Source organism: Peromyscus maniculatus, chromosome 12 (assembly GCF_049852395.1).
Source record: "Peromyscus maniculatus bairdii isolate BWxNUB_F1_BW_parent chromosome 12, HU_Pman_BW_mat_3.1, whole genome shotgun sequence".
NCBI lineage: Eukaryota > Metazoa > Chordata > Mammalia > Rodentia > Cricetidae > Peromyscus > Peromyscus maniculatus.
The window spans coordinates 36,211,232-36,263,170 of record NC_134863.1 but is presented as its reverse complement, the minus strand read 5'-3'; the positions used below and the strand labels follow the sequence as shown (position 1 = coordinate 36,263,170).

General features: G+C 39.3%; 1 protein-coding gene across 1 annotated transcript; it reads left to right on the top strand.

Moving 5' to 3' along the window:
• The first annotated feature begins 1,178 nt into the window (after window positions 1-1,178).
• Window positions 1,179-39,801, top strand: LOC102908738 (OX-2 membrane glycoprotein-like). The gene is made up of 5 exons (XM_076548883.1): window positions 1,179-1,685; window positions 15,912-16,250; window positions 16,891-17,190; window positions 37,062-37,176; window positions 38,929-39,801. The coding sequence occupies exons 1-5, from the start codon at window positions 1,622-1,624 to the stop codon at window positions 39,050-39,052; spliced, it is 942 nt and encodes a 313-aa protein (XP_076404998.1). The 5' UTR covers window positions 1,179-1,621; the 3' UTR covers window positions 39,053-39,801.
• Window positions 39,802-51,939: the final 12,138 nt, after the last annotated feature.

Sequence of the window (51,939 nt, the reverse complement as noted above, 5' to 3'; positions counted from 1 at the left end):
CTTGTGTGCACATATAATAGGACACATACTTTAGTGAAACTTATGAACACTCTCAATAGGACAGCTACTGGAATTTTCTTGCAATATAGCCCATGTATAAAGTATGTGATAGCTACAAAGAACAGGATAATAATGAGAAAAATGTCTCTATACCCTCAGAGACAAGCAATAGAGACAGCCTAGGGACTGCAAGGCACCTCCCTTGGGAAAAAAAATACTTTCTGCCCTTTCAAGTATTAGACAACACTCAAAACCTTCTTAAGCACAGTCTGTGCTCAGGCACATCCTGGTAGAAGGGGAAACTTGATTTCTATGTATGTGTACCTGTATATAATGTATATGTATAAGATGTATGTCTATATCTACCTATATTATCGATATCTATATTATCTGTTTCTATATCTATATCATCTATATTCATATCTATTTCTATACCTATATCTAGCTGTAGCTGGTAAGGTAGATGTTGTGAATAAGCCAACAAATGTCAATCTGTCCTTGAAGTAAATTCTTAAGAATCAAACCATTTCCCATCTCATGATGAGGCACTGTGCACTTAAATTAACAGTCCTTATGCTCATCAAGATAAGGATCCACTTCATCACTGCCCCTCAGCTCCTCACTCCATCCCGGAGTCCCGAAAAAGAGCTCATGGTTCTTGGATCACATGTGCTCTTGACCCGCTCTCTTTCTGTTGGTGTGCTCTGTGCTTTATTGTCACTTTAATAAATGGACACTTTTCTTGTTTAATAAATTGCTGCTTTTCTGAGTCTTGTTCAATTCTCTGCCCCAAGTACAAAGAACCTGGGAATTGTGTCATAGAAGAACCCCAACATCTCCTTTAGTAACATAAGTTTATGAAATTTCTGGAGGATAGGATAGCCAGGAAATTGAAAACGTTTGCAATGAAGTGTAATTTAAAATAATTTTTTGAATAAAATTATTTTCTGAGAATTTCATACATGAATACCGTGTCTGCATAATTTTCCCCTCCTTTTCCTCACTCCAGTTCCTCCTCTGTCCTCCTCCCGCCCTTCCTCACAAATTGAGTCACAGTGTCATTCAGAATATCTGAAACTCTTTATGGAGAGTTGTCTAGGCTGGTGTTAACTCACAGAGCTCTGCCTACCTCTGCTTCCTGAGTGCTGAGCTTAAAGATGTACTGGACCTTGCCTTGATAGAAAAAAAGGAGGAAGGAGGCATTTTAGTTAGGGTTACTATTCCTGTGATAAAACACCATGGACCAAAGCAATGGAGGAAAGGGCTTATTTTGCTGACAGTTCCTTTTAACAGTTCATCCTCAAAAGCAGTGAGGGTAGGAACTCATGCAGGGTGGGAACTTAGAGGCATGAACTGATACACAGGCTGTGGAGGGAAGCTGGCTTGCTTTCTAGTGCTCACTCAGCCTGCTTTGTCATATACACCACAGACCAGGGATGGCACCACCACAATGCCAGGCTTCCCTCTCTTACTCAAATAAGCCATGATGACTTGCTGGTTAATGAATAACTCTGGTTGAGAACCTTCTGTTTTAGTGGAAGTACACTTCAGTCTCATTTGGAAGATCTGCTGAAAAAGAAAACAGCATGACTGATTGTGAGGACTTTCATCATTAGATACAATGGACTCTTCACTCCATTACATTCTCCATCTTTTAATGCTTCCTATCTGCATACAAGAATCAGGTAACTCTATTTTTCCATTTAGAGATCTTTAGCCAGAAGTCAATGGCAAATAAATATTACATTATGGGACATTCACTTTTACACCAGTAGGTAAAGGAAATATATGCTATGTTTTGTGTATTAATCATACACCTATATAATCATAATTATACAGCTAGAAAATCATTTAATGTGAGCATATTTGAAACAATACAAAATGGGATAAAGATGAGAATGAAGGCAAGCATACAGCCTCTGAGGTATGTACAACTTGCCCAAACTACATAGTTTCTTGTATGTCTGTTGCATGTAACTATAAAGATAGCAGAATGGCTAGATGCAAAGGACCTCCTTACAACATCTTTTATTTCCTCTGAATTATGTCCGTGTTCACAGTTAAACACCATACATACCTTTTAATGTTGAGATTGACTTGTTTTGAGGCCCTTCTTGGTCATTAAGACTTTTTTATTATGTGAGCAAGCACATAAATAATTTGTTTTATGGATTTGTCTATCTTTACAAGATAGTCTAATTTAAGAATTCAACAAATATTGTGTTATTATTTTCTTCTAATTCAGAATGACTGAATTAACAGCATTTAATCCATCAGTTTTCTTCAAGTTAAGGCAATAACTAATGTTTTTTAGAGTTCAGGTGAGTGGTCTAGGGAGATGGCTCTGCAGGTAAGAGTTAAGAACATCTTACTCTTTTGGAGGTTCCAAGAACCTACATCTGAAGGCTCACAAACACCTACAAATTCTACTCCAGATGATCCAAAGACCTCTTCCATCCTCTGTGGGTACATGCACTCAAGGACATGTACCCTATGTCACAAGCATAATTTAAAAAAAAACTAGAATAAATGTTTGTAATAAAGAATTCAGGTGAGGAAACAAAAACAAAAAGAGAGGCTTAGGTTTGATGATAAGGCTTCTGCTTAGCATGAGTGAATCCAAGATTCAATCCCTTGCACCAAGTATGAATAATGAATAAATAAATAAAATGTACAGTGAGGAAGACTTCTGTCATAAAATACCTCTGGCTAGAAAGGAGAAGATAACCTGGGAGCAAATAATGATGGGGGACAAAGCAGTACTGACACTCTTGTGCAATCAGTGATGGACAGCTTGGTTGTTACTTTTTTTGTGTGTTGCTACAATAGGTTTTCATGTGTATTGTTCAGTCCTTTGCTGAAGGCAGGGATCCAACTACCTGTGGAAACTAAGATGCTTATGGTGATGCTTATGCTTACCTGTCAGATGACCCAATGTTCTCATTTTATTCAACATTGTGAGTCACGTATTTCTGAGATGAAAATGCTGAGGTGCAGGAAAGTAAAATATTGCTAGAAGACCACAGTTCTGCAAATCAGCCCGGGTAACGCATGAGCACAGAACTGACTGATGAACACAGTGTTTCTCTAAACAACAAACTTGCCCCCCATATATTTGAGAGGTTCATGAGGCTTTTGTACACTTTAGATTCACTGCATTTATTTTGAAAAATATTTGATACAAAGTTGCTTGTAATTTGATCATGAAGATGAAATGAGTGAAAAGCTCATGTCATCATTTGAGTAAGGTGGATCAAAGTGTGCGGTTGGGTTTTTAACCTTTGCATTTAAAGGAAGTAGACTGGGGGAAATGGATAGTATTCCACAACAGTATTCGGACTTCTTTCCTTTTATCCTCCATATCCTAGCTCCTCACACTATGACGACTTAAAAATATAGATGACCACTTAGCATCTATCCATTTGTTTCCGGTTTCTTTAATTTATGGATAGATTTAATCACATATTTAAAGGAAATGTACTTCATTAAAGCTCTTCATTTCATGAATTCCTTTGTGTAATGCTGTTATTTATTTATATAATCTGTTCTTTTTAAATAAAATATTTGTATTATTTATTGGAGAATTTCATATAATGTAGTTTTTGGTTTTTTCTTTTTTCTTTTTCTTTTTTCAGATATTTTTAAATTTATAATTTAATTTAATTTTACATATCAGCCATGGATTCTGCTGTCCTCCTTCCTCCTGCTGTCCCCCCTCCTGGACCCTCCCCCCAGCCCATCCCCATTCCCATCTCCTCCAGGGCAAGGACTCCCCTGAGGATTAAGCTCAGCCAATAAAGGCTAGGCTCACAACCATATAATGTATTTTGATCCTATATACTCCCCTACTCCTGCTCCTCTCAGATCCATCCTCACCTCACCATGCCAAATTCATGTCCTTTTAAAAAAAAATCTAGATCCAAATTATCCTGCCCTTTTATCCACAAGCATGGTTCTACCTCCTCCAGTGTGTCATGAAATATATTCTTTTTTTTTCTTTTTTTTTTTTCGAGACAGGGTTTCTCTGTGTAGCTTTGCGCCTTTCCTGGGACTCAATGGTAGACCAGGCTGGCCTTGAACTCACAGAGATCCGCCTGCCTCTGCCTCCAGAGTGCTGGGATTAAAGGCGTGCGCCACCACCGCCTGGCTCATAAAATATATTCTTGACTTGCATTTGGGTTTAATCATAGCAAACAATGTTCCTATGAACATCTTCGTTCGTATTTTTGGACAACATATGCATGAGCTTCCATCGCTTCTATTAGGTGTATGTTAGGAGCAGACTTACTCCTTGTAGAGAATGTTTATGTTCAGTGATAAGATAAACCCAAGGGTTTCCACTTAGGACCCAACAAAATTTACTCTCCCTTCTGTGGTGTGGGTGAGGTGCATTGTTTCTCCATATACTCAATCAAACTTGACATTGTCTTTCATTTTAGACATCAGGTGCATATGTAGTCCTCAGTTTAACCTGTATTTTCTTGATAACCAAATTGAACACCTTATGTACACAAACTGTCCAGCCAGGTGTGGAATAATATATACTTTAGGGTTCATAGGTACATATATACCTTATGGTTAAATACAAATTTGGTCAAATATATATACTTTATCTTGTATTGGTTAATTCATAGTTCTTAATTTTAACCCTAATAAATATTTGTTAGGTAACATGTGCCAGAAATCATATTAAAAACTAGATATTCAATGTTGAAGAACATACTGTAGTTCACTGCCCCCTCCTAGTGCTGAAGATCTGATGAAGGGCTTCAATGTGCCCAGCAAGCATGTTGCCACCGATAGTGTACATAGACTCTCCAGCTATATTCCTTTTTATTGAGATAAGTCTCACTATGTACTGCAGGCTGGTCTTGAATGCATGATCTTCCTTCAGTCAGCAGTGTGTTATTTTCTATTGTGCAGAAGAGGCAAATAAAATGGTAATCATAAGGCAGAGAGATGGGTGCTATTTGAAAACCCCACTGTAATATGGAAATACATGTCTCTTAACACTGGCTCTCATTGTCAGAGTCTTCATGGAGGATAAGGCATGAGGATTATGAGACAGATGTTCTGGGAGGAAGCAGTTTTCTAAGTCCTGATTTGATTGACTGATGAAAACAGAATCCTATTCATGTATATTAACGTATTTAAAACTTGAAAGCTGTGTTTATTTAAAACATAAGAAACTGTGACAAGAAACACTAGAAATTGTATTATTTATGTACATGTAAGCTATGGCATAGTGAGTTTCTGGTAATGAACATAGACAATGTTTTCTCTGCTTTCAAGTAGGAGGAAGTTTCCTGGATAGCATGGAGTTGTGGATGTATTGAAATGAAAGAACTCCAGTTGAAGGGTTAGAAGCTGGAGTTGGAGTCTCAGTTCTGGGCACATAAAAGAATGCAGTCAAGACAGACAGGGAAGAAAAGCAGCTTCTCATTCTCTCTGGGACAAATGTGCAGATGGTTTCAGAAATAGTGGCATATTGTGTATTTTTTCAAAAATATATAAAGAATAATTTTACTGAAATTCTTTAGCAGCATTACTGTGGGATCAAGTTTTGTGCTCTTGTATGTTGTTTGTGTTAGTCAGTGATCTCTAGAGGAACAGTACCTGTACGATAAATATGCATATTCTAATTTGTGCCTGCTTGAGATTCAAACCAACCATCACACTATTCTAAGAAAATATTAGGGGAGAAATTTTGAAATGCTTTCAAAATCTAGGCCATATTTTTGCATGTGGGAGACCATTTTATATTCTGACTCACACAAAGACGAGGAGGAATGGACAGAGAAGGAAAGAGAACTTCAAGAGTATATGCAGAGGATTAACCATTACATAGTGCCCTTGGCTGTAGTGAGAAGCATTCTCAGACTTATACAGTCTGATAGCTCTGTAGTTTTTTGTTTGTTTCTTAGTTTTTTAAGTCTTTGCTCTTTGGGGGCCTGCCACCCAGCTCCAAAAATAAATACATGAAGACTTATTCTTTCTTATAAATGCTCAGCCTTAGCAGCTTGGCTTGTTTCTAGTCAGCTTTTCTTAAATTATCCCATCTACCTTTGGCCTCTGGGCTTTTACCTTTCTCTATTCTGTATACCTTCCTTTACTTCTTATTCCATGGCTTGCTGTGTAGCTGGGTGACTAACCTCTGGTGTCCTCTCTCCTTCTCCTTTTCTCGCACCCCAAACTTTTTTTTTTATTATTTTTTTCATTTTTACATATAAACCACTGTTCTCCTTTCATCCCCTTCTCCCGCTCTCTCCCACCTCCCCTCCATTCCACCCCAATCCACTCCTCATAGGGAGTAAGGCCTCTCTTTGGTAGTATTCGACATAGGCTGCCATATCAAGTTGGGGCAGGACCAAGCCCCACCTCCCTGAATCAAGGCTCAGTAAGGCATGACACCATAGGGAATGGGCTCTATAAAGCAAGTTCATGCACTCGGCATGAGTCCTGGTCCCATTGCTAGGGAACCCACAAAGAGATCAAGCCACACAACTATCACCCTCATTCAGAGGGCCTAGTGTGGTCCCATGCACACTCTCTAGCTGTCAATCCAGAGTCTGTGAACTCCCATTAGCTTGGGTCAGCTGTCTCTGTGGTTTTTCCCATCATGATCTTGACCCCCCTTGCTCCTATAATCCCTCCTCCCTCTTTTCAACCGAACTCCAGGAGCTTGGCCAAGTGCTTGGCTGTGGGTCTCTGCATCTGCTTCCATCAGACACTGGATGTAGGTTCTATGATGACAATTAGGGTAGTCACCAATCTGAGTACAGGGGAAGGCCAGTTCAGGCACATTCCCAACCATTGCTAGGAGTCTTAGCTGGGGACATCCTTGTGGGTTTCTGGGAATTTCCCTAGCACCAGATTTCTCCCTATCTCCATAATGGCTCACTCTGTCAAGCTATCTCTTTCATTGCTGTCCCTCTCTGTCCCTCCCCCAACTCAGCCATCTTTAACCCTCATGTTCCCACCCCATCCCTTCCCCTCTACTCCCCCTCCCAGTTTACCCAGGAGGTCTTAACCCTTTCCCCTTCTGGAGCGATCCATGTGATCCATGCGAGGCACTCTTATGGTCTTCCTCCTTACCTAGCTTCTCTGAGGTTGTCCTTTGCTTTATCTTTAATATTCACTTAAGAGTGAGTTCATACCATGTTTATCTTTCTGGGTTTGTGTTACCTCACTCAGGATGATCTTTTCTAGTTCCATCCATTTGCCTACAAATTTCATGATGACATTTTTTTTTTACAGCTGAGTAATACTCCATTGTGTAAATGTACCACATTTTCTTTATCCACTCTTTGGTTGAGGGGCATCTAGGTTGTTTCCAGGCTCTGGCTATTATGAATAGTGCTGCTATGAACATAGTTGAGCAGATGTTTTTGTGGTGTGGTTTAGCATCTTTTGTATTTATGCCTAAGAAAGGTATTGCTCAGTATTGAGGTAGGTTAATTTCAAATTTTCTGAAATTTCCAGAGTGGCTGTACAAGTTTGCACTCCCATCAACAGTGGAGGAGTGTTCCCCTTGCTCCATATCCTCTCCAACATAAGCTGTCTTCAGTGTTTATGATCTTAGCCATTCTGACAGGTGTAAGATGATATCTTAGAGTCATTTTACTGGCATTTCCCTGATGGCTAAGGATGTTGAACAATTCTTTAAAAGTCTCTTGGCCATTTGGTATTCTTCTGTTGAGAATTCTCTGTTTAGCTCTATAGCTCATTTTTAATTGGATTATTTGGTATTTTGACATCTAGTTTCTTGAGTTCTTTATATAGTTTAGAGATTAGCCCTCTGTCAGATGTAGGGTTGGTGAAGATCTTTTCCCATTCTGTAGGCTGTGGTTTTGTCTCCTTTACTATGTCCTTTGCCTTATAGAAACTTCTTAGTGACAGAAGGTCCCATTTATTAATTGTAGATCTCAGCATCTGTGGTATGGGTGTTATATTTAGGAAGTAGTCTCCTGTGTCAATATTTTCAAGGCTAATTCTCACTTACTTTTGTATCAGGTTTAGTGTTACTGGGTTTATGTTGAGGTCTTCGATCTATCTGGACTTGAGTTTTGTGCATGGCGATAGGTATGGATCTATTTGCATTCTTCTACATGTAGACATCCAGTTATGCCAGCAACCTCTTTTGAGGTTATCTATTGCCTATATTGGTGGTTGCAGCTGACTTCCTTCAGTTGGAGTTTTCCTTCCAGTATGTTCTGTAGAGCTGGATTTATGGATATGTAATGTTTAAATCTGGTTTTGTCATAGAATATCTTGTTTTCTCCATCTATAGTGATTGAAAGCTTTACTGGGTATAGTAGTCTGGGCTGGCATCTGTGATCTCTTAGTGTCTGCAGAACATCTCTCCAGGACCTTCTGGCTTTCAGAGTTTCCATTGAGAAGTCGAGTGTAATACTGATAAGTGTACCTTTATATGTTACTTGACCTTTATTCTTTGCTGCTTTTAATATTCTTTAGTTTGTATGTTTAGTGTTTTGATTTTCATGTGGTGAGGGGACTTTTTTTTGGTCCAATCTATTTGGTGTTTTGTGATCTTCTTGTACTTTCATAGGCATGTCTTTCTTAAGTTGGAAACGTTTTATTCTATGACTTTGTTGAATATATTTCCTATGCCTTTGAACTGGAATTCTTCCCCTTTTTCTCTCCCTATTATTCCTGTTTGGTTTTTTCATGGTGTCCCAGATGTTCTGGATATTTTGTGTTAAAAATTTGCTGGATTTAACATTTTTTTGACTGATTAATCTATTTCCTCTATGATATCCTCAACACCTGATATTCTCTCTTCCATCTCTTGTTTTCTGTTGGTTATGCTTGCCTCTGTAGTTTCTGTTCATTTACTCAGATTTTCCTTTTCCTGAATTCCCTCAGTTTGTGTTTTCTTTATTGCCTCTATTTCAGTATTGAACTTTTTCTTTCACTTGTTTGACCTTTTGTTCCCTTGGGGTTCTTGGCTTTCTTTATGGGATTTATTGATTTCTTCCAAAGTTTTATCTATTTTTATCTATTTTTTTCCTCCATTTCTTTAAGGAAATTTTCTTATTTTCTCTTTAAGGGCCTCTATTATATTCATAAAGTTATTTTAAAGGTCATTTTCTTCTATATAATCTACTTTGGGATGTTCAGGTCTTGCTGTTGTAGGATCACTAAGTTGTGGTGGTGCCATATTGCTCTGTATGTTGTTGAATGTGTTCTTTAACTGCTCTCTACCCATTTCTTCTTTCAATCAATACAGGTGGAGCTCCTGGTCCTCTTCTTCCAATCGGTGCAGATAGGGCCTGTGGTCACTGGGGCCACAGTGAATGGTTGGAAAGGGGGGTGAGGGAAGAGGCTGTTTTCTGGTCTCTGGGACTGTGATGGATGTGGGATGGGGGCACAGAATATGCTCCTGGGGCCTAGGGGCTAGAGAACTGGGCTGTCCAGTGGGAGATCAGGGTCTTATCTCTTCACTCCTCAAACTTTCTTCCCAGATTTCTCCTCCTATTTATTCTTTCTGCCTGCCAACCCTGCCTGTTCTTTCTCATGCCTAGCTATTGGCTGTTCAGCTCTTTATTAGGCCAATCAAGTATTTTAGACAGGCAAAGAAACACAGCTTCACAGAGTTAAACAAATGTAACACAAAAGAATGCAACACATCTTTGCATCATTAAACAAATGTCCCACAGCATAAACAAATGTAACACATCTTCAGTTAATATTCTACAACACAGTTCCAACCAACAGAGATCATGGAAAGGAATCACATCCACAAGTTAACAATATAAATCTGTTTTAGCAAATGGTCAAAAAAAACTGATGAACTAACATAAAGTTTTAATGAAATAAAAATTAAGATTATTTCAGACTAAACATTTAGATGAAAATTATCAAGAGTGAATGCATGCCTTATATTAGAGATGGAATTAGATAATTAAATAAAACAACCTTGTATATTTACACTTATAGAAAGATTATTGATATTGACAGATATTCATTGTGTGGTTTCACCAAGAGAATTATCTTTTGAGTGGACCATGTAGTTTGACCATATTCACTTCTGATAACCCCTCTTTTCACTCTTCCCCTATTCTCCCTTTGTCTTTTCACTATCACATTTCCTTTCCACAGACTCCTGCTTTCAATTCATAAATTAAATGCATACATATAGTTTACATATTTATACAATTTCTGGAATCCACCAATGAGAGAAAACTTGACATTTGTCTTTCTGAGGCTTGCTTATTTTGCTTACATGTCAATGGCCAGTTATATCCATTGTCTATCAAAGTCTTCTTTATTTTTAATGTCCTTCTTTATGAATCAACAAGACTTCATTATATATATGTACACACACACACACACACACACACACACACACACACACACACACATATATATATATATATATATATATATATATATATATATATATATATATTTTCCAAATTTTCCTCATTAATTCATCTGTTATTGGGTACTTATACTGATTCCATTGGTTGTTTTTGTTAATGATGCTATAATGAATGTGAGTGTGCAAGTATCTCTGTGGGATATTGACTTAGAATCCCTCCTGTGGTGAGTTGCACTGTGGATGTGCTAGTTACAGTTCACAAACAGTGTCAAAGGATACCCTTTCCCTGCATAATTGCCAGCATTTGTTGTTATTCCAAATGAGGTGAGATGGAATCTCAGTGTAGTTTTAATTTTCACTTTCCTCATGGCTAAGGATGTTGAGCATTATTTTTCATGTGTTTATGGATATTTGTACTTCACCTTTTCAAACTTTTTATTAGTTCTTTTGAAGTTTATACAACATAAATTGATCATATTCACCATATCCCTAACTCCTACCAGTTCCAGCCCTCTTCCCTACTCACTTTTTGTGTTCTATTTTTGTCGTTATTGTTTGATTGGTTGACTTGGGGGTTGGAAATTTTGGTTTGCTTTGGTTGTTTTGGTGGTTCATTCGATTGTCTGTCATTGATTACAGAGGAGCATTGTGTGAATATATATATGCAGGCCAATTACTAATACTGGTGCTGAGAAGACAAGGCCAATAGAATTCTTCAGAAAATAGCATTATCTCCTAGTTAAAGGTCTGGCTTCTGGTTCCTCATCAATAGTTTCCCAAGGTGATTATATTTGTTTTGTTTAGATAAGATAGAATACAGGAAGAATGATAGGAAGATGGGAAACAAAAAAGACTTCCTCATCCTGGAGTCAGGTCTGTTCGAGTACAATTTACCAACAATTGATATGATGGTTACTATCATAAAGATATGCTTCCTCTCATTTGTAGTCATTTGCTATTAAAATAGCGATGAATAAGATATAAGACCCCAAAATATATGGCTTTAAGTACAGTCTCATTTCCCTCTTCTGGACAGTTTCTGGGAATCTCAGACAATTTTAAATTCTTTCCTATCAGGATATGACTGAACACAAATTTCCCACTGGAGGGAGGTGCTGGATTTTGCCCTGTTGGGAATAGATTAGGTCTTGTGAACAAGTGGGTAAGGGAACTTCCCCCTTTTATTCTGCCTTAATGTAAATTCATTTCCCTAAGGTCACAGACCACATACACCTCAACCATATGAACAAATATTTGCCTTTCTATGACTGTAGATATTGGAACTTCTCCTTTAATCTCTAAATGGTTTACAGTAATGATATTGAAGTTTCCTGCTTTCCTGGAATCCTACTTCCCAGGTGCTTCTTGGATACCATTCTATAACCTTGTTAATGTTTATATGTAACCCATAAAATATATATCTTGAAAACCCACACAAATCCTATATAGGACTATTATAAAGACAAAGAAGTGTAATGTCCATTTGAGAAGGCCATACCCACATATAGGTGTGTGTTACTGTTTTCACTCTTTAAAAAAACCTATACCCATGCTCTGGGTAGTGTCTTTTGCTTAACTCTCATGCTTAAAATGTATATAAAAGTATCTTATTTAAACCTTTCCCAGTAGGATAACACTGAATACCTCCCTATACACAATTTGTGTCCAGGCATCTGAGGGGTAGGAGAATTTTATATACATATATGCACATGTATACAATGTATATGTATATGATGTATATTTATAGCTACATCATCTATATCTATATTATCAAATATGTGTATCTGTTTCTATATGTATTTCATCTTTATCTATATATCTGTATCTGTATTTCTATCTATATCTGTATCCATATTTAGCTATATCCAGTCAGATAGATTTTATGAGTAAGCCAATGAAGGCCAATCTGTCCTTGAATTCACCTGTTAATTAAAAAAAACCTGTTTCCCATCACATGATGAGGCACAAACACACTTAAGTTAACAGTCCATCTGCTCATTTAGACCATTTAGATAAGGGTCCACTTCATTCTGGCCCCTGGAGATTAGTTCCTCCCTCCACCTAGACTCATGATAGGAACCCCCAGAAAAGAACTCATGACTCACATGTGTGATCCTTTTGTGTGCAAAGCTTTTTAAACGGGGAAGTGAATTTCAGTCTCATTTGGAAGTTCAGCTAGAAAAGAAGAGATTTTGACAGTGAAGACTTTCACCCACAGATAAAATGAACTCTTCACTCCCTTTCCTTCTCCATCTCTTAATGCTTCATATTTGCACACAAGAGTCAGATAACACTCTTTCTTTTTTTTTGAATTTTTAGGATATTTAATTTCTTTTTTATGTCATATTTTTATTATTTTTGTATGTCTCCTTTTCCTTACTAAATAAACAAGGATTCCATGAAAGAGTTCTCACAGTAGCTTTCAAACGGATATTAATTACATAATTTATAAAAATCAGGAAGCTAAAAATAGTTTAGCTTTATATGCTTGAGAAATAATGCATAATAACATGTATAAATAAGAAAGGTGTTAATCCAGTGCATTTTCTTTTTTGTATAATCATTTTTTTATTAAGAAATTTTCTACTCACTCCTCATGCTATCCACAGACCCCCCTCCTTCCTACTCCCATCTCCCAGCCCTCCCTCCCAAGCCACTCACATCCCCACATCCCCCAAATCAAGGTCTCCCGTGGGGAGTCATCAGAGCCCAGCACACTGAGCCTAGGCAGGTCCAAGCCCCTTCTCACTGCACCTAGGCTGTGCAAGATGTCACACCACAGGCACTGGATTCCCAGAAGCCTGCCCATGCACCAGGGACAGATCCCGATCCTCCTGCCTGGGTTCCCCCCAAACAGTTCGAGCCAAGCAACCATGTTCCATGTCCAGAGTGCCTAGTCCAGTCCCATGGGGGCTCCACAGCCACCAGTCCACAGTTCATGGGTTTCCACTAGTGTGGCCACGTCTTCCCATCATGATCTCGACCTCCCTCACCTGGTATCTCTCCTCTCTCTCATCAGTTGGATTCCCGGAACTCAGACTGGTATCTGGCCTTGACCCTGTGAAGGAGAAGTGGTTGAGATCTACATGAGTGGACTGAGTGTGTGTGTGGGGGGGAGGTGGCAGAGGGCGAGGATTGGGGCATGAGAACAGAGGGAAATGGGAGCGTCAAGCTGGAACAGGGACATTTCTCCTGCCTTGTTATTGGTCATTTAGTTCTTTAATAGACCATCAGGTGTTTTAGACAGGCACAGTAACACAGCTTCACACACCTTAAAATAATATTCTACAACAAGTCCTGTTACAACATTATCCTCATCTCTGTTCCCTGGTACCTACTTCTGTCTTAGTCATTGTTCTATTGTTATGAAGAGACACCATGACCAAGGCAATTCTTATAAAAGAAAACATTTAATTGGGCGCTTGCTCACAGTTTTAGAGGTTTAGTACATTACCTTCATGGCAGGGAGCATGGTGGCATTCAAGCAGACACGGTAGCTGAGAATTCTACATCTGGATCCACAGGCAGCAGGAAGAGACAGACACTGGGCCTGGCTTGAACTTTTAATAGCTCAAACAGCACCTTCAGTGACACACTTACTCCAACAAGGCCACACCTACTCCGGAAGGCCACACCTCCTAATTTCTCTAAGTAATCTGACTCCCTGGGGACCACATGTTCAAATATAGAAGCGTATGGTGGCCATTTTTATTCAAACTCCCACACTGTCCTTATCCTAGCTCCTGATATCAAACATTATGGGTTTATTTTACCTGTTGATAACTTTACAAATAATACCCATGTCCATTTAACAACTATTTCTTTGTTTCTGGTTCTTTAAATATATTGGTAGGATTTATCCACAATATTAGAGGAAATTGTGGTGGTATTCTAATTGTACTGAAATGTGACTTTGATTGTATGTTAATAAATAAAGTTGCCTGGGGGTCAGAGCTATTAGAGCCATACACAGCATGTGGCAGTGGTGGCGCATGCCTTTAATCCCATAGATCTCTGTGTGTTCAGGGATATAGCCAGCATTGGAGACATATGCCTTTAAGACCTGCGGGGCTGTACGTACAGACAGTGATGAGGCAGTCACGTGCTTGGGTTTACAACCAATGAGAAGGCAGAATGACTATGAAACGACTTACACACAGGGAAATAGCTCTCTTTCGGGAAGCTAGGACCACTGCAGGAGGAAGGGTGAGATTTTAGCTCTGAGCTCTGAACTCTCGGCTTTCTCTTTTACATTGGTTCTGTGTTTCTTATTTAATAAGATGGTTGGTTACATCTACAGGAAATATAGTTTTTAAATCTCATTTTGAATGAGTTTCTTTGTGTAGTATTATAATTCGTGCAATCTATTATTTTTTAACATATTTTATTATTTATTTGAGAATTTCATATAATGCATTTTGATCATATTTAGCCCCTAATACTCAAACTCCTCTCAGACCCACCTTCACTTTCCCACTCCAGTTTCATGTCCCTTTAAAATAATAACCTACTGAGTCCAATGTGTCCTGTCCTGATACCCATAAGTATGAGCCCATTCACTGCAATATGGTTCAAAATATATTCTCAATTGGCAATTTTGTTTTGATCATGACAAATAATATTCATATGAACATCTTTATTTGTGTTTTGGAGAATATATTCATGCACTTCTATGAGGTTTATATTACGAGTAGACTTACTTCTTGTAGACAATGCTATGTTCAGTGATAACACCAAGGGTTTCCACTATGTACCCAGCAGAATTTACACTGCCTTCAGCAGTGAATATGAGATATATTGTTTCTCCACATTCTTAGACTTGACATCCTTTGCCTTCCATTTTAGACATCTAGTGCACACATAGTCCTCAGTTTAACCTATTTTCTTGATGAAAAAGTTGACCACTTTAAGTAAGTACATGAACAATCCAGCCAGGCATGGAATCATATATACTTTATGGAACATATATACTTACATGCATTAGTAATATGATACAGGCTTAGTCATATATATGTATAATAAGTATATAAACATATGCATATATTGCCTTACGTTTATTAATTTATAATTCTTAATTTTTACCATTAGTAAGTATGTATTAAGTAATATATGTGAGAAACCATTTTAGAAACAAGATATTCAAAGTGGAAGAACATATTGTAGTTCTCTTTCTTCTCTTTGTCTTTATCTTTGTCTCTGTGTCTCTGTGTTTGTCAGTCTGTCTCTCTCTCTCCTACCTCTGAGAGTCCAATACAGGGCCTTGGATGTGCCAGGCCCCACACATTCAATGTCTATCATTCTACCACTGATAATGTGCATAGAATCTCTAGAATTTTTCCTCTTTATTGAGACATAGTCTCAACTATGTATCATAGGTTGGTCTGGGATGCACAAACCTCCTTCCTCAGTCTGGAGTGTGTCATCACCCATGCCTCATTTTTTTTTTTTTTTTATTGAGCAGAAGAGGCAACAAAGTGGTAATCATAAGGCAGGTAGACGAGAGCTACTTGAATAGTCTGTAGAAGTATGGAAGTATATATCTCTTAACAACAAACCTCATTTTCAGAGTCTTCACAGAGGATAAAGCATAACAGTTACGAGACAGCTGTCCTAGGAAGAAACGTGACCATCTTCTGCAATGTGACAAGTCTGGCAACTGTTGAGCAAATCACCTGGCAGAAAGTTCAAGGCTCTTTGCTTCAAAATATCGGCACTTACAGCCATAAATATGGAGAAAATATTCTCCCCCCATATGTAAACAGGCTGCACTGCCAGATCCTGGAGCCCAATGCCTCCTTCATAACTATCCAAGGAGTGACATTTGAAGATGAAGCCTGCTACAAGTGTCTGTTCAACACCTTTCCACATGGTAGTCATGGAGAACAAACCTGCCTGAACATTCTAAGTATATAACCCTTTCTCTAGGGTCCTGCAATGGGGGTAGATAGTGTTGAGTTATAGTGTTTAAGGACATTGTCCAGAGAAAGAAAGTTAGATGTTGAAAAACTGATGTTGATGAGTCCAGGTAACTTAGAAGAGAAAATGATGGAGGCCAATGGAGATTGTGTGCTGAGGCAGAATCTTCTCCCACCTCATATCACTTCTTTACATTACACTGCACTGGCTTCCATTAAGTGGAAAAACCCCAGGAAGAGCATCAGAATTTTGTTACTAAAGCAAGGAGAGGATATGAGAGAAGAGACATCAGGGAAGAGAAAAGAAAGGTGAAGCCTGAGGGAATTAGGGTTCACCAATCTTCAAATAACCAATATGTCCTAGTAGTAGTTGCTTATTGTGCTGCTGTAAGTGTGAGGTGCTGGGGGTGTGTAATATAATTCATAGATGCATAGAAGTTGGGACAGCAGTCAAGTGAAGAGAGGAAGAGGTATTGGAAGTTTTATGACATGTGAGGGGAGGTATCCAAGAGGGATATGTTTTCAGCATTAATGTGTCATATGAAAAGTGGGGAAACACCATTCTTTAACAGCAGAGGATTTGGTACGACATACCATTGTATGAATTTTGTTTCTCACTCTTTGCCTCAGCTGTCTCTGAATTAGCAACTGAACTCAATCCTGTTCCTGGATCTGAAGATCTCCTCAACCTCCGTTGTTCAGCTGTGGGAAAGCCTGCTCCTGGCATCTCCATTTATCCTTCACAAGCCCTAGTGCCCACACAAGAAGAATACTTTACTAAGAACCCGAATACCACAGTGACTGTCACTAAAGTACACAACATCTCTTTGAAAACTGTGAGGTCCTTAAATCTTCAAGACCTAGTTGTATCCATGACTCACCCTCTAAGAAATGAAGACAAGATAGTTCCTCTGCCAGTAAATCAAGAAGGTAAGTGGAAGTGACAGCAAATCAAAAGGGACAGCTGGAACTGGGAAAACAGCTTAGTCTGCAAAATGCTTGCCATGAGACTATGGAAACTCAAGTTTTAACACAGCAACACCATAAAAAGCCAGGCATGTCTGTGTGTCCTTGTGATCACAGTGCTGGAGAGACAAGGAAGCCAACTCCCTGGGTCTCACTGGCCCAGCCAGCCTAGAGCAACCAGGGACTCCGGGGAGTGCCACAAATTGGACAGCACATCTTATTGATCTCTGGCTTCCATAGCACATATATTCTCTCTCTCTCTCTCTCTCTCTCTCTCTCTCTCTCTCTCTCTCTCTCTCTCTCTCTCCCTCCCTCCCTCCCTCTCTCATACACAGACATGGATGTATATATGCACAGACATACTACACACATGTATACAGAAATGAAAGAGAGAAAATAGATATTTATCTTTTAAAGGAGGCCTGCATGTCCAGCTTTCAGACCTCTTCCCAAGGTAGCTAAAAGAATGCCTTCAGAGCATGGATGTTCAAGTGCTTCTATGGTAGAATCTGGAGTCCTTTGGAAGTATATAGCTGAATCATTTGGTAATTATCTTTTTAAATATTTGTGGTGCCTCCAAACCAATGTTCATAGTATCTGTATTAATTTGCAACCCAATTAGCAGTGAGTAAGCATTCCTCTTTTCCCCACATCTTCATAAACAGCTGCTGTCCTTTTTCTTCTTAATAGTCCTCTGACTGGGGTGAAGTGGTATCTCAAAGTAGTTTTATTTGTAATTCCCTGATGACTACAGACATTGAGTACTTTTAAAATTAGTTACTGAAGGGCTACAAAGATGACTCAGTGGTTCTGTGAATTGGCTGCCCTTCCAGAGGATGGAATTGGAGTCCTAGAATCTATAAGGCAGCTAAGAACTCTCTGCAATCCCAATTCTAAGTGATCTTATGCCATCTTTTGGCTTCTGTGGGCACTAGACACATACAGTGTACAAATACATGTTCAGGCAAACTACACATACATATAAACTAATCATAAATCTAATTTCTAGAAAAACTAATGTCTATGTCTTAGTTTTGATTTCTATTGCTGTGAAGAGACACCATGATCACAGCAACTTTTATAAAGGAAAACATTTAATTGGGGCTGGCTTACAGTCCAGAGGTTCAGTCCATTATCCTCATGGTGGAAAACACAGCAGAATTCAGGCAGACATAGTGCTGGAGAGGTTACTAAGAGTTCTATATCTTGATCTGCAGACAGCAGGAGACTGTGTCACACTAGGTGTATTGAGCATATGCGACCTGCCCCCACAATGACACATTTCCTCCAACAAGGCCACACCCTCTAATAGTGCCACTTACTATGGGCCAAGCATACAAACACATGAGTCTATGGGAGCTACACCTATTCAAACCACCACATTTCACTCCCTGGCCCCCATAAGCTTGTAGCCATAACTTAATATAGAAATGCACTGTCTAACTTCAAATATCCCCATAGTCTATAACAGTTACAAACTTGTTTCTAATTCCAAAGTCTCTTCTGAGACTCATGCAATCTCTTAACTGTAATGCCCTGTAAATTCAAAATAAAAAAGCAGACAACATACTTCCAACATATAATGCCACAGGATATATATTGCCATTCCAAAACCCAGGGAAAAGGAACATAGTGAGGAAATATTGGACCAAAGCAAGACCGAAAACCAGCTGCACAAACTCCAAACCCTGCATCTCCATGTCTGATGTCAAAATGCTCTTTAGATCTCCAACTTCTTTCAGCTTTGTTGACAGCAACACACTCTTTTCTCTTGGGCTGGTTCCACTCCATGTCAAGACAGAACATAACCATCAACAACAACAAAAAAAAAATGTCACGATTCCTGATTAGGATCATCCTTTGTTTACTACCAGTAAGAAAAATCCCACGTTGGACTATTTCACTCTCCGGCATTGGTCAAAGGACATGAGAGCTGGTTCTGGAGCATGCAGTTTCTCACACAGGTGTCCCCAGAGGAATACCAGGGACAAAGTCACGTGAGGCCTCTCCCGTACAGAGGCTGTCTCACAGGGGCAGCGAGGACACCCACTAGTTTGTGGAGATCCCTGAGAGAGTATGATTCTTAAAATCTGGACTGTACATAATTCACATCAGCCCTGTTCAGGTACTCACTGGAAGAAAGATGCAGCTGTTTGCCAGAACTCAGCACTCCACTCTAGATCAGCCATGTGGCCATGATGGCTTTCTCACAAGTGATATTCTCTAGTTTAAAGGATAATTATGTTGGGCTACAGATTTGCTATTTCCAAGGATGACTTGGAGTTCATCACTCATCACTTGATTTGAGTAACCATCCCAATATCAACCATCTATTGAAAAAAGAAACTCTTCAAAGAATGACTTCTCACTCTGTAAGAAATAAGCTAGAAACAGCAAAGTAAAAAAACTCTAATGGCTGATACTGAGATTAAATTGTGTTCAATATGGGATCTAGTGGCTTACTGCAAAAACCAGACCTGGAGAGCTGTAGAATTACACATATGCTCACCATCAAAATAACTTACATGAAACTGCTTCTGGCATAGATCAAGAGGTTAAGATTAAAAAAATAAAAACAATGGATTGAACCTGCATGTTTCATTGCTCATAAACTTGCACACACTATTGTTCTGCAAAAAGGACAACTGCAGCAAAGAAAAATGGCCCTTTTGCAAACAAGCCTAAAAGTACCCCCCCCAAAAAAATAACATGCATATATGTATAAAGTGTTACTATTAAACGCAATGCTATCTCTAGCGGGGGGAATTAACTGCATAGGTTAAAAAAGAAAAACAAAAAACCATGTGCAACATCTTAAGCCAGTAAAGCACCAAAATAAAAAAAAAAATTAAAAGCCCACCAAAAATCACTTTTCATAATGATTAACATAGAAGCACAAAATATCGACCATAAGTCAGGAAGCAATTACCTGGACAGATACAATGTCCACTGTTGAAAGAATTTTTCTTCAATTTAAATGTCTTTTCTCATCTCTAAAGAAACCTTAAAGTGCTAACTTTACTTATATAAAGCAGGCAAATTCTTCAAGTAATTTGCTACGCCAATTTTTATCAGCCTAAACAAGGAACTAAAAATAGCAAGTGAAGTGAAAAGGGCAGAGCACCTGACCGGTTCCACACAGGTAGACACCCCAGAGAACGTCACCTACCATCCCGCCTTTCTTCACTGCACTGCACAAGCTAACAGATTAAGTATCTGTTTTCTTACATTAACTCCCTAGGATTTGCTAAGGTTTTTGCAAGTCACTAGGTAACACATACAGTCCTAAGGAAATAATGTCACTTAAAAATCAGCACTGGACACTAAAGCGAGCTTGTGTGTGTCTACTGCCTTAAACTAAAAGTGAGGCATTGCTTACAAACTGTGACGAGCTGTCCTTCACCGGCCGGCTCACTACTCCTGCCCCTCGGCTGCTTTTTCAAGGAAGTATTCATTAACCAGATGGCAATTGAGGTGCTTGCTGTAATCCTTTTCCTTTCTGAAAGACCGATCACAGAAAATACAAACAAACTCTCTCTCGGTTATTTTAACTGCCAACCCCTCCTTCCCACTTTTTGAACTTGTTTCTTGTGGCACTGGCCGAGCCCCATGCAGCCCAGAATCATCACTTCCCTCGGACATATTATCACTCAGGTCACTTCCATCATGGCTGTGGATGCCTTCGTCTTCATCAATGTCCGGTGACTCATTTTCAGCCAAAGTGATAGGAGGCAAGGCCGTTACGGTTGGTGATGGGACAGGAGGCAATGGTGACGCCGGTTCAGGTGCTGAGGCTTTCACAGGGACACTCTCTGGGTTCTGCTCAGTGTCCACTTCCATTTCACAAAGCCCAGCTGAACCAGTCTGACACTTAGCATGTAACGTTTCACCACCTGACCCATTTGAGTTTTGTTCCGAGGATAAGACACTGGTAGATTCCTTGGGAGCAGCAAGTGTAGCTAGACTCTTGCCAGCTTCCTCCGTTCCCACTTTCTTGAGAGGGGCCATTTTATTTCCTTCCCCATCAGAGCCAATTTCTTGGTCCTTGGGTGTCTCGTCTCTTCTTGAGTTTCCCTTTGGAAGATCCTGTGCACGCCTGCTTCCCTTCAGAAGCTGGCTATCTCTAACAGGCACTAAGCCAACTTCAATAAGGACTTGCTCCTGCCGCACCACCTCACTCCGCATGCCCGACTTCTCCTTGGTACTCTCTTTTCGGGGAGAAGACCTTTTGGTGACTAGTTTCACTTGAAGAGGTGGCTCCATGACAGCAGGAGGCTCTTTCTGAACAGATCCCATGTGAGGAGGCCCTGTCTGAGCAACCTCCACCTGAGCATGGTCCAAAGGACAAAGCAGCTTCTTCTGACAATGTCCCCACTGAGACTCCATGGGAGGAGGCGGCTCCATCTGATCAGGCTCCATGGGAGGAGGAGGCTCCATCTGATCAGGCTCCATGGGAGGAGGCTCTTCCATCTGAGTAAGCTCCATGGGAAGAGGTTGCTCCATCTTTGAAGACTCCGTGGGAGGAGGCGGCTCCCTCTGAGGAAGCTCCAGGGGAGAAGGCAGCTCCCTCTGAGCAGGCTCCAGGGGAGGAGGCGGCTCCCTCCGAGGAGGCTCCAGGGGAGAAGATAGCTCCATCTGAGCAGGCCCAGTCTGAGCAATATCCATGGGAGAAGGAAACCCGGGCTGAGTAGAGCCTGTAGGGGTGACCACCACCTGAGTGAGCGCAGGACCGGAAGAGACCTCCTCCTGAGCCAGCTCCATGGAAGGTGGCTCTGCCGGAGCCGTCTCCTTCTGCATCTCCTGAGCAGGTCTGCTGCCTTTCTTACTTGATTTACCTTTTTGAGGTTTCTTCTTTGCACCTTTTTTAATGGAAGTATTTTGCTTTTATTTGTCCCCCTTAGTCTCCTCCGTCTTGCTGTCATCCTTTGGCACCTCGGTACTATTTTTGGATTTGCTTTCCATCTTTTTTTTTCTTTTTTGTCACTGGTTCCTCGTTCACAGGCTCATCTGACGGATGGGCTTCAGCATCCACCTTTCTTTTGTTCTTCTTGGCTTTACTGACTTTTTCTTTATCATTTCCTGTATGTACATCTATGTGTTTCGTCTCTGCTGCCTTAGTCTCCATCACGGATTTCCGAGTTCTGGTAGTTACCTGGACCACTGAGGCATTGCCACAAGACTTCTTCTCTTTTGAAACATCCTTTTTCTCTAGATATTAGGATAGCTACATCAGCTTGTTTCTTAGGTCCATTTGCTTGGAAAGCCTTTTCCCAGCTCTTTACTCAGAGGTAGTGTGTCTTTGAAGTTAAGGTGTGTTTCTTGTATGCAGCAGATGGATGGGTTCTGTTTTCTTATCCATTCTGTTAGCCTGTGTCTTTTTATAGGTGAGTTGAGACTATTGATATTGATGGATATTAATGACCAGTGATTGTTAATTCCTGTTATTTTTTGTGGTTGTGTTGTGTTGATCTTCTGTGGTGTATGTTGGTGTGGGATTATCTATTGCTTGATTTTTCATGGATGTGTTTAGCTTCTTTGGGTTGAATTTTCCCTTCTAGTGCTTTCTGTAGGGCTGGGTTTGTGGACAGGTATTGATTAAATCTGGTTTTATCCTGGAATATTTTGTTTACTCCGCCTATGGTGATTGAGAGTTCTGCTGGGTATAATAGTCTGGGCTGGCATCCGTGGTCTCTTAGTGTCTGCATGAGATTTGTCCATGATCTTCTAGCTTTCATAGTCTCTATTGAGTAGTCTGGTGTTATTCTGATGGGTTTGCCTTTATATGTTACTTGGTCTTTTTCCTTTGCGGCTCTTAATATTTTTTCTTTGTTCTGTGTGTTTAGTGTTTTGATTATTATGTGGCGAGGGGACTTTTTTTTGGATCCAGCCTATTCGGTGTTCTGTAAGATTCTTGTATCTTCATAGGTATTTCTTTCTTTAGGTTAGGAAAGTTTTTTTCTATGATTTTGTTGAATATGTTTTCTGTGCCTTTGAGTTGGTATTCTTCTCCTTTTTCTATCCCTATTATTCTTAGGTTTGGTCTTTTCATGGTGTCCCAAATTTCCTGGACATTTTGTGTTACGACTTTTTTGTCTTTAGTGTTTTCTTTGACTGACGAATCTATTTTCTCTATTGTGTCTTCAGTGTCAGAGATTCTCTGTTCCATCTCTTGCAATCGGTGGTTATGCTTGTTTCTGTAGTTCCTGTTTGTTTAGTCAGGATTTCTATTTCCAGCATTCCCTCAGCATGTGTTTTCTTTATTGTCTCAAATTCATTTTTCAGATCTTGGAATGTTTCTTTCATCTGTTTAATTGCTTTTTCTTGGCTTGATTTGATTTCTTCCCATTTTTTGTTCGTTTTTTCTTCCATTTCTTTAAGGGAAGTTTTTATTTCCTCTTTAAGGTAGTTTTTCATTTCCTCTTTAAGGAAAGTTTTTATTTCCTCTTTAAGGTAGTTTTTCATTTCCTCTTTAAGGAAAGTTTTTATTTCCTCTTTGAAGGAATGTTTTATTTCTTCTTTAAGGGCCTCTATCATCTTCTTAAAGTCATTTTTAGGGTTGATTTCTTCTGTTTCTTCTGTCATGGTATGTTTAGGTCTTGCAGGTGTAGAATCACTAGATTCTGATGTTGCCATATAGGTCTTTATGTTGTTGCCTGTATTTTTGCACTGGTGTCTACTCATCTCTTCCTCTGTGCGGTGCAGGTGGTGTCTGTGTCTGAGAGTACCTCTCTTGTTCTAATTTTTAGTCTTGGTTTAGTAGGGGTTCTTGGTTAAATTGGTGCTATTGGGCTGTTTCTTCAGGGACAGCTGATTTCAGTCGGTGAATTATATACTTATGATTCTGGTGATCTGGTTTGGTGGCTGGGTAGCGCCTTCTTCTGTGTTCCCAGGTCACGTTTTGTTCATTTGTCAACTCCTCAGCTGATCTTGTTTCTTCAGACTTCAAACTGTAGGCATCTGAATCTTCTCCCAGATGGGTTTCACCTGAGCAGGGTAGTCGCACCAAAACCTCCAAGTTGATGGGTTTCACAGGATCAGCAGCTGGGCCCCGGGTTGTCCTCAGATGGAGCGTCCAGATTCGTTCTGGCTCCGACCCACGGAGACAGCCTCTTCCCCAGGTGCTGGGGTTAGGGGCGTCCCTGTTCCAAACTGCGTCCGCTTGTCTCCGTCCCTGGGCCTGTCCACTTCTGCGGTCTGCTGCCATAGGCCTACCTGCGTCTGCTTGTCTCCGCCGCTGGGTCTGTCTGCCTCTGCGGGCCACCGCTGTGCCCATCTACCTCTGTGGGCCGCTGCGGGCCTACCTGCGTCTGCTTGTCTCTGCTGCCGGGCCTGTCTCTGGCTTACACTTTCATACCGTAGTTCATCACAGAAGGAAGTCAGGACAGAAACTCAAGCAGGGCAGGAACCTGGAGGCAGGAGCTGATGCAGAGGCCATGGAGGGGTGCTGCTTACTAGTTTGCTCCATCTTTATGAGTTTTTCACTGAAAAGACCCATAGACTTTTTTCCCTTGACACTTCGTTTTTAATAAGATAGGATTTACCCCATTATAGTGTATAACTTGAAGGTTGTTGGTATTTTCTAAGTACTTTGCAACAACCACTGATGTCTAATTACAGAACATTTCCACAACTCCCTGAAGAAACCAAACACCTTCTAACAGTGGCAAAATTTCCAGTAACTGACGTGAGTGGCCTTCCCATTGCCTGGTAGTTACCAACTTATTATTATTATTATTATTATTATTATTATTATTATTATTATTATTATTTGGTTTTTTGAGACTTTCAGGGATCATTTCTATAGTTGGTAACCAGCTTATTTTTATGATGCTGGATTCATCTACTGTGGTTACTTTGTGTAAATGCAATAATATACATGTTTCTATTTGGCTGTAATTTCTTTCATGTAGCAGAGTTTTCAAAGGTTCATCCATGTGGTAACATGTATCAACACTTCAATTTTTATATGAGTAAGAAGTATTCTATAGTTTAGATATACCACACTTGATTTATCTTGGACTCAGTTCATAGATGTTTGGATTATTTATAGTTATGGCTGATGTAAATAAATCTTCAAGCATTTGTGTACGAGGTTTTACATAAGCATATACTTCAGTTCCCTGGCAATAATACACCCAGAACTGGATTTGGGGTTATATGATAGATTAAATTTTTCATGTTTTCAAGAGCTGCCAGTAGTCAAACTATTTTAAGTTTCCAGCAGCCAGCCATGTAAGACTGTTTTTTGTCTGAATCCTACCAATACTTGTTACTCTATTTTCAAAAATGATCATACTTACCGTAGTAATGGGTATGAATAATCAGTATCTCATTTTAGCACTCCATACTTTTTAACCATAACTATTAAGTCCTCATTCTCCACTTCAAGGAAGCTAAGAAACTAATGTATGTCTCATATGTATATTTCATATGAGTGAAACTGCACATATGGTCTTTGTAGTAAATGGTTTTATAGCTTCCCCAAAAGGATATTTACTTTTACTGTGCTTAGAGTTATGGTAGGCACAGTTTCCTTAAACGAGTTAAAATACATAGGAAAGGGCTGGGGCTAATTGCTCAGGGTAGAGTGCTTGCTTGCCATGGAGAAGGCTCTGAGTTTGATCTCTAGCACTGGAAAAAAATGGAAAGAATAAAAACAGTTTAAAATGTGCCCCGTCTGAAGCTAAAGCTCTTCCTGCTTTTTACTCTTGTCTCCTGGAGGGTAACTATGAAGATTTAAGCCTGAGGTAAATACATAGCTCTTTGCCCTTGCAAATATTTACCTCATTTTTTTTTATTACTGTGCTAGATTGCTGCCATCTGCTCAGCTTTCAACAGCTCAGTTTTTTTATTAAAAAAATTTTTATTCATTTTACATACCAACCACAAATCTCCATCTCATCCCTCTTCCCACTGCCCCCCCCAGTCTCCCCACCCCATCATCCCCTCCTCCAAAAGGGGACAGACTTCAGTGGGGAGTCAGCAAAGCCTGGTGTACTCAGTCGAGGCAGGAACAAGCCCCTCCCTCTTGCATCAAGGCTGAGCAAATTGTCCAACCATAGGTAATGGGTTCCACAAAGCCAGCTTATGCACCTGGGATATATCCTGATCCCACGGCCAGGGGCCCCTCAAACAGACCAAGCTACACAACTGTCTCCTGTTTGCGGAGGGTCTAGTCTGGTCCCATGCAGGCTCCACAGCTGTTGGTCTAAAGTTAGTGAGTTCCTATGAGCTTGATTTAGTTGTCTCTGTAGATTTCCTCATCATGATCTTGACCAACGCCCTTGCTTATATAATCCTTTCCTCTCTTTGACTGAACTCCCAGAGCTCAGCCTGGTATTTGGCTATGGATCTCTGCATCTGTTTTCATCAGTTACTGATGAAGGCTCTATGATGACAGTTAGGGTATTCACCAACCTGATTACAAGGGTAGGGCAGTTCTGGCAACCTCTCCACTTTTGCTAGTAGTCTAATCTGGGGTCATCCTTGTGGATTCCTGGTAATTTTCCTAGGACTAGGTTTCTCCTTTATCCTATAATGTCTCCTTCTATCAAGATATCTCTTTCCTTGCTCTTGCACTCCATCCCTTCCCCAGCTTGACCATCCCGTTACCTCATGTTCTCATCCCCCATCCCCCCCCCCTTATGAAGATGTAATTTTTTTCTCCTTCCCAAGGTGATCCATGTGACCCTCGTAAGTCCTCCTTTTTTTCTTTGCTTCTCTGAGCTGTGGGTTGTAGTCTGATTATCCTTTGTTTTACATCTAGGATCTATCCACTTATGAGTGAGTACATACCATATTTGTCTTTCTGGGTCTGAGTTACCTCACTCAGGAAGATGTTTTCTAGTTCCATCCATTTGCAAGCAAATTTCATGATGTCATTGTTTTTACAGCTGAGTAATACTCCATTGTGTGCATGTACCACATTTTCTTTATCCATTCCTCGGTTGAGGGGCATCCAGGTTGTTTCCAGGTTTTGACTATTATGAATAGTAGTGCTATGAATATAGTTGAACAAGTGTTCTTGTGGTATGATTGAGCATTCCTTGGGTATATGAGCAAGACTGATATCATTGGGTCTTGAGGTAGACTGATTCCCAATTTTCAGAAAAGTCACCATAATGATTTCCAAAGTGGCTGTACAAGTTTGCACTGCCACCAACAGTGGAGGAGTGTTCCCCTTGTTCTACATCCTCTCCAGCATAAGCTCTCATCAGTGTTTTTGATCTTAGCCATTCTGACAGGTGTAAGATGGTATGTCAGAGTTGTTTTGATTTGCACTTTCCTGATGATTAAGGATGTTGAGCAACTCTTTAAATGTCTTTTGTCCATTTGAGATTCTTCTGTTGAGAATTCTGTTTAGACCTGTAGCCTATTTTGGATCATTTGTTATCTTGATGTCTGGTTTCTTGAGTTCTTTATATATTTTGGAGACCAGCCCTGTGGTGATATTTTATTTGTGCTCTAACAAATAAAGCTTGCCTGGGGATCAAAGGAAAAACCCAGCCACGATATTAAAAATAGAGTCAGGCAGTGGTAGCACACATCTTTAATCCTAGCATTCAGGACGCATAGATTCATATGGATCTCTATGAGTTCAAGGCCACACTGGGAACAGAGCTAGACATGGTGGCACATGCCTTTAATCCCAGCATTAGTTGACCATAGAGGTCTGGAGGTCTGTACAGATAGACAGAAAGTGATAGAGCTGAGTGGAAAGAGGAAGTGATGTAGCTGGGTGGAGAGAGGAAGTAAGATGACAGGGCACATAAAGCTATATAAGCGTGAGTATACAGGAAGTAGCTCTCTTGAGCTGAGGATTTCCTAGCAGTAAGAACTTGTGGCTTGGTCTGTTCTCTTCCTCTGATCTCTCAGTTTTCATGCCAATATCTGGTTCCAGGTTTCTTATTAATAAGACCTTTTAAGATTCGTGTTACACAGTCCTGTGCCAGATTGGGGTTGGTGAAGATCTTTTCCCATTCTGTAGGCTGTTGTTTTGTCTTATTGACTGCGTCCTTTGCCTTACAGAAGTTTCTCAGTTTCAGAAGGTCCCATTTATTAATTGTTGCTCTCAGTGTCTGTGCTACTGGTGTTATATTTAGGAAGTGGTCTCCTGTGCCAATGCATTCTAGGCTACCTCCCACTTTCTCTTCTATCAGGTTTAGTGTAGCTGGATTTATGTTGAGGTCTTTGATCCACTTAGACTTCTGTTTTGTACATGGCGATAGATATGGATCTATTTGCAATTGTCTACATGTTGACATCCAGTTATGCCAGCAACCTTTTTCGAAGATACTTTCTTTTTTCTTATGCACACTTTTGGCTTCTTTGTCAAACATCAATTGCTCATAGGTGTATGGAGTAATGTCAGGGTTTTTAATTCAATTCCATTGGTCTATGCTGGTTTTTATGCTCATATGAAGCTATTTTTATTACTATCAGTCTATAGTAGAGCTTGAAGTCAGGGATGGTAATGCCTCTATAAGCTGCTTTATTGTAAAGGATTATTTTGGCTATCCTAGGTTTTTTGTTTTTCCATATGAAGTTGAGTATTGTTCTTCTGAGGTCTGTGAAGAATTGTGTTGGGATTATGATGGGGATTGCATTGAATTTGTAGATTGCTTTTGGTAAGATTATCATTTTTATTATGTTGGTTCTACCTATCCATGATCATGGGAGATCTTTCCATTTTCCAATATCTTCAATTTCTTTTTTCAGAGACTTAAAGTTCTTGTCAAATAGGCCTTTCACTTGCTTGGTTAGACTTACCCCAAGGTATTTTATATTATTTGTGGCTATTGTAAAGGGTGGTGTTTCTATAATTTCTTTCTCAGCTCGTTTATCATTTGTATATAGAAGGACTATTGACTTTTTTTAGTTAATCATTTATCCTGCCACATTACTGAAAGTGTTTATCAGCTGTAGGCGTTCCCTGGGAGACTTTTGGGGATCACTTCTGTATACTATCATATCATCTGCAAATAGCAAAAGTTTGACTTCTTCCTTTCCACTTGATCCCCTTTTGTTGACTTATTGCTCTAGCTAGAACTTCAAGTACTATATTGGATAGATATGGGGAGAGTGGACAGCCTTGTCTTGTTCCTGATTTTAGTGGAATTGCTTTTACTTTCTCTCCATTTAATTTGATGCTGGCTATTGGTTTGCCAAAATTGCCTTTATTATGTTTAGGTATGTTCCTTGTATTCCTGATCTCTCTAACACCTTTATCATGAAGGAGTGTTGGATTTTGTCAAAGGCTTTTTCAGCATCTAATGAGTTGATCATGTGTTGTTCTTTTTTCTTTCAGTTTCTTTATATGATAGATTACATTGACAGATTTTTGTATGTTGAATCATCTCTGGATCTCTGGGATGAAGTCTACTTGATCATGGTGGATAATTTTTTATGTGTTCTTGGATTCAGTTTGCCAGTATTTTATTGAGTATTTTTGCATCGATGTTCATGAGGAAGATTAATCTGTAATTCTCTTTTGTTGATGCATCTTTGTGTGGTTTGGATATCAAGGTAACTGTTGCCTGATAGAGTTTGTCAGTGTCCCTTCTGTTTCTGTTGTGTGGAACAATGTGAGTTTTTTTGGTTGGGAGACTTTTAAGGACTCCTATTTCCATAGGAGTTATAGTTCTATTTAAATTGTTTATCTGGTCTTGATTTAATTTGTGTATGTGGTATCTAGAAAATTGTCTGTATCTTTTAGACTTTCCAGTTTTATGGAACACAGTTTTTTGAATTGTGATCTGATGATTCTCTGGATTTCCTCATTGTCTGTTGTTATGACTCCCTTTTCCTTTCCGATTTTGTTAATTTGGACATTCTCTCTGCATTTTGATTAGTTTGGATAAGGTTTTGTCTATCTTGTTGATTTTCTCAAGTAGCCAACTGTTTCTTCATTAATTTTTTTGTCCTGTTCTCTTGGTTTCTATTTTATTGATTTCAGTCTCAGTTTGATTACTTCCTGGAATTTACTCCTCCTGGGTGTGCTGTTAAGTTGCTAGTGTGAGATTTCTCCAACCTCTTTATGTAGGCATTTAGAGTTATGAACATTCCTTAGTACTGCTTTCATAGAGTCCTATAAGTTTGGGTATGTTGTACATTCATTTTCATTGAAGTCTAGAAGGTCTTTCATTTCTTTCTTTATTTCTTTCTTGACCCAGTGGTGATTCAGTTGAGCATTATTCAGATTCCATGAGTTTGCAGGCTATCTGTATTTGTGTTGTTTCTGAAGTCTAACTTTAAGCCATGGATGGTCTGATAAAATACAGGAGGTTATTCCAATTTTTTTGTAATTACTGAGATTTGCTATGTGATCAAGTATGTGGTCAATTTTAGGGAAGGTTCCATGAGGTGCTGAGAAGTTGTTATGTGTTAGAGTGGAATGTTCTGTAGATACCTATTAAGTCCATTTGAGTCATAACATCTGTGAGATCCCTTATTTCTCTGTTAAGTTTCTGTTTGGCAGACCTGTCCATTGGTGAGTTTGGGGTGTTGAAGTTTCCCAATATTAGTGTGTCGGGTTTGGTGTGTGACTTAAGCTTTAGAAATGTTTCTTATACATATGTGAATGCCATTGTATTTGGGGCATAAATGCTCAGAATTGAGACTTCATCTTGAAAGATTTTTCCTATGATGAATATGTAATGCTCTTCCTTTTCTCTTTTGATTAATTTTAGTTTGAAGTTTATTTTGTTAGATATTAGGATAGCTACACCAGCTTGCTTCTTAAGCCCATTTGATTGGAAAGTCTTTTTTGACCTTTTATTCTGAGGTAGTGTCTGTCTTTGAAGTTGAGGTGTGTTTCTTGTATGCAGTAGAAGGATGGATCCTGTTTTCATATCTATTCTGTTAGCCTGTGTCTTTTTATAGGTGAGTTTAGTCCACTGATACTAAGGGATATTAATGAACAGTGATGATTAATTCTTGTTCTTTTTGGTGGTAGTGTATGTGTATTTCTCTTCTTTTAGATTTGTTGGTGTGAGCTTATGTATTGCTTATGTTCTTCTGGGTGCATCTAACTTCGTTAGGGTTGGATTTTTCCTTCTAGTGCTTTCTGTAAGGCTGGATTTGTGAATAGGTATTGTTTAAATCTGGTTTTGTCATGAAATATCTTGTTTACTTTGTCTAAGGTGATTGCGAGTTTTGCTAGGTATAATAGTCAGGGCTGGCATCCATGGTCTCTTAGTGTCTGTGTGACATCTACCCAGTACCTTCTGGCTTTCAGAGTCTCCATTGAGTCGAGTGTTATTTTGATGGGTCTGCCTTTATGTATTACTTGGCCTTTTTCCTTTGCAGTTCTTAAGATTCTTTCTTCATTCTGTATGCTTAGTGGTTTGATTATTATGTAGCAAGGGGACTTTGTGTGTGTGTGTGTGTGTGTGTGTGTGTGTGTGTGTGTGTGTGTGTGTGTGTACAGTCTATTTGGTATTCTGTAAGCTTGTTGTATCTTCATAGGCATTTCCTTCTTTAGGTTGGGAAAGTTTTCTTCCATGATTTTGTTGAATATATTTTCTGTGCCTTTGAGCTTCTCCTTCTTCTATTCCTATTATTCTTAGGTTTGGTCTTTTCACGGTCTCTCAGATTTCTTGGATGTTTTGTGTTATGACTTAGTTGGCTTTAATGTTTTCTTTGATGGACAAATCTATTTCCTCAATTGTACCTTCAATGTCAGATATTCTGTCTTCCATTTTTTGCATTCTGTTGGTTATGCTTGCATCTGTAGTTCCTGTTTGTTTACTCACTCAAATTTTCTGTTTCCTGCAATCCATCAGTTTGTATCTTCTTTATTGCCTCTATTTCAATTTTCAAGTCTTGAACTGTTTCCTTCACCTGTTGGATTGCTTTTTCTTGGTTTTCTTGACTTTTTTAAAAAAGGGATTTATGGATTTCTTCCAATTTTTTGTTTGTCTTTTCCTTGATTTCTTTAAGGAAATTTTCATTTCCTCTTTAAAAGCCTCTATTATCTTCACAAAGTCTTTTTTGTGATTGTTTTCTTCTGTTTCTTCTATGTTGGGATGTTCAGGTCTTGTTGTAGCAGAATAACTAGGTTCTGGTGGTGCCATATTGCTCTTTATGTTTTTGAATGTATTCTTGCATTGGCATCTACCTATCTTTTTCTCCAATTGGTGCAAAGAGTGTCTGGGTCTCAGTTTGCTGGTCTTTGTCCAATCGGCACTCTTGGTCCAATAGGAGCTCGTGGAATCTGTATCTCATGGAGCAGCTGAGGTCTCAGGAGATAGGTGGGTTTGGGGGACAGAGTGGGGCTTTTAGATTATTGGGTCTGATGGGGGTGGTGATATTCAGGTCTGCCTGCAGTAGTCTTGCCTGCTGGCCTGCAACTGAGGGTCTTGGTCCAATTGGAGCCGGTAGAGTCTGTCTCAGGAAGCTGTTGTGGTCTTGGGGCATGGGTGGGTTTGGGGGATGGAATGGGACTTGTACATTACAGGGTCTGATGGAAGAAGTGAGTAGGCCTGGCTGCAACATTCTTGCCTGCTGGCCTGCAACTGGTGCTGCAATGTGTGGGAGTATGGGGACGTGGGTTATGCCACTGGGCCTAAGGCCTAGAGCCTGGGATGACTGACTTGGAGAGCACTCACCTATCTCTTGGTCCAATCAGAGCTGGTGGAGTCTATGTTTCAGGGAGCAGCTGCGGTCTGTGGGGATGGGTGTGTTTGCGGATGGATTGGGGCTTATAGATTACAGCGTCTGAAGAGGGGTGGTAGTCAAGCCTGCTTGCAGAAGATTTACATGCTGGCCTGCAACTGGGGCTCCAATGTGTGGGGGTATAGGGGCACAGGTTATGCCCCTCAAACAGCTCAGTTTTAACTATAAACTTAATAACTGGTACTTTTGTTTGGTGAAACATGTTTTTAAATGTCAAGCTTGTCACTTAGATACTTTCTCTTACTATGTCTAAGCCCTATGAACTCTTTTTGATTTGGGAAATCTTTGAAATTTTAAAAAGTTTTTAAAAGGTAATTTCTTCAGATTTTCTTAATAACTACAAAGGGAAGCTTGGGCTATTAACTAATAGGCTGAAACTAATTAGGTCTCTTGGTATTGAAGTAGCTTTTATTATACTATTTCACATCAACCACTTTCCATAGTTTTTTTGTTACCATGTTCATCATTAATGTGTTTTGAGCTTTCATTTCCAGCAGTATAAGACTGTCATTTTCCATCTTCATCAGGCCCTTAGATATTCTGTGGAAGTGGTAGAGATCCTGGCTTACCTATTACCTATTTTCCATCTTCCTTTTGACAAGTCTTGAAAAAACCTTCCCAGTCTAAAGTTTGGCTTTATTTTCCAAATCCCTTCATGTTAGGGTAAATATAATATGGATATTTATATGGTATCTGTCTTAGTCACTTTTTTGCTGTGAAGAGACACTATGACCACAGCAACTTTTTTGTTTCATTTTTTATTCAGATTTTTTTTATTTTATACACCAATCAGAGATCCCCCTCTTCCCTCCTCCTGCCCTCCCAGCCTTCCCCCTCAACCCCCCCCACACTTCCCCCACAAGAAGACAAGGCCTCTCAGAGGGAAGTACATCCAGTAGAGGCAAACCCAAGCCTTTTTCCCTGCCTCAAAGCTGCATGAGGTGTCCTGTCAGGTAGTGGGCTCCAAAAAGCCCTCTCATGCACTAGGAATGGATTCTCATTCTACCACCAGCCCCCTCCCCCAGCAAATCAAGCTACACAATTTTTTGCCATGCAGAGGGCCTAGTCCAGTCCAATGTAGTCTCCACAGCCACTGATGCAACTTTCATGAGTTCCCACTAGTGTGGTTTGATCATCTCTGCAGGTTTCCCCATCATGATCCTGATGCACTTGCTCATAGAGTCTTTTATAAAGAATGTATTTAACTTGGGGCTTGCTTATAGTTTCAAAGGTTTAGTGCGTTATTAGCATGGTTAGAAACATAGAGGCATCTAGACAAACGTGGTTCTGAAGAAGTGGCTGAGAGATCTATGTAAAGATTCACAGGTATCAGGAAGAGAGAGACAACAGGCCGAGTTTGGGCCTTTGAAACCTCAAAGCTCACCCCCAGTGATACACTTTTGCCAGAAAAGCCACACTGACTTCAACAAGGGTACACCTCCTATCCCTTCTTTAGTAATGCCACTTCCTGATGACTAAACATTCATATATATGAGCCTATAGATACTGAGCTAGACAGTATTATGTCAACTTGACACAAGCTAAAGTCATTTGAAAGGAGAGAACTTCAAGGAAGAAAATGCCTCTATAAAATTGGGCTGTAGGCAAATGTATAGGACATTTTCTTAATTAGTGATGGATGGTGGAGGGCCCAGCCCATTGTGGGTGGTACCATCCCTGGAATGGTGGTCCTTTTCCATAAGAAAGCAGGCTTAGCTATCCATGTAGAGCAAACCACTAAGCAGCATCCCTCCATGGCCTCTGCATCAGCTCCTGTCTCCAATCTCCTGCCCTGTTTGAGTTCCTGTCCTGAGTTCCTTTGATGATGAACAGTGCAATGGAAGACAAATAAATATGTTCCTACCCACCATGTTTTTTGTTCATGGTGTTACATTGCAGCAGTAGAAGACCTAACTAAGACAAGTTCATATAAGAATACTAGGTATTACTGTGACAGAACTGACCATGTTGTTTGTGGAGGATTGTAGAAGGACTTAGAAACTACAGGCTAGAAAAGCCGCTGGTATTGAGAGCTCAGTGGGATGTTCTCTGAGAGCTTGGAAGATCAGAATATTGATATCAGTGCAGATAATGCCCTGGCTCTTGAAGTTTCAGAGGGATGTTTAAAGATGCTAGCACGGCCTTCTGCTATTTTGGGTTAAGAGTATGTGGTTTTGGTTAGCTAAGGCTGATGAACCAGCTTTGTTTACTGGGACAATAGATACTGGTCAGCTGTGACTAAGAAGAGACCAGCATCATTGAGGTGAAATCTTCTGGGAAATGTTTCCTCAGATTCTATACACAGAAGCTATGTTCCATATATGGCCAAGGTTGTTCCTGGCACAGGCAACTTTGCATACTTTGGTCATAATAACTCAGGAACCAAGGAGAATCACTAACCATCAGTAAATTCTGAATGTTTTCTCATTTCATGGAGAATTTCCTCCTTTTAATTCAACGGGTTCATTTTAGAAATCTCTCTTAGGCCGGGCGTTGGTGGCACACGCCTTTAATCCCAGCACTCGGGAGGCAGAGGCAGGCGGATCTCTGTGAGTTCGAGGCCAGCCTGGGCTACCAAGTGAGTTCCAGGAAAGGCGCAAGCTACATAGAGAAACCCTGTCTCGAAAAAAAAAAAAAAAAAAACCTGAAAGAAATCTCTCATTAAAATTATGTTAAACCATCTGAGGTAGCTTGTATTTCATTTTAATATCCATAACCTTTCCTTTTCTTCATACTATCTGGGAGATTGTATAAATATTTCCTCTAAGTTCTCTCATGAATTTTTTCCTTCGTTGAGAAGCAAGTTTTTAATTTAAAATTTCCTTGTCAACTTAAAATGAAAATTGTTCATTTTTGTTAATTAAATTATATTTTTGACTATTCATACACATATATAATGCATTCTGATTCCTTTCTGTTCTCTTCCCTTTTCTTATATCCCTCCCATTCCAATCATCCCACCCCCACACCTCTTCTCCCCACTACTCACTCTCCCATCAAAAGGCTCATGACTTTTGATCTTACCTTGTGACCCACTAGGTTTAACCAAGGCCATCAGTGGTCATATCAATTGAAGGCTGGGGGTCACCAGTGGATGGATACACAACCGAAGACAAGCTTTTCCACTTTTCCTGAATATGCCAGTAGGAAATATTTAAGCATTGCCGCCCCTCCTCCACCCATGCTTGGCAGCTGATGGGCTAAAGTGTTCATTCTTTCAACAAACATTTCCTTGATACTTATGTTAAGAAAGCAGTATCTTTGTAAGTATATTTGGAAATAATAACTTGAAAGTCTCCAGTCATCTTCTGCTTCACTGATCGCCTCCTTCCTTCCCCCAGAAGCTGAGTCTTCTGTTACATGTTTTCTAAGTCTCTCTTTTCACAAGTTCTTGTCACTGAAGGCTGTGTTAATATTCTTGCTCTTTTTCATTTAATACTTTATATTTTAATGCTATTTTAAGGGGTCTCAAAAACGTTAGAGGTAAGTATTTGTGTTATGTTTGTTTCTTGAAACTGAAGTGGGCCAGTTCCTTTTCCTGGTCAATTTTCCCAATTCAAACCATTTGGTTATATGAATTAAATACTTTAAGTATCCTCTATAAATTTATTGGCTGTGTCATTATGGTTAGTTTCAGTTATTTATTAAAATTCAGGTGTCCATAAGAAATAATTTATCAATTCAGAAGATGGTTCTTTATCACTTAGTTATATGATAAGTTTTGGGGATGTAAATTCCTGATTCTGGTGAAATCCCTGTGCAGTTATTTTGCTTTCTTGGAATTGCCTTCAGAATATTTCATATTTCGGTGTCAAATTCTTTGTGTTCAATCTCTTCCACCCACATAAAATGGTTATGTGGTATCTGCCCAAAAAAGAATAGTGGGAAGTAGATAAAAACCACATCTATGCAGTCAAAGGCAAAGCTACAGTGCCTTGCTTAAAGACATGCATATTCCTAATTAAAATGAAGGAAAGAAGAAACTACTACCTAGGATTTTCCTTTTCTTTCCATGGTAATGAAAAGGCATCTTATAGAATAAATTTGAATGTCAATTAAGCTGTAACAAATAAAAAAAATAAACATTACAAATTAAAGGCTCTAAGAGAGCAATATAGTGTAACCAGAGAAAAAAATACATTCTGGTTTATGTTTTTCAGGTACCTTGAATTATTCTTTAAATTGGAAGGAAACTGCAGTTGTATTCATTAGTCTGTTTCTTATTTTATGTATCATCTTTGGGACCGCTCTCTATATCAGTTTCAAAAAGAAAAGGTAAACTATATGATAACTTGATGTGACAGAGAAACTAGACACAATGGCACTAGCTATGAATGTTACTTCTAAAATATTACAAGGGGTCTGGAAAAGTCCATCATGACGAGATATCGAAGAAAAACTTGTTTCCATAGGCTCAGCAGTGTCTGGCATCAAATAGCCAAGGAAGTAGAGACTGTTGGCAAGCATTTCTGTTTATGGTGAGTTTAGTATAAGGTTTATATATATATATATATATAAAGAAAAGATTTGTTTATTTTTATTTTATGTTTACAGGTATTTTGCCTGTGTGCATCTGGTGCCCCTGGAAGCCAGAAGAGGTTGTTAAAACTCAAGTTACAGGCAATTATGAAACCTTTGTATGGGTGCTGGGAACTGAACCAGAGTCCTCTGAACAAGCAAGAAATGCTCTTAACTGGGGCTGGAGAGATGGCTCAGAGGTTAAGAGCACTAGGTTCTCTTCCAGATCCTGCGTCCAGTTCCCTGCAACCACCTTGTGGCTCACAACCATCTATAAGAGATCTGGTACCCTCTTCTGGCATGCAGGCACACATGCAGAACACATAATAAATAGACAAATCTTTTTTAAAAATGCTCTTAGCTGCTGAGCCACTTCTCTGGCCTAGTTTTAAGATTCTTTATTGATCCTGGGGCAGTGGTGGTGCATGTCTTTAATCCCTTCAGTCAGGGCTACACAGAGAAACTCTGTCTTAAAAAACTAAAAAAAAAAATTCTTTATTGAGAACAAATTTTCACATAATACAGCACAGAACCCAGGACAATGGGTGGGGAAGAAGATGTGAAGACTGGAAGCTTGAGATATGTCCATCTGAGGCATAAGCTGAAAACAAGATCTTACTATATAGGATTAATACAGTTAAATTCCCACTCATTTGTTCAGCTCTCCTCATGGACAGCGATGCATGATGGGAGGATAAATGGAAATAAGTAACTAGGCAGTGACAGTAGAAACCATAAATATAATTGGTGGCATGTGATTTGCATTGCTGTCATTGTGTATTCATTAAATTAATCTGTGGGGTTTTGTTCTGCACCATCTCAATACAGGGGAATGTATAAACCAAAGAAGGGTGAGAATCTGATCTATAATCAAGAAGGCTCTCCCACTAAGAAGTGGAAGAGAAATCTCAGAAGACAAGAATGAAGGAGCATTTTGAAGAGATGGCTACAGCAATCAGGAGACAGATGGGAACTGTCTAGACTGAAGAGATAGAAAAGAGGAGGGGTTAAGGTTATATTTGGGATGGGAAGGTTTCCTGAGTGACAGGTATGGAGAAAGAGTAAGAATAAGAGTAAGAATTATCTTACTCAAGCTAAGTGTTTTAGCATTAAAGAAAACTTTTACAAATATGCCAGGAATAGACAGAGAGCAAGCTTTGGAGGGAGAATTAAGAATTTTTTTTTTAAACGTCATTTTTAAATGCCTATTTTATACTTGAGGGAGAGTGTTAATTAAGTATCTACAAGGATGAATCTAGGCTTTGTGGAGCAGAAGATAAGTTTTTGGAAAATAGAGGATAGGATCTCCACGGAGACAGATTATGAACTATTGCTCTTACTACATTAATGTAAAAACAATAGGCAAGTTATGGTAATTTGGTCAATTTCTCAAGAGAATTTGTGTATGAATCTCTCAAATTCTAATTGATACCCTTGTCTTACTATGTACTGCCATGGGGGGGGGTGTTTATTCAGTTTATTTCTATAACAGTGTCATGGTATCTCCAGGTCAAAGAACACACCTGAACCATCATCAACACAGATGACTAACCCATTATCAACATTGGTGCCCACACCCCCATCAACAGAGACTGAGAATTTAATGAGCCAACGTCGTAAGGCAAAGATATAATTTGTAGAATCCAATTTCTTTCTGTTACTATATTATTTAATTTTGGGAAGGAACCTTACAAATTTGATCATGCATTGGCTAGCAGCAATGGTCATTTTAGAAATAAGTGGTGACAAAGGTTTGTTTCAACATACGATTCTATTCCAAAATCAGTAAATTCAAGTGAGGTTTTACTTTTGTTAACATCTTTACATTCTGAAATTAAAATTAAATTTAACTGATACATAATAACTATAGATATTTTTGGAGTACCGTGTAAATTTTGATCATGTCATTCTTGTCTTTCTGTACCTGATTTTTTTTGCTTGACATGGATGAATTCCAAGTTCATCCATGTTGGTGCAAGTGACAGAATTTCCTTTTTATGGCTAATTAATATTCACATAGGTGTGTGTATCACATTTTCCCCATTCATCAGTTCCACAAGATAGTTGCTTCATTTTTCATCTGTTATAAATAGTGCTACAGAGAATATGGAAGCCCACACATCTCAACATTTTCAACATATTAATTTCTTTTCCTTTTAGATATGCATTCAGTAATGGGATAGCTTGATCATATAGTAGCATTGTTTTTAATTTTTTGAGAAGCCTTCATACTGTTTTTCATAATGACCATAAAATTTACATTTTATTTTCAGTATGCAAAGATTCCTATCTCCATATGCATACATCACTTTTCTTTGGTGTTTTTAATAGTAACTCTTCTTATGGAGTAGGCTGTTTGTTATCTTCTAGTGGTTTTGATTTGCATTTCCCTGATGATTAGTGACATTAAGCATTTTTTTCACATTAACCATTTTGTATGCTTCCCTGAGATGTGTCTATTTAGGTGTATTGCCCATAAAAAACCAAGTAGTTTTTTTTTTAAATTGGGTTCTTAAGTTCCTTATACGTCTTCAAATATCAAATCCCTTGCAGATGTGGAATTTGCAAATATTTTATTCTTTTCAGGAGATAGTCACTTTCATGCTATTGTTGACTGTTTTCCTTATTGACCAGAAATGTTTTAATATCATGGAATCCAGTTGTTTATTTTGGTTTTGTTGCCTGAGCTTTGAGAATCTTGTCTGAAATGTCCTTACTGACTCTACTTTCCTGAGTATTTTTCCTAAGATCTGTTCTAGTGGTTTTGTCATCATATATTTATGAGATTTTATATTTGATATTTATATTTTAAAATGTATATATAAAACCTACATATAATGTAGATATATATGTATAAAATATTTTATGTATTATACATATAAGTATAATATATATAAACCTACATGTCATATAGGTTTTCAAATCCTACATTTGAGCCTTCCTTCTAGTTGTATTTGATATTTGCAACTTGTGTAAGAGAAGGCTCTGCTTTCATCCTCTTGCAAATAAGTTATCCAATTCCCCTAACAATATTTATTGAAAACACTGTTTTTTTCCAGTATGTATGTGTGTTCTTAGCACCTTGGTTGAAAATTAGTTCTCTGTAGTTGTGTGGGTTTATTGAAGTGTCTCTGTTCTGTTCTGTTGGTCTATGTGTCTGTGTCTTGCAAATAAATATCATGCTGTTTTGATTACCTGTAGCTTCATGGCATATTTTGAAATTAGCAGGTCCAGTGTATTTAGGATTCTTTTGCTGGTTCCATGTAGAATGTCATAGAAATTTCACGAATTCTTTGGATCCCTTTGACTACTGCAGACCTTTGATGACTTGAATTCCTCCAATCTATGAATACAGGGTATCTTGTCAGTGTGTGTAACTTCTTTGATTTCTTTGTCTGACATTTTGTGATTTTTTTTTTCACCGTGGAAAGCTTTAGGAAGGCTGGTGGCCTTTTCAGTGTAATTTTTTCACCTCATCTTTGCTATATATTTATTCAAGTCTCTGTTTTTTAGGAAAGGTCACATTTTTCTCTGTATATCAGTTTTGTAATTTTCGCTGATCTAATGCCTTGGTTCTTTTTATTTATTCACTGTCATGAATGGCTCCTTGTTTGTATATAAAATCTTGGTGGCTCTTAGTGGCAAGAAATATTCCTTGGTAGTATGAAGTAGCTTGTGTTTGGAATGCTTGCTGGATTTATGTCAACTTGTCACAAACTAGAGCCACTGGAGAGGAAGGAACCTTAACTGAGAAAACACCTCAATAAGGTTGGGCTATAGGCAGGCCTGCAGGTTATATTCTTTATTAGTGATTGATGGGCCCAGCCCATTGTGGGTGGTACCACCCCTAAACTAGTGGCCTTGGGTTCTATAAGAAAGCAGGTTGAGCATTCCATAGAGAGCAAGCCAGTAAGCAGCACCCTTCCATGGCCTTTGGATCAGCCCCTGCCTCCAGGTTCCTGCTCTGTTTGAGTTTCTGTCCTGACTTCTTTTGATGATGAACAGTAATCCAAGGATAAGCCAAATAAACAATTTCTTCCCTAACTTGCTTTTGGTCATGGTGTTTCAATGAAGAAACAGAAACTCTAAGACAAGTTGATACCAGGATTGTAGGGTATTTCTGTGACAGACTTGACTGTGTTGTTTTGGGAAGAATTGTGGAAGGACTTTGAAACATTGTGCAAGAAAAGCCATTGAGTGTTCATTCAATGCTTGGTGAGTTGTTCTGTAGGAGAATGGGAGATAAGAATATTGGGGGCAATGCAAAAGATGGAGGCATGGCTTGTGAAGTTTCAGGGGTGATTTTAAAGACTCTATTGTAGCTATTTGCTATTTTAAATTAAGATTCTGTGTTTCTAGTTAGCTGGGGCTGAGGAATCAGCTGTGATCAACAAGATACCAGAAATACTAAAGTAAATCCTACTTTGCTGGGGTAATTGAAGCTAGTTTGCTGGAGCTGAGAAACTGGTGGTGATTAAGAGAAACATGCATCATTGAGGAGAAATCTTCTGGGAAGGGGTTTATGTGAGTTAGCACACAGAAGTTGTGTTCCATAGGTGTCCAAAGTTGTACATGATGCTAGCAGCTGGACTTGGTAGTGTTAGAATCACTCAGGTGGTACTGGTTTTGAATGAATGAAGAGATCATGGAGTGCAGCTGAGGCTTGGCACTGTGAGAGGCCAGGAGAAGACTTTGAAGATACAGAATTGAAGAGGTCATGGAGAGAAGTTAAGGCTTGTTACTATGAAGAGAGCCTAGGAGAGGTTATTGGTGAAATTACAGTCCAATTTCAGCAGAAGACCCCAGAATTTTGGAGATGCAAGAACCATGAGATGACCACCAAGAACAGCAGCAACAGAAGAGTGGAGTCAATGGGAGCCAAGAAAAACAGCTTTGCGTGCTGCAGAGGGCAGAGCCAGAGAAGTGACCCAAGGCCTTTAGAGGAGCACAGAAGATCGTAAGTAAATTGTGGACTTTAGATGCTGAGTTATTTATACTGTTGGAGTTTGGTTTTGCTTAGTTCAGATTGTGACTGTGCCCTGGTTCTTCCCTCTTGCAATAAGAAAATACTTCATTTATTTTTGATTTTACAGGAACATGGACTGCATTTGAAAAGAGACTTTAGGTTTTAAGAGACTTTGAGTTTTCTTAAAGAGACTAAATTTTAAAGTGTTTGAATTTATAAAGACGATGAGACTTTTAAAGTTATTTATGTTTTTAATGTGAGATGTTGGGGATGAATAAGAAAGGAAAGGTTATGGTGTAATAGTGATGTATTTGTGAGTTAAGTTGACAAGGGGTCAGTTGTCCTGATTAGTTTTGTGTCAACTTGACACAAGCTAGAGTCATTGCAGAAGAGGAAGCATCATTTGAGAAAATGCCTCCATGAAATTGGGGTGTAAGCAGCCCTATAGGATATTTTCTTAATTTGTTATTGATGTGGGAGGGTCCAGTCCATTGAGTGGGACCACCCCTGGCGAGGTGGCCATGGGTTCATAAGAAACAGACTGAGCAAGCCATAAAGAGCAAGTCAGTAAGCAATACCCAGCCATGGCTGTTGCATCAGCTCCTCCCTCCAGGTTCTGACCCTGCTTGAGCTCCTGTCCTGACTTCCTTTGATGATGAACAGTGATATGGAAGTATAAGCCAAATAAATGTTTTCTTCCCCAACTTGCTTTTGGTCATGGCATTTCATCGCAGCAATAGAAACCCTGACTAAGACAAGATTCAAAGTTTTTTGATTGATTCTGATAGTTCTCCATGCACATGATCATCTCACAAATAATAGTAATGTGGGATCTCTGAACATAATATTTAAGTATGGCATTTGATAAATGCTGGCTATTAAGAATCTTATTGTGGGTGACAAATGTCTTCTTATTCATATTTCTTAAAAATTACCATTAAAATGTGATTAATGACTGGGTAAATAACATTGTAAGTATAGTGCTTAGCTGGCAAGTATGAAGATGAGTTCTATCCACAGAAATGAGGCCATGCTGGGTACCCAGAGTCCCAGGTAAGATCAGCCAGCCCTAGAAATACAAAGCTTCCTCAGATCCCACCCAGCTTCTCCAACAGCATTCTTCACCTCATCTTCATATCCACACCTACAACCCTAGCAGAAACCTACCACTCTACTAGAGGCTATGCTGGTCTCTGGAGCCCCAGGTAAGACCTTCCCTCCTCATAGCCAGCCCAGTTTCCCCAACAGCATTTCCCTCATCTCCATATCCAGGCCAACAACTCCTGCAGAAGCTCACTGCTCTACCCACTGGTAACCAGAGCCCCAGAAGCCATGACAGTATCCAGAATCCCAGATGCCATACCAGCTCCCAGAAACCCAGAACTCCAGAGGCAACACTGGCACCCAAAACCCCAGAAGTCACACAGGCTGACAAAACACCAGTGGAGACATGCTACTAGACGAGAGGACACACCAGTAACCAGAACCAAAGGCCACTCAGGCTAGAAGACCAGCACAGAGGTAGAAACCAAAGGAAAAAGCATCCATCCAACAAAGATAAACTCAGAAATCAGCACCTAAACCTATAATTACCCCAAAGCCAGATGTCTAGATGCTAGTGTACGAACACAGTCAACACCAGAGCCCAGCTACCATACTACAGCAACTCCTGAATATTCCAATACAGTTGAAGCACAAGAAAACAGCCTTAAAACCAACTTTATGAAGATGATAGAGGTCCTTAAAGAGGAAATGAATGAATCCCTTGAAATCCAGGAAAATACAAACAATGGGAAGAAGTGAATAAACCCCTTAAAAAGCCAAATATAAACATATGGATAAAGGAAATGAATGAAAGATCTCAAAATGAAAACCAAAGCAACAAAGAAAACACAAACTGAGGAAATTCTGGAGATGGAAAATGTAGTTCGGCAAACTGGAACTACACATGAAAGCATGATCAACAGAATACAAGAGGTGGAAGAGGGGGTCTCAGGCTTAGAAGATAAGATAGAAGAAATTGATTCAGCAGTCAATGAAAATGTTAAGTCTAAAAAAATTACTGACATAAAACATCCAGGAAATCTAGGGCTCTGTAAAAAAAGACCAAACCTAAGAATAATAGGAATTGAAGAGGGTAAAGAATCCCAGCTCAAAAACCTAGAAGATATTTTTTAACAAAATCATAGAAGAAAATTTTCCTAAACTTAAGGACATGCCTAAAAAGTTACAAGAATCTTACAGAGCACCAAATAGATTGGACTAGAAAAGAAAGTCACTTCCTATTCCCCTGCCACATAATAATCAAAACCTTAAACATACAGAATAAAGAAAAAATATTAAAATATGCAAGGGGAAAAGGCCAAGTAACATATAAAGTCAAATCTATTAGAGTTGCAACTGACTTCTCAATGGAGACTCTAAAACCCAGAAGAGCATGGACAGATGTCTTGCCCAGATGCTAGCCTAGACTACTATCCAGCAAAACTTTCAGTCACTGTAGATGGAGAAAACAAGATATTGTATGTCAAATGAAATTTAAATAATATCTACCCACAAATCCAGCATTACAAAAGGTACTTAGAAGGAAAATTCCATCCCAAGGAGGCTAACTATACTCATGAAAATACAAGAAATAATCTCACACCACAAAACCAAAAGAAGGAAAGCATACACACATATACATGCACACACAAGCACACATGCACACACACAAGCACATGCTCTACCACCATTACCACCACCACCAAAAAAGCAATTAACAATAATTGATCATTAATATCTCTCAATATCAATGGACTCAATCCCCCCAATAAAAAGACACAAGGTAACAGAATGGATGTGAAAACAGAATCCATTCTTCGGTTGCATACAAGAAACATATTTCAACATCAAAGATAGACATTACCTCAGAGTAAAGGGTTGAAAGGGATTTTTGAAGCAAATGGACTCTAGAATCAAATTGGTATAGCTGTTCTTATATGTAACAAAGGAGACTTACAACCAAAATTAATCAAAAGAGATGGGGAATGACATTTCCTACTCATCAGAGAAAAAATTCACCAAGATGATGTTTCATATCTTAACATATAAGCCCCAAGTGCAAGGGTACCCACATTTGTAAAAGAAACACTAAAGCAGAAATCACATATAGAGCCCTAAACATAATATTGGGAGACTTCAACACCCTATTCTCACCAATGAACAGGTCATCCAGATGAAAACTAAACAGAGAAATAATGGAACCAACAGACACTATGAATCAAATGGACCTAACAGATATCTACAGAACATTTTACTTAAGCACAAAAGAATATACCTTCTTCTCAGCACCTCAAGAACTTTCTCCAAAATTGACCACATACGTGGTCTCAAAGCAAGTCTCAACAGATACAAGAAAATTGAAATAACCCCCTGTATCCTATTAGACAACCACAGATTAAAGTTGAATTTCAACAACAGAAGCAACAGAAAGCCTACAAACTCATGGATACTGAACAACTCTTACTGAATGACCACTGGGTCAAGGAAGAAATAAAGAAAGAAATTAAAGACTTTTTAAAATTCAATAAAGAAATGCACAATGTACTCAAACCTGTGGCACACAATGAAAGTGGTGATAAGAGGAAAGTTCATAGTACCAAGTGCCTACATAAAGAATTTGGAGAAATCTCATACTAGCAAGGTAATAACATACCTGAAAGCTCTAGAACAAAAAGAAGCAAACACACCCAAGAGGAATAATGGCAGGAAATAATCAATCTCAGGGCTGAAATCAATAAAACAGAAACAAAAAGAACAATATAAAAACATCAATGAAACAAAGAGTTGTTTTTTTTATGAAAATCAGCAAGATAGACTAACCTTTATCCAAACTAAAAGACACAGAGAGAACATCCTAATTAACAAAATCAGAAATGAAAGGAGGGACATAACAACAGACACTGAGCAAATCCAAACAATCACTACGTCATATTTCAAAAACCTGTATTCTACAAAATCAGAACATCTAAAATAAATGGGCAATTTCCTTGATAGATACCACTTACTAAAGTTAAATCAAGATCAGACAATTTAAACAGACTTATAACCCATAAAGAAATAAAAATAGTTATAAAAAGTCTCCCAACCAAAAACAGCCCAGGGCCAGATGGTTTTAATGTATAATTCTACCAGATATTCAAAGAAGAGCTAATATCAATTCCACAAAATAGAAATAAAAAGAGCATTGCAAAATTCATTTTATGAGGCCACAGTCACCCTGATACCCAAGCCCAAATACACAAAAAAGAAAGAAAATTACAGACCAATTTCCCTCATGAACATTGATGCAAAAATACTCAATAAAACTACCCTCAAACTGAATCCAAGAACACATCAAAAAGATCATTCTCCATGATCGAGTAGGCTTCATCTCAGAAATGCAAGGATGGTTCAACATATGAAAATCTGTCAATGTAATTCACCATATAAACAAACTGAAAGAAAAAAAAAGAACACATTATCATCTTGTCAGATGATGAAAAAGCCTTTGACAAAATCCAACACCCCTTTATGATAAATATCTTGGAGAGATCAGGGATACAAGGGACATACCTAAACATAATAAAGGCAATATATAGCAAGCCAACATCAAATTATATGGAGAGAAACTCAAAGCAATTCCACAACAATGAGGAACAAGACAAGGTTGTCCATTCTTTATATCTATTCAATATAGTACTTGAAGCTTTAGATAGAGCATGAATACAACTAGAAGAGATCAAAAGAATACAAATTGGAAAGGAAGAAGTCAAATTATCGCTATTTGCAGATGATATGTTAATATACATAAATGATCACAAAAATTCCACCAGGGAACTCCTCCAGCTGATAAACACCACCAGCATAGTAGCTGGATACAAAATTAACTTAAAAAAACAGTAGCCCTTCTATATACAAATGATAAACAGACTAAGAAAGAAATCAGGGAGACAACATCTTGAACAATAGCCACAAATAACATAAAATATCCTTGGGTGACACTAACCAAGCAGATTAAAGAAATGTATGACAAATACTTCAAGTCTTTAAGAAAAAAATTGGAGAAGACATCAGAAGATGAAAAGATCTCCCATGCTCAGGGATCGGTAGGATTAACATAGTAAAAATAGCCACCTTACCAAAATCAATCTACAGATTCAATGCAATCCCTGTGAAAAGAATTCTTTATAGACCTTGAAAGAACAATACTTAACTTCACATGGATAAACAAAAAAACCCAGGATAGCTAAAGCAATCCTGTACAATAAAGGAATGTCCAGAGATATCACCATCCCTGATTTCAAGCTTTATTACAGGGCTATAGTAAAGAAAACCACATGACATTGGCATAAAACCAGACAGGTTGATCAGTGGAATTGAATCATAGGCTCAGACCTAAAACCACTCACCTATAGACAACTTACTTTTATTTTAAAAAAAAAAACAACTATACTATGGAAAAAAGAAAACATCTTCAACAAACAGTTCTGGTACAACTGGATTTCGGCAGGTAGAAGGATGCAAATAGATCGATACATTTCAGCCTGTACAAAACACAAGTCCAAGTGGACCAAAGATGTCAACATAAAACCAGATGCACTGAACTTGATAGAAGAGAGAATGGGGAATAGCCTTGAATGCATTGGCACAGAAGACAACTTCCTGAACAGAACACCAATAGTGCAGGCACTAAAATCAACAATTAATAAATGGGGCCTCATGAAATTGAAAAGCTTTTGTAAGGCAAAGAAAACTATCAAAGGACAAAATGGCAGCCTACATATTGGGAAAGATCTTCACCAACTCCATATCTGACAGAGGGCTGATCTCCAAATATATATATAAAACTCAAGAAACAAGACATCAACAAACTAAATAATACAATTCAAAAATGTATATAGATCTAAATAAAGAATTCTGTCTGATGTGGGGTTGGTGAAGATCTTTTCCCATTCTGTAGGCTGTTGCTTTGCCTTGTTGACCGTATCCTTTGCTCTACAAAAGCTTCTCAGTTTCAAGAGGTCCCATTGATTGATTGTTTCTCTCAGTGTCTATGCTACTGGTGTTATATTTAGGAAGTGATCTCCTATGCCAATGCATTCAAGACTACTTCCTATTTTCTCTTCTAGCAGGTTCAGAGTAGCTGGATTTATGTCGAGGTCCTTGATCCACTTGGACTTAAGTTTTGTGCACGGTGACAGATATGGATCTATTTGCAGCCTTCTACACGTTGATATCCAGTTATGCCAGCACCATTTGTTGAAGATGCTTTCTTTTTTCCATTGTACATTTTTGGCTTCTTTGTCAAAAATTATATGTTCATAGGTGTGCGGGTTAATGTCAGGGTCTTCAATTCGATTCCATTGGTCCACAGCAAATGGATGGATCTAGAAAAAATCATCCTGAGTGAGGTAACCCAGACTCAGAAAGACAAATATGGTATGTACTCACTCATAGGAGGATACTAGAGGTGGAACAAGGATGACTGGACTGCTACTCACATCACCAGGGAGGCTACCTGGAAAACAGGACCCCAAGAAAGATACAAGGATTGCCCAATGATGGAGAAATGGCTGAGATCTACATGAACAGCCTGGACATGAGTGGGAGTAATGAAGGGTGAGGGTTGAGGGAAAGAGAGCCTGTGGGAGTGGGAGATCCCAGCTGGATCAAGAACAGAGAGGGAGAACAAGGAATAGGAGACCATGGTAAATGAAGACCACATGAGAAAAGGAAGAAACAAAGTGCTAGAGAGGCCCACAGAAATCCACAAAGATACCCCCACAATAGACTGCTGGCAATGTTCGAGAGACAGCCAGAACTGACCTACTCTGGTGATGGCCAAACACCCTAATAGTCGTGCCAGAAACCCCATCCAAGGACTGAGGATTCTGGATGCAGAGATCCATGGCTAGGCCCCAGGTGGAGCTCCAGGAGTCTAATTAGCGAGAAAGAGGAGGGTTTATATGAGCAAGAATTGTTGAAACCAAGGTTGGATAAAGCACAGGGACAAATAGCCAAACGAATGGAAACACATGAACCAAAGACTGAGGGGCCCCCAACTGGATCAGGCCCTCTGAATAGGTGAGACAGTTGATTGGCTTGATCTGTTTGGGAGGCATCTAGGCAGTGGTACTGGGTCCTGTGCTCATTGCATGAGTTGGCTGTTTGAAACCTGGGGCTTATGCAGGTTCATTTGGCTCAATCTGGGAGGAGGGGCCTGGACCAGCCTGGACTGAGTCTACCAGGTTGATCTAAGTCCTCAGGGGAGGCTTTGCCCTGGAGGAGGTGGGAATGGGGGATGGACTGGGAGGAAGGGGAGGGGGTAGGAGGGGGGAAAACAAGGGAATTTGTGGCTGATATGTAGAACTGAATGGTATTGTAAAATAAAATTTTTTAAAAAAGAATTCTCAACAGAGGAATTTCAAATGGGTGAGAAACACATAGAGAAATGTTCAACATCATTAGCCATTAGGGAAATGCAAATCAAAATGACTCTGAGATTCTATTTTATACCAGTCAGAATGACTAAGATAAAAAAAATGGCAGCTCATGCTGGTGAGATATGGAGGCAAGGGGAACACTCCTCCATATCGGATGGGAATGCAAACTTGTACACCTACAAGTGTGGCTGTTTCTCAGAGAAACTGGGAATCAATCTACCTCAAGATCCAGCTACACTACTCTTGGGCATATACCTGAAGGTCACTCCATCATGCCACACGGACACTTGCTCAACGCTGTTCATTAGCAGCTTTATTTGTAATAGCCAGAAACTGAAAACAACCTAGATATTATAACCTTTTCTTTTTAATTTTAGACAAAAAAAGGGGAAATATGGTGATATTTTGTTTGTGCTCTAACAAATAAAGCTTGCCTGGAGATCAGAGGGCAGAGATAAGCCACTACTTAACCATAGAGGCCAGGCATTGGAGGCAAACACTTTTAATCTCAGCACTTGAGATAGGAAGCCTTATCCTTAATGGGATGGTACTGTTCCATGGACTAGATCCCAAAATGAATCAAAAGAAGAAAGTCCTTTTGCTGAGTACCAACATTTACCTCTGTTTGCTTCCTCCCTGTAGATGCCTTGTGACCAGAGGCCCATGTTCCTGCTGTTATGCCTTCTTCACCATGATGGACTGTGTGTGCCCTAGAACTGTGAGTTCAGAAAACACCTTCCTTCCTTCAGTTGCTTCCATCATGTGCTGTGTCAGTGATGAGAAAAGTGACTCCTATAGCCTCTAAATTCAAAAGGCCAGGCACAGGCCTTCCCAGAATACCAATATTGACACATGCTTACCACTCTTCTCCACACACTCTGCTGTGCTACAAAGTCTGGGAGGGGCTATTACATTACAATCTTCACAGGAAGAAGTCAACTAGAATGGTGTTAACCAGAGGCTTGGGGGAGAAACCGGGAGGTATTTATAACTAAAGATGACACATTTCTGCATTGAAATTTGAGTAACTCTACAACACCTACAACTGTTAACAAATTTTGCTATGAGAGTTGATGTCCTAGCTAAGTTTGTCCGATTGATACATCTGAGGGGAGTCATCTGAGGGAGAGCCTCTGCTGAGAAATTGACTAGATCACATTGGCCCATGGGAATGTCTGTGTGGTATTATCTTGATTGTTAATTGAAGTAGAAGGGCCCACTGTGGACGGCACCATTCCCTGGGAAGATGGGTCTAGCATGTATAAGAAAGCTAGCTAAACATGCCTCAGTGTGGTGGTTAGAAAAGTCTCCCATAAGCCTGGTGTTTAAACCCTTGTTCCCCAGTTGATGGCATTGTTTGGGGGAATGTTGTGAAATCTTTAGGAAGTGAGGCGGTGGTGGAGGGAGGAGGTAACTGGCATGAGGCTTTGAGAGTTGTTAGCCTTGCATGCCTGCCAGGTAGCTCGACTTTGTCCTTGTGGTTAAAGATGTGATCTTTCTGGCTGCCTGCTGCCACACCTCTTGGTCACTCAGGGACAGCCCACCCCCAATCCCAGCAATAAGTCAAATAAACCTTTTTCCGTATGCTGCTCTTGATAATGGTGTTTTTCACAGCATCAGAAACGTAACCAATATGGTCAATGTTCCACCATATTTTCTGTTGCTATGCAGATGGCCTGTAAAGCTGTCATCAAGGGTAAGCTGTGACTCAGTTGATCTACCCCTTGGTTTCATTCCTCTCTGAAGAACACCGCAGGCAATACTGATAACCCGAAAGAAAGTGCCTTTAGGTGCCCTTTGGAGGAAGTGTGTTCACAGGTAGCTCTGAGCCCTTATGACCTCTAAAGCTCTACATAAGGCGTCATGCCTGGTGACCATACAGACAAGCACGCATGAACACGCGCGCGCGCGCGCGCGCGCGCGCACACACACACACACACACACACACACACACACACACCCGCGGGCACGTACACACGTAGGTCTTTAATATACCAAACTGTTAAAAAAAAAAAAGTTCTCTTTCCCAGAGTGTCTATATGAATTCCCTCACCCCTTCCAGACCATTTCTCTTCTCTCTTAAGATTT

Bases quoted from the DNA above. Each gene is read 5' to 3' on its own strand.
- LOC102908738 (XM_076548883.1), top strand. From the start codon at position 1,622: ATGGACTCTTCACTCCATTACATTCTCCATCTTTTAATGCTTCCTATC. The intron at 16,251-16,890 runs GTATATAACCCT...TCTTTGCCTCAG, and splicing joins AACCTGCCTGAACATTCTAA to CTGTCTCTGAATTAGCAACT. The intron at 37,177-38,928 runs GTAAACTATATG...TGGTATCTCCAG, and splicing joins ATCAGTTTCAAAAAGAAAAG to GTCAAAGAACACACCTGAAC.